At 35.7% G+C, this 72,089-nt stretch overlaps 2 protein-coding genes across 8 annotated transcripts in view; one reads left to right on the top strand and one right to left on the bottom strand.

Annotated features, from left to right (window-relative positions):
* The window catches only part of LOC136036499 (protein lap4-like), a 199,287-nt gene extending 168,322 nt beyond the window's left edge, over nucleotides 1–30,965 (bottom strand). For 6 of the 7 annotated variants that reach the window (XM_065718780.1, XM_065718777.1, XM_065718781.1 and 3 more), the window contains exons 1-3: nucleotides 30,863–30,965; nucleotides 23,093–23,288; nucleotides 6,190–6,307 (exon numbers count right to left, since the gene is read on the bottom strand). In XM_065718780.1, the coding sequence (XP_065574852.1) occupies nucleotides 6,190–6,307; nucleotides 23,093–23,254 (280 nt within the window). In that variant the 5' untranslated portion in view covers nucleotides 23,255–23,288; nucleotides 30,863–30,965. Of the gene's footprint in view, nucleotides 1–6,189; nucleotides 6,308–23,092; nucleotides 23,289–30,711; nucleotides 30,815–30,862 lie in introns of those variants that run through there. The other variant, XM_065718778.1, reaches the window with a different exon arrangement.
* Nucleotides 30,966–39,787: 8,822 nt separating this feature from the next.
* Nucleotides 39,788–61,392, top strand: LOC136036498 (uncharacterized). Its single transcript, XM_065718776.1, has 3 exons — nucleotides 39,788–39,921; nucleotides 52,940–53,291; nucleotides 60,866–61,392. Exons 1-3 carry the CDS (start codon nucleotides 39,850–39,852, stop codon nucleotides 61,282–61,284), a joined length of 843 nt encoding a protein of 280 aa, XP_065574848.1. The 5' UTR covers nucleotides 39,788–39,849; the 3' UTR covers nucleotides 61,285–61,392.
* Nucleotides 61,393–72,089: the final 10,697 nt, after the last annotated feature.

Below are 72,089 nucleotides of genomic sequence, written 5' to 3'. Positions count from 1 at the left end.
AAGTATGCCTTAGTGGATAACATGACCACCCACAGCCCCAGGGGAAGGTCTTCAAGTTATAAAATTTGCCCATTGCTTCGTATAGCATTTGTTATTGGGAAGTATGCATATATTTTTCCGGTGGGGGGCGAATTTTCCATTCGGGGGATTTTACACGAGTATAATTTTCCATGGGGAGGCAAGTTTCGGGTCAAAGGTGTAGTACTTAACTTTAATATACAGGGAATTCTTCTTACCATATGCTATTCCCACAGGATACACGGTATTGGATCCTGTCAACGCATATGCGATTTCAGTCAACTTCAAAATATTATTTTCTATGTTTTGGTCTCAGACCGGGAATCACACCGGCTCCTTAAACTTAAATAGTAAATTCTGTGCTAAAGGTATTGGGGTATTCCCTTCCTTTCCTTGTTGTTGTACAGTTGGGCCATGACAAGAGCGTTTTGTTACATTATAAACAATTTACCAGAGAGCAAGATGTAAAAACAAATGACGTTTTAACTAATAAATAAATAAAACAAGTTAACAAATAAAAAGCGTCTTAATATAATTAATAAATGCATATATTTCCCTTCACTTTTTTAGGATTGCCATACATGACAAAAAACAGGAGTCAGAGTCAAGCATAATGGCTAAACAAAAAGTAAGTTTAAAAGAATTGAATATGTTGAATATTTTCATTGATGTTTCAAAACGAAATTGAATATTTCAAAATAATTTGAAAATTGAATATTTCAAAATAATTTGAAATATTATGCAATCAAAAAACAAAACTGTCTGGAGAGGTACTTACATCGAATTTGAATTTTGTCTATAAGTAAGAGATCTAGCCGAAAAAGGGTCGATTTCCAAAAAAAAACGAGTTTCTTGTGAATCAATGTCTCAAATTTTTGGAAAGATCAAACAGTTCGTGGTAACGAACTGTAGTAAGGAGCGATCCGGCTCAATAGTAACCAAAACTCTAAAAAATTGAATTTTGATATCAATAGCTACATCAAAAGAATCGCATTTTAATGCTGATTTTAAATATATAAGTTTCATCAAGTTTAGTCTTACCCATCAAAAGTTACGAGCCTGGGAAAATTTGCCTTATTTAGGAAAATAGGGGGAAACACCCCCTAAAAGTCGTAGGATCTTAACGAAAATGACACCATCAGATTCAGCGTATCAGAGAACCCTACTGTAGAAGTTTCAAGCTCCTATCTACAAAAATGTGGAATTTTGCATTTTTTGCCAGAAGACAAATCACGGGTGCGTGTTTATTTGTTTGTTTTTTTTTGTTTTTTGTTTTTTTCCCAGGGGTCATCGTATCGACCAAGTGGTCCTAGAATGTCGCAAGAGGGCTCATTCTAACGGAAATGAAAAGTTCTAGTGCCCTTTTTAAGGGACCAAAAAAATTGGAGGGCATCTAGGCCCCCTCCCACGCTCATTTTTTTCCCAAAGTCAACGGATCAAAATTTTGAGATAGCCATTTTGTTCAGCATAGTCGAAAATCATAATAACTATGTATTTGGGGGTGACTTACTCCCCCACAGTTCCTAGGGGAGGGGCTGCAAGTCACAAACTTCAACCAGTTTTTACATATAATAATGGTTATTGGGAAGTGTACAGACGTTTTCAGGGGGATTTTTTTGGTTTTGGGGGTAGGCTTGAGGGAGGGGGCTATATGGGAGGATCTTTCCTTGGAGAAATATGCCATGGGGGAAAAAATTCAATGAAAAGGGCGCAGGACGAATCTGGTCACGTTAGAAAAAACGTCAAATTCAGAGCTTAATATACAATGCTGGGTGTTCGGAGCCTCTCTATTATGGAGTATAATTTGAAAATAACACAACTATACGAGCGATAAAACATATATACCACAACCATAACTCAACTAACGAAAGAACTGCTAAGAGATAACACAACTATAAAGCGAAAACAGGTGAAACCTAACGGGAAAATAAACGAACTAAGAGGTGGAAGGGGCCCAGAGAAAAAATATAATCATTTTTCAATTTTGAGCCTAACTTCCGCAAAGGATTAATAATGTCAGAAGCCCCGAAATACCGAATTATTTTCTTTTCAAACAGTTCGTGGTAAAGAACTGTAGTAAGGGGCAACCCGGCTCAATAGTAAACGGAACTCTAAAAAACGGAATTTTGATGCTAAAAGATACATCAAAAGAATCGAATTTTCACGCTGATTCTAAATATATAAGTTCCAATTAATTTAGTCTTTGTCATCAAAAGTTACGCGCCTGAGAAAATTTGCCCTATTTTGGAAAAAAGGGGGAAACATCCCCTAAAAGTCATAGAATCTTAACGAAAATCACACTATCGCATTCGGCATATCAGAGAACTCTATAGCAAAAATTTCAAGCTCCTATCTAAAAAAATGTGGAATTTCATATTTTTTGCCAGAAGACAAATCACGGGTGTGTTTATTTGTTTGTTTGTTGTTGTTTTTTTCTTTTCCCCAGGGGTCATCATATCGACCAGGTGGTCTTAGAGTGTCGCAAGAGGGCTCATTCTTACGGAAATGAAAAGTTCTAGTGCCCTTTTCAGTGATAAAAAAATTGGAGGGCAAATAGGCCCCCTCCCACGCTAATTTTTTTCCAAAAGTCAACAGATTAAAATTTTAAGATAGCCATTTTGTTCCGCATAGTCGAAAACCATAATAACTATGTCTTTGGGAATGACTTACTCCCCCACAATTCCTGGGGGAGGGGCTGCAAGTTACAAACTTTGACCAGTGTTTACATATAGTAATGGTTATTGGGAAGTGTACAGATGTTTTAGCCAAAAAAAAATTAATATACTAATTTCATTTCAATAATTTATGTGCGGAGAGCCAAAATCAAACATGCATTAATTCAAAAACGTTCAGAAATTAAATAAAAAAAACTAGTTTTTTTAACTGAAAGTAAGGAGCGACATTAAAACTTAAAACGAACAGAAATTACTCCGTATATGAAATGGGTTGTCCCCTCCGCAGTCCCTCGCTCTTTACGCTAAAGTTTGACTCTTTGCCACAATTCTACTTTTTAAAACAATTAAAAACTTTAGCGTAAAGAGCGAGGGACTGCGGAGGGGACAACCCATTTCATATACGGAGTAATTTCTGTTCGGTTTAAGTTTTAATGTCGCTCCTTACTTTCAATTAAAAAAACTAGTTTTTTTTATTTAATTTTTGGAAAGATCAAACAGTTCGTGGTAACGAACCGTAGTAAGGAGCGACCTAGCTCAATAATAACCATAGCTCTGAAAAACAGAATTTTGATACCAATAGATATATCAAAAGAATTGGGTTCTTAGGCTGACTTTAAATATATAAGTTTCGTTAAGTTTAATCCTACTCATCAAAAGCTATGAGCCTCAAAAAGGAGATCAAAAGAATCGCATGTGATTGCTGATTTTAAATATAAAAGCTTGATCAAGTTTAGTCTTACCCATCAAAAGTTACGAGCCTGAGAAAACTTAACTTAATTTAGAAAATAAGGGGAAACACCCCTTAAAAGTTGTAGAATTTTAACAAAAATCACACCATCAGATTCAGCGTATTATAGAACCCTATAGTAGAAGTTTCAAACTTCTATCTACAAAAATGTGGAATTTTGTATTTTTTGCCACAAAACAGATCACGGATGCGTGTTTATTTGTTTGTTTGTTGATTTTTTCCCAGGGGTGATCGTATCGGCCCAGCGGCCCTAGAATATCGCAAGAGGGCTCATTATAACGGAAACCAAAAGTTCTAGTGTTCTTTTTAAGTGACCAAAAAAACTGGAGGGCATCTAGGCCCCCTCCCACGCTCATTTCCCCAAAGTAATCGGATCAAAATTTTGAGATGGCCGTTTTGTTCAGCATAGTCGAAAAACCTTATAACTATACCCTTGGGGACGACTTACTCCCCCAGTCCCCGTGGGAGGGGCTGCAAGTTACAAACTTTGACCAGCGTTTACACATAGTGATGGTTATTGGGAAGTTTACAGGCGTTTTCAAAGGGTTTTTTTGGTTGGAGGGAGGGATTATGTGGGGAGAACTTTCCATGGAGAATTTGTTATGGGCGAAGAGAATTTCCATGAAGGCGGCGCAGGATTTTATAGCATTTAAAAAAAAATGAAAAATGAATATGAAAAAGTTTTTTTCAACTGAAAGTAAGGAGAAGCATAAAACTTAAAACAAACAGAAATTATTACGCATATGAAGGGATTCACCTCCTCCTAATACCTCACTCTGTACGCTAAAGTAATTTTAGTAATTTCAACTATTTTTTCTACGGCCTTCGTGATTCAGGGGTCATTCTTAAAGAACTGGGACAAAATTTAAACTTTAGTGTAAAGAGCGAGGGATTGGCAAGGGGGGCAAAACCTCTCATATGTGTAATAAAAACATACGAATATAGAAGTTCGTTACGTAAGTTAGTTCGTAAGTTACGTATATTTTTACTAATAAAAACGTTCGTAAAAAATTAAAAGAAGTTCTAGTTGCCTTTTTAAGTAACCAAAACTGGAGGGTAACTAGGCCTCCTCCTCCGCTCCTTTTTTCTCAAAATCTTCCGATCAAAACTATGAGAAAGCCATTTAGCCAAAAAAAAAAAAAATTAATATGCAAATTTCGTTTTAATTGTTCATGTGGGAAGAGCCAAAATCAAAACATGCATTAATTCGAAAACATTCAGAAATTAGATAAAAGAAACAAGTTTTTTTGTCTTTTTACTGTTTTTAAAAGTAGAGTCTTTTTTACTGTTTTAAAAAGTAGAGTTGAGAGAAAGAGTCAAACTTTAGCGTAAAGAGCGGGGCGTTGAGGAGGGAACAGCCCCTTTCCTATACGGAACAATCTCTGTTCGTTTTAATTTTTAATGTCGCTCCCTACTTTCAGTTGAAAAAACTTATTTTTTTTTACTTAATAGCCTTGTTTTTTTATGTAATAAATTGTTTTTCAAGTACTTTCGAGTACTAGCCTTACTGTATTCCCATGGCCCAAGAGCTGACAATGCGTCGAAAAAGCAAAATTGTGCGTTTCAATGCAAACCTGATCCTTAATCTTAGAAAAGCATGAAATGGAATGAAAAAACATGAACCTAAAAAAAAATGCGACATTATATATTTAGGGAGGTGGCAAAACCATGACAGTCCTTACTTTTGCTCCATGTGGAGATATAGATGAGACAGCAGGTTTTTTTTCCTGGTGATTTTTCCTGGTGATTATTTTTCCTGCAGCAGGTTATATGACGGGTGAGTGAAGAATTGAGTGAGTTGCGGAAGGAACTGTATGGATATTTAAGGTTTGATGAAAGATGGTAGGCAAAAAAAAATGAGGGATGAGTGCTTTGCGAGTGTATAAAGAATGGGATGATTTATTGGACTAGGAATAGAGCATAGAAAAAGACTTTTGTAACTGGTATAATTTCTTCACTTACGCAGTATGTAGTGTTCAGGTCAATTAATTTTGTATGCACGACTGTACGGCTTTTAGAACATTAAGTAAAAAAAAAAGTTTTTTCAACTGAAAGTAAGGAGCAACATTAAAACTTAAAACGAACATAAATTATTACATTTATGAGGAGGTTCGCCCCCTTATCAATACCAATAATTTATGTAAACAATGGGCAAAGTTCATAACTTACAGCCCTTCCCCTGGGGACTTTTGGGGATTAAGTCATCCTCAAAGACACAGTTATTAGATTATGCGACTAGGCTGAACAAAATGGCTATCTCAAAATTTTGATCAGGTGACTTTAGGCAAAAATGAGCGTGGAAGGGGGCCTATTTACCTTCCAATTTTATGGTCACTTAAAAAAAGCAACATAACTTTTCATTTCCTTTCGACTGAACCCTCTAGCGACATTCTAGGAACACTGGGTCGATACGATCATCCCTGGGGAAAAGAAACAAATAAAATAAAAACAAATAAACCGCGTCCGTGATCTTTCTTCTGGCAAAGAATACAAAATTCCACATTTTCCAGATAGAGGCTTGAAACTTCTACAATATGGCTTTCCAATACGCTGAATCTGACGGTGTAATTTTCATTAAGATTCAATTACTTTCAGGGGTTGTTTCACTCTTTTTGGAAAATTAGGCAAAGTTTAGAAGATATGGCAGGAACGGCCATTGGCAATTTGCTGAAATACAGAAAATAAGATCATGCTTCGGCTTAAATGTACAGTTACCAGAGAAAAAAAATAATTTGAACAAGAACATACCATTACGAGAAACATCTAATTCTTGTAACAGCTCTAAGTTTGCGATTTCTCCAGGTAACCGCTGTATTTCATTGTCGCTTAAACCAAGTCGCCTTAAATGTGTCAATCGAAATAGAGTCTAAAAAACAACAAAAATTTTAAAAACTGAGTAGGGAACATGGAAAACTAGCTGTCACAGCCAAAAATAGACCAACTCACACATTAGGTGCTAGTAACGGGGGACAGAGCTTCGCTCAATGAGAAGAAATACAGTTTTTAATGTCTTTTACAAAATAGCTTTTATTTCATTTTATTTCACTTGGCAAACCTTTTGCATATTTATGCCGACAAATTATTTTATACTATCAACAATCAAATTAAACTTTAATGGCCTCTTAAAATGTTTAGCACAGACTCTCATCTTCAGGAAAATTTATTCCAAGCATTTGCGACTTTATTTATATGAAAAAGTTTTTTTTTTCAAAAATTAAGCCCCTTAGCGATTTTTCCCAAAGTTGTAACCTATCTATATCTTTTTTTCACATCGGAAAATGGTAGTATTCCAATTCCAGGAAAGAATATAACTTCGAGAAAAAATTCGCAATATGTAAATAAATATACATATATACAATCAGAGACGTATCAAGATCTTTTTTGGGGAGAAGGGATTTACAGAAGGACTTTTTTTTCGGGAGGTTGGGTTTAAAAAATAAAAAATAAAAAAACGCATCAAAAAATTAGTTTATTTTCATTTTTGTTATGTTTTTACGATTTGGACAAACATTTCGGGGGAGGGGGATTCAAACTCCCTAACCCCAATGGATACGGCCTTATATACAATCATTGTACGTTTAATAATATAATATTACGAGAAAAGACTAAGACTCATATAAGACTAATTCGTTATGTGCTATTAGTGTAGCTAAGAGTTTATTCATATAGATTAAAAACAAAGCAGGTCCATTCCTACCCAAACAAGATAAATAGAAAGCCCTTAACATTCAACTAATAGAGGGACAATCTAGGAGATCCCAATTTCCATTAACATCTTTCGAACATAGATGCAGAATAACTCATCTGAAGCGAAAGACATATCCTAAAGAAAATTTCTTACGATGGGTCCTCATGACCCGGTGAGATCACCATAAACCGCTATAAACGAAATGAAATCAGATTATATTTTCACCGTCCTTGGTACTTGAAGAATTGGTTTCATCGAAATATAGCCAAGAATGTTACTTTGGCAACCTGGAAGACAGGTTGCACAACCCCTGCATTATTTCCACGTTTCACTGATAAAGATAAAACATCAATCTGTCAATCATCACCCCAATGTCCCCACGAAACCTTTTCCTGAATTTCGCAGCCCTTCTTATTCCAACAATAATACATGTTGTACTATCATCGTTACTATTATAATTTCTAATAAGTATAATGTGCGTATGCACACACACATATAATATATATATATATATATATATATATATATATATATATATATATATATATATATATATATATATATATATATATATATGTATATATATATATATATATATATATATATGTATATATATATATATATATATGTATATATATATATATATATATATATATATATATATATATATATATATATGTATATATATATATCATATATATATAAAATAAATTATTATTGCTAATGTAAATTCCTAGGTGTTCAAAATATAAGCTAACTGGACATAAGGATTGTGTATTAAATAATGACAACTTACTGTAATAATGAGATAAAAGCGTTTTTTTCCGAATTCATATAAGATGTTTTCAAAAAAAACAAAGAAAATGAAAAAGCCATAAGAGGGAAAGAATTGGAATCCCATAATGGTTGAAATTTCATTCGCACAGAAATTATTACCACAGGAAATACGATACCCAAAGCGAACTTAAACAAAATTAAAACGAATAATCACATAAGATATCAGATATAAGTGAACTACAAAATGAATAGAAATTAAAATGAATACTTAAGTCAATTTTAAAATGAACGGAGATTATCACAAACAACTAAAACTTCTTGATACAAAAGCGTCATTTGGGCTAAAAACGATTTTTATTCTGAATGTCAAGGTTTTCATTTCTCAAAATATCCGAAAAGAATACGACAAACAAACAACATCACCAACCTTACCAAAGCTTACAAAGAACAGTTTCGCTACCTGTTCTCCCTCTCAAAACCTCTAAACGGCTTGAGAGTCATTCGTGTTTTATAGAAAGTAATTTGTATTTCAAACAGTGTGGTTTTCATTTTTCACAGCACTAGAAAATCTACCTTTACCTCAGTCAATATGCCCTGCAAGTAAGGATATGCTATTTTCATTGTCTGAGTACACGCACAGCAGTTAGATGTACCTCTGCCCACTCTCAATCTGAATTCAACCAGACAATTCGGAACCCCTGGACGCTTCAAATCGATTTCCAAGCCGTTCTTGTTATATCACAGATAACCTCGGAAACCCTATATTTTTAGCCTGGGTACATATAGGGTCTTTTTATTTACATTACTACTTGACCGTGAAAAGACTCTAATCCCTCAAAAGCTTAAAATGTCAAACTTATTAGACATTTTCAAAACTAAATATGTTGAGCTCTTCCCTTTCCCCACTCTAAGTTAGAATTAAACGTCATCATCCCTGTAAAAAAACAAAAGTTTCAACTGGATCTCACCAACCAATCCCAAGATATTGCACACATGTTATAATGATCTGGATTCCAGTGTCTTTCGATTTATCCATGTTCCCTCTCCAAAGTCATAATTTGAGGTTCATCAGATCCTCTTGGAACACTACTTGGAAGTCTATACTGAATTCCCCAAGTCGTTCCTGGGATTTTGTAGACAATATGAATATTTCAGTGAACACCGTATTTCGATTTACTTGAATACATTTGTCGCATCCAGAATACACCCTTGGGAAATTTTTATCCTAACGAACTATCCCTAAGAACTCTTAGCTAGCTAAGACCAAACACAGACATCTTTCCTACTAAAACTCATTGCTGAACAATAATTAATTTACATGACTGAGAAACATTGCCCCTGAGAGATGGGTGGGGTAATGTCGACTATGGAGGCATACTTATATTTTTCGATGTTATTGAACGAAATAATTGTTTCAGAATTTTTATCCGACATAGTGGGGAGTGCAGGGGCCCGGGTAGCAGAAAACGGCACGAGAGGGGAACTATCTGGTTCCAATCGAATGAACCCTCTCTTAAGTTTCTAAGACCAGTCCTTCCATACAAAGGGGCAAGGATTAAGTCTTCTGGCCCTTTGTCTGGCAAGAACCTGTATATATATATATATATATATATATATATATATATATATATATATATATATATATATATATATATATATATATATATATATATATATATATATATATATATATATATATATATATATATATATATATATATATATATATATATATATATATATATATATATATATATATATATATATATATATATATATATATATATATATATATATATATATATATATCTATATATATAAAAATAAGTTGTCTGTGTGTGGATCTGTGGATGGATCAGGTGACGTCATGTTTGTCCGCATATGACGTCTGAATTATTTCACACTAATACAAAATAAGAAAAAAAACTAAAAAAGGTAAAAACTACAAAAAAAACTAAAAAGAAAAAAAAACTAAAAAAGCTAAAAAACTAAAAAAAAACTAAAAAAAGGTAAAAAACTAAAAAAAAACTGAAAAAACTAAAAAAAGGCAAAAACTACAAAAAAAACTAAAAACTAATAAAAAAACTAAAAAATCTAAAAAACTAAAAAAACTAAAAAAAACTAAAAAAAGGTAAAAAACTAAAAAAAAAAACTAAAAACTAAAAAAGAAAAAAACTAAAAAAAGGAAAAGACTGAAAAATAAAAGAGAAAAAGAAAACTAAAAAAATATGAATAAAAATACAAAAAAATAAAAAAGATAAAAACTACAAAAAAACTAAAAAGAAAAAACGAAAAAAAACTAAAAAAGCTAAAAAAATAAAAGAAGCAAAAATCTAAAGAAGGTAAAAACTACAAAAAAAAAAGAAAACAAAATAAAAAAATCTAAAAAAGCTTAAAAACTAAAAAAAAACTAAAAACAGATAAAAAACTAAAAAAAAAACTAAAAAAAGGAAAAAACCATAAAATAAACTAAAAACTAATAAAAAGAAAATAAAAAAAGCTAAAAAACTAAAAAAACTAAAAAAAACTAAAAAAGGTAAAAACTAAAAGAACTAAAAAAGAAAAAAAAACTAAAAAACTGAAAAATAAAGGAGAAAAAGAAAACTAAAAAAATATAAATAAAAATAAAAAAACTAAAAAGATAAAAACTTCAAAAAAAACTAAAAAGAAAAAAGAAAAAAACTAAAAAACCTAAAAAAAGGTAAAAACCAATAAAAAAAAAACTAAAAACAAAAAAAGGGAAAAAATTAAAAATTTATTTCATCATAAGTTTTCAACTGACGAAATTACAGACCGGGACATCGGGACACAAATGACGACCGGGACACCGGCACATAGGGAATATGAATGACGACACTCAAAGAGAAAGCGACCGGGACAAAAGGAATGTTCGATTAGCAATCAACAAAGCACCGGGACACAAATGACGACCGGGACACAGGGAGTATAAATGACGACCAGGATATAAGTAAAAAAAACTAAAAAAACTAAAAAAAAGGTAAAAATTACAAAAAAACTAAAAAGAAAAAAAAAGAAAAACTAATAAAAAAACTAAAAAATCTAAAAATCTAAATAAACTAAAAAAGAAAAAAAATAAAAAAGGAAAAAAATAAAGGAGAAAAACAAAACTAAAAAACGAATGTATATACAGACCGGGACACCGGGATACAAATGACGACCGGGACACAGGGAATATAAATGACGACCGGGACACAGGGACACAACTACAACGGGGACGCCGGGGGGCACAGGGGGATATAAATGACGACCGAGACACCGGGACACATGGAATATAAATGACGCCCGGGACACTCAAAGAGAAATCACAGACTGGGACACCGGGACACAAATGACGACCGGGACACAGGGACAAAACTACAAAGGGGATGCCGGGGGGCACAAGGGGGATATATAAATGACGATGGCGACACAGGGAATGGTAGATTAGCAATCACCATCAACAAAGCTCAAGGGCAATCATTAGAATCATGAGGTATAGATCTGAATACGGATTGTTTTCCCATGGACCATTATATGTTGCATTTTCAAGAGTCGGTAAACAATCTATTTATATGCACAGACAATGGGACAGCAAAGAATGTTGTATATTCGCAAGTTTTACGTAGTTAAAAACATATATATATATATATATCTATATTCACAGGTGGGACATAGGGACACAACTACAATGGCGCGTAACTAATATGGCGCGTAACGACTTACGCGCGCGGGGGGCTTGGGGGGGGGGCGCGAAGCGCCCCCACCAACTAGGTGTTGGGGTGGCGCGAAGCGCCACCCCAACAGCTAGTATATATATATATATATATATATATATATATATATATATATATATATATATATATATATATATATATATATATATATATATATATATATATATATATATATATATATATATATATATATGTGTATATATATATATATATATATATATCTATATATATATATATATATATATATATATATATATGTATATATATATATATATATATATATATATATATATATATATATATATATATATATATATATATATATATATATATATACTTTGTTTTCACTTCTATGTAGGGCTACCCTTAATTTAGGCCAGGGCAAAGTTTCAAGCCCACCAAGAATAATTTGTTGGCCTATTTTGGGTTTACTTTTTAAGGGGAGGGGTGAAATTTTTTCCGTCATTAGGTTCTTCTTGACCTAACTACTTTTTAGCTGTAAGTCTCCAAGAGGTAAGAGCCAGAACGAAAATTCTGGCCTATTTCCGGGTTTCGGATCCTGAATCCCTCGGGCAAAATATGTATGACCTTTTGACCCAGCAATTTCTGAACAATTCGACACCAGAAATGGCATTTATAAAACCTATTTGTAAGCAAATGAGAATATATAATATATAGCCCATATCCCGGAAGTCGTGGAGATGATGCACTTTGAGCGCATGATCAGTTACCTATCAGATATATAATCAGTTACGACATAATCAGGTATTCAGTTACCTGTAAATTACAGGGAACATATGAGGGGGTTTAGACGCTTCCCTTGTTCCTGGATATCTAGACCTACTGCAAAAAAAAAAACAATTATTTAGCTCTCGTATTGGAAACGTAACAATCTATACGGTCATACGGAACTCTTGCTTCTTACTGGACTCTGGTTGTTTCTGATTAAACCCAATGACCGTAAAGCTGGTATTCAGCACAAAATTTTGAACTTCTAGAGATGGCCACCGACTGATGGGATACAGCTCGATTTGATTCCGAAAAGTTTAGTAGACAATTTCGATCGTGACACAATCAAACAAGCTAAAATTATCCTCCCTAGCTAGTTGGACACTCAATGGCGAATGGTTTCGCACGCCAAAGATGAGGACAAAATTACTGATATGTGCAAGTCACTAGTCTATGTAGCAAAGAAAAAAGCTCAGATTCCAAAAATTGTGATTTTTAGTCCATATTAAGTGCCTGCCATCGACGAAGCCATTCACCCTACAGGGGTGTCTAAAGTGAAAGACCTTTCCAGAAAATTAGGTGGATTTATGCCAAATGTTAGTCGCTCTACAGTTCCATTGTCTAAATTCTCAGTAGTCCCAAACCGTACCCTCGAGACCCTTATACTCTGTTATTCACAAGATAAGATTTATTCATCATGAAATACACATACAATATTACAATTTACTATTCCCCCAAAGGCTCTTTGACCTGTAAAGAGAGGGGAAAACGAGTCACTTACTCGATAAGAAAAAAAAACACACAAAAATGAAATAATCACTTACTCACAGAGAGAAGAGTAAAAAGGAGAAGAAAAGAAAATATTAATAAATAAAGCTACAGAAAACAAAACTAAATAGACGGACCCTCCAAAAGACTTAAAATGCCAAAGCAAGCGCAAAACATTTATCGATAAATGGTACCCTTGTCCGGGTGGTGATATAACCGAGTTTCGTCACTTTAATACCGAATGTAAACTCGTTGTTCACTCCAGGAAAATCGCGAGCCACATAGTGAATTAAGTTAAGCAGGAGAAATTATTGCTCAGCAGGGAGCCTGCTTTTGTAGCTGCCGATCCTGATCTGCGTCCTAAACCCCCTGTTAGAAGGCACCCTTTTGTGTTGGTTGTAAGACGCTGGGTCATACCTACTAACGTGTGAAATACCCCAAAAACCGTAAATTCTCGAACCCATGACGTAGTCACAAGCTCTACTATTGTGGAATATAAAACTTTTAGTGTTGGGTACCCCCAGGTGTGTTTTTAGTGTGATTTATCTCCGGGAACATTTTATTACTAAACATGATGAGAATATATTTGAGTTTGATAACATGACTTCCTATTCTGTACCTGCTAGACAACTAAACAACCCAGGCTGACCTTCTGGCGGACTTATTACTTATGTGAATTCAGCTCTCCGCTCTATTCTTTTCGAAATTAATGATTACTACTTAGCCATGAGAGCGGACTTTGTTGTGTGTATTAAATAAAAAAAAAACAATTTTTTTGAAATGAAAGTATGGAGCGACATTAAAACTTAAAACGAACAGAAATTGCTCCGTATATGAAAGGGGTTTTTCCTCTTCAACGCCTCGCACTTTACGCTAAAGTTTGACTCTTTCTCTTAACTCTACTTCTTAAAACAGTGAAAAACTTTAGCGTAAAGAGCGGGGCGTTGAAGAGGAAAAGCCCCTTTCATATACGGATAATTTCTGTTCGTTTTAAGTTTTAATGTCGCTCCTACTTTCATTTAAAAAAAACTTGTTTTTTTATTTAATTTCTGGACGTTTTTTAATTAATGCATGTTTTGATCTTGGCTCTACCTATTGTAAACCCTGGGTGAGTTTACCTTTGTAAACTCACCCAGAGTCGACCCAGCTCTAAATGGGTACCTTGAGAAACCCAGGAAAGGTAAACAGCAAGGGTGTTAGAAAGCACTGGATGGCTGACCCACAGCCCCCCATTTTGCTTCCTAGCTGAAGGGCAATGAAAAGGAGACCCGCACCGCCGGTAAGGACTGTAAAGGCCAGTGCTGTATTCTTTTTTTATGTGATCTATATGTTCGTATTGAATGATCCTGAATAGTTTTACCCTTCTTTGACCTTCCCCCGCTTTCATTTTTAATCTTAAAAAAGAAGAAGTAAATTCTGGGCTCTAGGTATTATTTTCTTATCAAAATTTATTATTTTCAATATTTTTCTTCTGCCATTAGATAAAGGGCTGATGCCATTTCCCTGCCCGATGAAATATTAGAAATATATGACAAGAGTTTTGCTTGACTACATGAAGTAATGAGATCAAATCCTTTACGGACTTGATGCAAAGGAATAGCGAAATGCTGATATTATTCAGAATTGAATCTACCGACGTGATAGATTGAGCTTGATTTTAAATTCGGCAGTCATGGCAGTTTCAAGGTACTGAAGGAGCAAAGGGTGAGTCATTGATGACTCAAAATCTTCCCGAGGATATAACCATATGTAAGTCGAATTTCGACATTAACCAGATTTTGGACATTCACAGTAAAATTTGAGCAAACTTTCTTAAAGAATGGTAACAAAAATTCAAACCTTCGAGTAAAGAGCGAAGGTTGAGAAAGGCATAGCCCCTTATATACGGAACAATTTCCGTTTTTTTAAGTTTTAATGTTCCTCCATACCTTCAGTAGAAAAACTTTATTTTTTAAATTTAATCTCTGACCGTTTTTCAAATCATGCCGCTAAATCCCCTTCCCTGTGTAAAAACTCTCCTAGAAATCCTCCTTCCCCCAACAAACTTTTTTTCTCCACGAAAAATTCTTCCAGTTGACCCACCAAATTAAAGTCAGACATTTTATCTAAAACGTTCAATATATCATTCAATATATGCTTGACTAGTGAACTACGTGGGCAATGCTTAAAATCTTGGTTCAGACAAATTACAGTTGAAGCTACAATGTGAAGCTACCAGCTACAATGTAAGGTTAACCTAAACGCCAGAATTTGTCTATACAACAACCTTGATAACGCAAAAAAATCTCGACTCATTCATTATTTTAGTCTGTAGGTAAATACACACAAATCAAACAGTTTGTGGTAAAGAACTGTAGTAAGGAGCAATCCAGCTCAATAGTCGTATATTACGACTAAAAAAATCGCATATTATCGTATATTAAATACGACCACAGGCTCCTGTTCCAAACCAAATAAACAGCAACACCAAGACTGGAATCCCTGTCCTCACGGACGAAGAATTTCAAGTCTAACGAGCCAGCCACTCGGCCAAAGACCACATGTTTCTCAAAATCTTCACAAAAACAATAATTTTTCTAACAATTTTTCTAAGACACTCAAATCAGCATGATCTAATTCTAGGAAAAGAGACTATGGCAGACATTAAGTTGGAAGGATGTAACCCTGGTGACTCAAAGGAAACTGTAAATAAGTTTGTTAATTTTTCTCGTATATTGGCTTCGAGGTGCAAACTAGTGTTAGCAAAAAATATAGTGAAACGAACTGCAATACTACTAATGACATCTGTGGTGAAACATTAAATATAGAATTTCAGCCGTGCATGACTGAAGAAGTGCGTAAAGTTGTGCAGTCACTTAAGCCTAATTCTGCCGGTGTTGATCGTTTATCCCTTTAGGCTTTTAAGGTAATCTTAGGATATATTCTTCCCTATCTGGTTTTTATCATTAATCTTTCCTTAGAAAAGGGAAGTTTCCCGGTGCAGTTTAAGGCGGCGAAGGTCATTCTCCTCACAAAGGTGCTCGCAAGGCAGGTATAGAAAACTGGAGACCCATATCAATTCTACCTATTTGCACGATATATTTCGCAACAATCTACCCGTATATATCATATGGATGTGAAGTTCGGAGCAGTAATTTTTTTGTTAATTACAAGCTTGTGCAAATTCTAAAAAATATAGCGGGACGAGTAATTGGGAAGTACATAAAAAATGTGAAAAACGCCAGTCCACGCTTTAAGTCTCTATGGCTACTCAATGTTGGACAAATAAAGGACCATTAAGCGGCAATGTTTGTGTTTAATTGTGTGCATAATCTAGTCCCGGAAACTATTGATGAGTTTTACCGTTTCAGAATTTCTGTTCATGAGCATGATACAAGAGGATATGATAGCTTGGTCGTAGAGAAGGAAAATAGTGTGAGATCTGGTTTAACTTTGAAGCATCTTAACCCTTCTGTATGGAATTCGCTTCCTGTGACTGTTCGGGCGGCCGAGCACCTCCCACAGTTTGAAAATAGATTAAAAGACTATTTCCTAGGGAATTAGTTTTCTTTCGACTTTTTTTTTGGGGTGGTGGGAGGAGTGGGTTATAGAGCTGGAGGGAGGAGCGGGTTGAAGGGGTAGGGGCGGATAGAGTTGTATTTGGGTCGTGGTTGTTACCCTGGGGGTGTTTAGGAGAAGGTGATTGTCTTTTTTATTATTATTATTATTATTTTAATTAGTCTGAAGAGTTCCTAGGAATATTTATGTAGGTTTCTTTTAAATTAGGATGCCTTTTGGAATTATATGTAGTTAATCGCTACACGTTGGAGAAATTTCAATTGTTTTTTCCTAGGGTAGTGATTTATATCTGTAATAGTTTACATTTTCGCTAATTATGTTAATAAAAGTAAAAAAAAAGTCAAGTCAAATATAGTGTAAGGCTATACGAAATAATTGGAAAAAAACACGTTTATCGGAGGTAGGCTGGGCCATAAGTCCCCCTGTGAAAAAAAATTATGGAATGTTTCAACTTGCAATAAAATGTAGCTAAAAAACTTGAAACAAAATTGCATCTCGTAAGAGCTGAGGAACAATCATCAATTTATATTCTCATTTGCAAGTACATAATTTGGCACCATGTCTTATGTTTTTAACATGCTAATGAAGAAACGTTTATGTAGAAAAACGCTTATCTAGAAAAGAAAACTTTTTTCAATGGCACAGTATATTGGATTCAAAGTCTAAAATAAGTTGATATACTGGTTTCTTAAGTATATTAGATAGAAAAAACAAGCTTTTTCCACTAAAAGCAAGGAGCAATATTAAAACTCAGAACAAACCGAAATTATTCCGTATATGAAGGGGTTGCCCTGTCCTTAATACCTTGCTCGTCAAGCTAAAGTTTTTAGTACTTGGATTCAGTCTGAAAAATTCTCATTAGCATACTTTCATTTGAAAAAGACTAATTTCTAATCGTTTTTCCGATCATTCTGGAAAATCGCCTTCCGTGGAAATCTTTCCTTGGAAATCCAAACCCGCAAAAAATTTCCCCGACAATTCCTCCGGAACATCTCCACATACAAAATTGAGTTAACAAAGAGAAAGAAAGACAATAAAAAGAATGTCGTATAGGAATTCTGTCAAGCCTCCCCAGTGTTGTATCCCCTGGAAAGCTCGCCCCCCAGAAAATTTTCCCCATGGAAATTCATCCTAAACACAAATTCCCCCTTCCCCAAAAAAAACAGTAAATACTGTACGCAAACAACGGGTAAATTACATAGCTTAAAGGCCTTTCCCCGCGGGCTGTGGGGCGTTATGTTATCCCTAAAGGCATAACTATTGGGTCTTCCAACTATGTTGAACAAAATGGCTCAGGACCCAACCTGAAGACTTGGGGGGGGGGGGCATGCTAGTTGCTCTCCCATCTTTTTGGTCACTTTAAAAGGACACTAGATCTTTTAATTTCCATTTGAACCACCCTCTCTCGATCTTCTTGGACCATTAGTTTGATACGATCACCCCCGGGGAAAAAAATAACAAAAAATTAATAAACACGCATCTGTGACCTTTTTTTATAGCAAAAAAAAGAAATTCCACATTTTTGTAAATAGAAGCTTGAAACTTCAGCGCTAGGGTTCTCTTCTACGCTAAATCTGGTAGTGTATTTTTCATCAAGATTCCTTGACTTTTAGAGCGTGTTTTCCCTCTTTTCCGAAATCAGGCAAATTTTCTCTAGCTCATAGCTTACGATAGGTAACACTATACTTGATGAATCTTACATTCTTGCTACTTGCCACAATCCTTGCTACTTTATATAATGCTTTTGTAGTTCCTCATTTGCGTGCGCTTGCCCCATTTTGGTCTCTTTTCTCGCAGACAGATGTCAGCGACATAAAGAAGTGTTTTTACAAATATGCAAAATATCTGCTTAGATTGCCTCTATGGACCAGCAATGCAACTCTTTCGACACGTTACGGGGTAGCTAGTCCAGTGCGTTCAGTAGAAAAGCGAAATAAGCGTTATATAACACGCCTGGGCAGAAATAGCACTTTGTTAAGTGTTTTCCGATAGTTTTTCATGTTATAAATGCTGAGTTTGATTTCGTTTTTAGAAGTGTGTTTTTTTTGTTGGTTTTTTCTCGTATTACTCCGTCAGTTTTGCATTTTTTTTTTTGCAATATGACGAGAAATAAACATATACATACATGCATACATATATTTGGAATCGGCATAATAAGCCGATTCTTTTGATGAAGGCTATTTATTGGTATCAAAATTACGTTTTTTAGAGTTTCGGTTACTATCGAGCCGAATAGCTCCTTACTTTCAGTTTGTTACTACGAGATGTTTGACTCGGATCATCTTATTTCCCTAAATTTATTTATTTTCCTTAAAACGAAAAGATATTCAGATGCGCAAAATAGTCTTTTGAAGGGGGGGGGGGGGCAAATTAAGAAAAATTTGTAAGTGAAGTATAAAAAAAAATCGTGTTTATGGTATTTAAATTGTAAACCTTGAGGTACAATGGAGTAAAGTTTGACCCCTTCTCCTCCCTCAGTAGAAGCCTGGCCCAACCTATAATAATTTTGTGGTGACAAAAGAATTAACCTCCTTATTGCAAATAACTATCCAAAAGGGCCACATCACGGGCCTTTTAGCAAGCAAAAAGCCGGCTTCGCCGCAATTTGTCTCCTACTTTCACTCACTCGTGTATTCAACTCTCATTAATGTGGCCTCGAACCTTCGACCCAACATATAATAATTTTGTGGTGTCAAAAGAATTAACCTCCTTATTGCGAATAACTATACAAAGGGCCACATCACGTGTCTTTTAGCTGGCAAAAAGTGGGCTTCACCGCATTTTTGTCTCTTACTTGCACTCACTCGTGTATTCAAATCTCACTAATGTGGCCTGAAACCATCGACCCAACATATAATAAGTTTGTGGTGACAAAAGAATTAACCTCCTTATTGCGAATAGCTATCCAAAAGGGGCACATCACGGGCCTTTTAGCAAGCAAAAAGCCGGCTTTGCCACTTTTTGTCCCCTACTTTCAGTCACTAGGGTATTCAACTCTCACTAATGTGGCCTCGAAACATCGACCCGACATAAAATAATTTTATGGGGACAAAAGAATTAACCTCCTTATTGCGAATAACTATCCAAAAGGGCCACATCACGTGTCTTTCAGCTGGCAAAAAGTGGGCTTCACCGCATTTTTGTCTCTTACTTGCACTCACTCGTGTATTCAAATCTCACTAATGTGGCCTGAAACCATCGACCCAACATATAATAATTTTGTGGTGACAAAAGAATTAACCTCCTTATTGATAATAACTATCCAAAAGGGCCACATCACGGGCCTTTAGCAGGCAAAAAGCCGGCTTCGCCGCATCTTTGGCCCCTACTTTCAATCACTCGGGTATTTAACTCTCACTAATGTGGCCTAGAACCATCACTAATATGGCCTTACTTCTCCCCAGCCTTAGGTCCTTGCACGTTTATTTTATCATAATCGAAATCAAAAATAGAACATTTCAAAAAACCCAGTGCTATAGTGCACAGACCTGAAATGTGACTGTGGGACCAAAAGCATAAAATTTGTCCCTATTTTAGCTTCTTTCTCCCCCAAAACATGACTTGACAGTAAATGAAAACAAGCAGCTTGCAAAGAAACAGTTACGTATACAAGGGGGGCCTTGGGTCCTTGCCTCTCTTCAAAATATCGAGTTTTAATCTTTGGTAACTTCTTATGCTTTCTATATGCTTGGCACTTTTATGAATATGTGCCCCTCTCCCCCCCTATAAATGAATCCCTGAGGATGAGCCTGTTTCCAAGCACTTTTTTATTTAAAAAAGTACTATTCCGAAATCCGTGTTTTTAAACATAAAAGTAATTTTCGACCAGTTTCGTGCTCGTTTTCAATGGCATAACAGAGGATGGATCAGCATAATGATTAAATAAAAAAAGGTTTTTTTGAACTGCGAGTAAGGAGCGACATTAAAACTTAAAACGAACAGAAATTATTCCGTATATGAAAGGGGTTGTCCCCTCCTCGACACCCCGCTCTTTACGCTAAAGTTTGACTCTTTGTCACAACTCCACTATTTAAAACAATAAAACATTTTAGCGTAAAGAGCGAGGCGTTGAGGGGGGGACAACGCCTTTCACATACAGAATAATTTCTGTTCGTTTTAAGTTTTTTAACGGATCTACCACTTCCCTTGAAATAAATCCTAGTGTACGCACCTATGTATGATATACAATATCTTAGTATGGAGTCTCATGACAAGGATCTTACCCGCACAACGAAATGTGAAGCCAGCTTAAAAAGAAATTAAATAAAAAAACAAGTTTGTTTAACTAAAAGTAAGGAGTGACATTAAAACTTAAAATGAACAGAAATTACTCTGTATATGAAAGGAGCTATTCCCTCCTCAACGCCCGCTCTTTACGCTAAAGTTTGACTCTTTCTTTCATTTCTACTTTTTAAAATAGTAGACAACTTTAGCATAAAGAGCGGGGCGTTTAGGAGGGAACAGCCCCTTTCATATACGGAGCAATTTCTGTTCGTTTTAAGTTTTAATGTCGCTCCTTACTTTCAGTTAAACAAAACTTTTTGTTTTTATTTAATTTCTGAACGTTTTTGAATTAATGCGTCTTTTGATTTTGGTCCTCCGCAAACGAATAGGCTAATTAAAACGATAAATGATAAATTCCTCCCATATGACCCCTCCCCTCGATCCACCCCCACCCCAATGCGAAAAGGTCCCTCTGAAAACGTCTGTACACTTCCAAATAACCAGTACTATATGTAAATACTGGTCACAGTTTGTACCTCGCCACCCTCCCATGGGGACTGTGGGGGAGTAAGTCGTCCCTAAAGACATAGTTATTAGGTTTTTTGATTATGCTGAATAAAATGGCAATCTCGGAAGTTTGATCCGGTGATGTTAGGAGAAAAATGAGCGCGGGAGGGGGCCTAGGTGCCCTCTAATTTTTTGGTCACTTAAAAAGGGCACTAGAACTTTTAATTTCCGTTAAAATGAGTCCTCTTGCAACATTCTAGGACCACTGGGTCGATACGATTACCCCTGGGGAAAAAAACAAAAATAAACACACATCCATGATCTGTCTTGTGGCGAAAAATACATAATTCTACATTTTTGAAGATAGGAGCTTGAAACTTCTACTTTAGGGTTCTCTAATATGCTGAAGCTGATGGTGTGATTTTAGTTAGAATTCTATGACTTTTAAGGGGTGTTTTCCCCTATTTGCTAAAATAAGGTAAATTTTCTCAGGCTCATAACTTTTGATGGGTATAAATAAACTTGATGAGACTTATATATTTAAAATCAGCATTAAAATGTTATTCTTTTGAAGTAACTATTAGTATCAAAATTCCGTTTTTTAGAGTTTCGGTTACTATTGAGCCGGTTCGCTCCTTACTACAGTTTGTTACACGAACTGTTTGATAAAAATAAACAAAGTAACGTAATGCGGCAGCCATAGACAAACCAATTCAGTCTGTGATGCAGTCACAGGCTATAGAGAGCATGTGTTTTCACAGCTCATTGCACTTTTTCCTTCACTCCACCACAATTGTACCGGCCTTAGTAAAATTTTACTAACTTTAGTAAAAACGGACCACAGTTAGTAAATTTACTAAACTGAGGTCATATTTAGGGATTTTTTGACAATTCAGTAAATTTACCTGAAATATGAAAAAAAAAGTTTAAATATGAAAGTTTTGAATATAATAGTAGGTGCGTTTTGTGCACAAGAGTGCTTGGTCAGTTTTTCTGAACAGTGGCGAAGAACTGGACAAAAAAGGATGTGAAGCACTTATTGGTGTAGTAATTTTTCAGGGGGTAGGAAAAACTTACCCAAGACGTGATTTGTGTTTTTTTCTAACGGATGGACAGAAATCACAAACTCTCGAGTCCTCCAAAAAATTTTTGACTGGTTTTTCCCAATAGTTGATTACTCTCAAAGCCCAATACAAAAGTATGTAAACATATACCAGGCATATTGTTGCGATGTGCTTGTATGTAAAACATGTTGTTGCAACGTGTATTGTTGCGATGGCTTATTGTTGCTATGTGCCTGAAAAACGATTCAAACATGGGGAATCAAGTCAGCCAACATGACTGCCTTTACAGGCCCATTTGGGCTTTCCTGCAGTCGAAGGTAGTGTGTGATTTATAGTAATTTTATTTAATAAATTATTTGTGAACTTGGAACTTGTTTCATGAACTTAATCAAATTGTCCTCTGAAGAGTTTAATAAACAAAAACGAATTAAATTTACCTTGGGAAGTTCTCGAATATGGTTGGAATGTTATCGATGAATGTTATGAATGGAAAAATAGTGCGATTTAAGAAACTGTTCAAGATCATAGCCAACAATATGTTGCATGAACTTAATCAAACTGTCTTCTGAAGAGTTTAATAAACCATAACAAATTAAATTTACCTTGGGGAGTTCTCGAATATGGTTGGCATCTAACAACAGCTCTTCTAAGCTCCTAGAATAGCGTAGTAAGTCTTCTGGTACAGCTTGCAACGAGCAATGTCTTTTATCAATGCACTCAACTTGCCTATTACAGGCTTTAAATAATGGTATACACTTAAACATAGTTTCTGTCTCAGATACTCATGGCTGTATTTACCTAAAATATAGAAATTTAATATTAGATTCATAGTTGTGAATATTGCAACTATTTTTTAAGGAAATAGACATTTTCAACTTGGTATTTTCCACCCACAAAGAACAGTGTAAAAATAGAAGAAGACTATTATCTGACTGATAGATTACTAATCTTTTTGCCAGGAATCTTCACCGTTTAAAAATTTGATGAATTTTGCTTCAGTTGGTATGTAAAAATTAAGTATTTTTCTTTTTTCCTTGAGAATTTTATTTTGCATTTAACCTTTCATCTTCAGTTGTATTCCCCTTCTCCTCCCCTCACCATTACTACTCTGGTGCCCTCCCCCTGCAATATTTTTAGCGGGCATCCATGCTTTGAGTGGTTCAACTACAGTCTAGGATCTTTTTATGGTCTACGAAAATTGTTAAGTAAGTGAATGAAAATTTACAGAACGGATATTTTGCTCAAATTGGGGCATCTGAATTTTGTTTAGATAAATGTGCGTACATCCACAACTTCTAATGCTTGAGCAAATATTAACCGTGTATGAAGTCTAATCCTGGGATAAAACAATAGAATAATTGTGTTAAATAGAAAGATAAAGAAAGATTAAATAGAATAATTGTGTTAATAAACAATAGAAGAATTGGATTTCCCATTCAATATTTTTCCTAAACATAATCTTCTTATCATAAAAATAGCAGCCCTTCCCCTCTGTCCCTCTTAAGGAGACAAAATTAAGCTATAGATTGTATTCAAATTCGGGAAAAGGTTGATTAAAACAGAAGCGACCCCAAAACACCGTCCATAAAAAATTATTGAATAACCCAAAATTAAAAATTCAGTTATTATTTCCAGATTGTTTTCTTGTAAAGTTTAATGTCATTTTCAGACTTTTTTTAACAAACGGTTGGTCCTTACTCTTCTACTAGATATCTGTGTTTGAAGATTGATCAAACAGTTTGTGGTAATGAAATGTAAGTAACCCAACCCAACAGGAAGCAAAACTCTAAAAAAGAGCAAGTACAAAACAAAAAAGAGTTGTTTTCGTTTTTGACATTTTTTTTTTACTAGATGACGTGTCTTTTCTGAAATATCTCTTCTCTCTTCTACAAGAAGAGATGTATCACTGCTCATGCTGCTGCTTTTTAAGAACTAACTCTAACTAAAAGTTCACCGAGTTTCAATGTTGCTATTTGAAGATTTACTTTTTAAGTCATTGTTATCCTTTGTCCTTGTGGACAAGTTTTTACTTACTCCACTCCTCTTCAACTGAAAATGAATATTTGTCCAAATCTCGCAATAATAGCCAAATTCTCTCAAAACTGCTTATTTGTCAGCTGGAAGAATCTTTAAAGGGGCTGGTAGCTATCAAGGTGTACATACAGTTAAAGCAGGTAATACCAGAGCTGGAACCTGGAAGATCAGTAGCCTCAAACAGCCACACTACAATGTAGCAGCAATTTCCTGTTTATTTTGGGGATCATATTAGGCCAAACCTGATATCACAGCTTCATAATGCAAGTGACTGACAAGTAAAGTAAAGTAAGTAAGACGGCACTAGACCCTTAAGGTCCAAACCAGTGGTGGTGATCTCTGTTACATGGCCCTTCAGCCAGCAAGTGCAATGGGGCGTTGGGGGTCAACCATCCTCTCCTTTCACATACCCTTCATGCTTACCTTCCCCAGATCTCCAGGTACCCATTTAGAGCTGGGTCAACTCTGGCTGAGCTTACAGAGTCACGCCACTGACCCCTGTCCCAAACTAAATAACTGGTCACAACTGGGATTGAACCCGTGCCCCTTGGACAAAGAATTCCAACACCAGTGCGCCAACCACTCAGCCAGGACGGCTTGTGACTCCACAAGCCGTGTGAGATATGTGACTGCCAGGCTGCCAATCAATATTATTCTCCCAGAAAATCAAGTTGTAATTTTTATAGTTGTGGTATAGTGATCAATGAGTATCAAGCATGCAGTTGGGCATGCATTATTTTTTATAATACCAATAGCATGGACAACTCCATCCATAAAGTAATAATAGTAAGCTATATATATTATACTTTAAACTTAATATGTTAGTCCACTAGCAGTGTTAGAGCAGATACGATGCAGTACTTTTGATAAAATGGTATAAATAAAATTATGGAGTGTGATATTTATGGCTAGTTACATTGTTATGACTTATTATATAGTTAATTGTGGTTCAGAAAACTATAGACATATCTAATTACAAGCAATGCTAAGTTATATCCGTTAATTTTTCTGCAAATTTTACATATAAAATCACTTCTTGTGCAAAGAAGAGCTATCAAAACACAAGCTGTGCTGCTAAAATGTTGGCAGCTTTTGGAATACTGCTACTGGCAGCTTTGGAACTTTTTGCACACCTAGTCTTAGGTATTAATTTGGCTCTTAACTATTCCTTGAAAAACTTTTTTTTTTAATTTTCAAAGATAAATGTTTAGAAAGAGCATTGACTTGGGAATCACACAGTAAATTTCTTTTGTTCCAATTGATTTGTATTCTATACAGCAATCTTCTTCTTTTAGCTACCTAGAATATTGATATGCAACTTTATCATACGTTTAAAGCTCTATCTGTATATACTATTTGCTATTATTGTTTTTCATTTTAAGCTCTTAAAGTGACATTTTCAGCTTCATTTTTTTCATATGAAGGAGCTCATTTGGAGCTTTTTTTGGTTAGTATTACCTAGATAAAAACCCATCATTCAAAAAATTGAACAAAACAGTTGAAAGTAAACAAAACTAATTAGATTATATTTCCTGCTGCCACAATTGAAACACAGACCCCTAATGGAGCTAGATAAGGCCCTAGACCGTATATGACAATTTACCAATTTTATGGGTTTATATTATATCTTGTGCTGTATTTCTTTTTAGAAATTGGTCTATAATGCCAAATACAGCCAATTTGATAAAAGAATATAAATTCATTAAATTACTGTATCTAGCCTATGGCTATATCTAGGTCATCTAGGGGGAGGGTGGTAAAATTGTGACAGGAGTGATAATTGTATGCCTTAAAAAAGAACAAAGACTCAATTTTATGTATTTTGTTGAATTTACTATTTTTTTCATTGGAATTTGTCCCTTGAAAGCCAGTTGTAAATTGATACATTTCCATGAATTTTGTTGACCAAGAGCAGGCTTAAAATGCCAGGGTATCAGTTTAGCATTCCAATTCTCCATAAATAAACACTATAATATTCTGAAAACTACTTTTAAACAACCCCCTTATGCTAATGGACAAATATATAGCCCAAATTATATATAAGGTAAGACCACCAGTACTTGGACAGGGCCTACTCTCAGACACATTTTGATTAAAATCTGTCTTAAAAATATCTTTAAGTATCTTAAATATCTTGAAAATATATTAAGAAATATCTTTCTTAAAAATAGACAAAAGGCTCCTGATCTTGGATATGATGTATACAGGTTTAGATAGTTGAGATTGGCTGATACTTAGTACTATGCTAGCTGGGATTGGCTGACTATAATCTTAGAAAGCTTATGGTTTTTTAACTTTTAAATTTAGACAAAAATTCAGCCTAGCAGATTTAAAAATAACTACTCTGCTTTGCAGCATTTGTCTTAGATTAAATTTGTCCAAGACTGGGTCTGTCAATGATTTTGATACTTTTTTCTAACTTTTAAGATCTATGTCCAAGATTGAACAGCTTTTTCCAAGATGAGGTTCAAGCTTTAAATGAGTGTCTAAGATTAGGCTTTACTATTGGTTAAATATAAAAAAAAACACACATTTTTCAACTGAAAGAAAGGAGCTAAAATAAAACTTAGACTGAACAGAAATTATTATGTATATGAGGGGGTTCGCCCCCTTGTCAATGCCTTGCTCTTTACACTAAAGTTTGAATTTATTCCAATTAACAAATGACCTCTGAGTCACAAAGGTCATTTAATTAGAATAAATAGCTCTTCTGAAAGTACTAAGACAACTTTAGCATAAAAAGCAAGGTATTGATGAGGGGGCAAGCCCCCTCATATACAGAATAATTTATTTTCATTTTAAGTTTTAATGTTGCTCCTTACTTTCAGTTAAAAAAAAACTTGTTTTATAATCTATCAAGATTAAAACTACCATTACCATTACTACCATATATTTCAGATGATTAACTGAACTTCACCTCTTGAGTGTAGTAGGGATTATAGACAACTATTGAATTTTTTTTAACTTATTTGTCACCCATTCTTGACAATCATTCATTTCAGCTTCAAATATGTCAGGAATAGCATATTTAAATATCTTCAATTTCTTCTTAGTTGTAAAATAACCATAAGAAAGATGTCTTGCCACAGAGGTGACATCCTTTTTTGTTTTTCTTAGGTTCTTAGTGCTTTGAGCACACTCATCTACTATACATGACAGGATCTTATCTAATTTATTCCTGGCTGGGGTCAGCTCTAACTTCCTCTAACACAAGATGATCCAAAAAGCTGTTCAAATCTACCATTAACACCAAGGTCTTGACTAGATTTGTTAATCAGCAAGTGGTGAAGATTGGAACCAACTAAGCCAAGAGACAGTCTCTGCAGCCTTGCCTGAGGAATTCCAAAAGAGGCTCAACAAGGAATAGGAGGCCAAACAAATGGAGATTCCAGTGAAAAAACCCTTCCCAGCCCTCACTACCATAACATTCTTGGAAGACAATAGAGTCAGCCTGTTGGATGATGAAGCTTGTCATGCTAAGCCATCTTGCACACTCAATCTGTAGTTGCTGTTGTGCAGTGGTGCCAACTATAAATTGCTGGTAGTTCTTGAACCATACCTACCATGTGATCACTGTAACCTTAAATTGCATCTCTCCAGCACTCCCTAGTCCAAATGGTTTGTTGCTTGACCTTAACACAGCAACTGGATCTATTACCATCAACTATGGAACATCATACTTCTTGCAACTAATTCACTCTGAAGTGCAAATTAAGGTAATATTGGATTGAAGCTTTAAAGAGGTGTACAAAATTAGGCTCCACTGTGGTCTATCAGTATATTTGAAATTCTGAGTGTTGTATATGGTTAAAATATTGAATCTAATCTCATACTTATTAATAATGTTTTACAAATCAAAGGGTTAAATGATCTAACTTCTCATAATTTCTGCTAAATTTTTTACATAGTTTTCTTAGGGTTTGCTTGTGTTCTGGTGTATTCACTGTGATTAAAAACAGGCTTAATGGTGTCACTGGTCATCATCTTAATTGCAAGGATGACATCTCTACTTTTTTTTATGGTACATTAGGGTAGGCAGGTATAGCTTTTCTAGTTGCTGCTTGTAGGAGACTTGTTGTTTGGCTAAAGAAAGCTTGGTTGATCTAAGCTAGAGCTTCTCACCTATCTCTATGTTATACTTAAAGTGCAGGTTGGCAATTGGTATGCCAAAATCAAGATGGGGACAAACAAGGGCTGTGTAAAGGTTCTTGATAACTCTTGGTTGGCAACTTGTCACTGAACACTTGATCAAACCAAATACCTTGTTTACTTTAGCTGCTTTGTTCTGTCAGTGACCCTAAAATTTAAACTTATTGTCAACAGTTAGTCTAAGATCCCACTCTTCTTTGGCACTCTATTTTGCAAGGTTTCACCTTGCAAAATCAAGTTGGGGACAAACAAGGGCTGTGTAAAGGTTCTTGATAACTCTTGGTTGGCAACTTGTCACTAAACACTTGATCAAACCAAATACCTTGTTTACTTTAGCTGCTTTGTTCTGTCAGTGACCCTAAAATTTAAGCTTATTGTCAACAGTTAATCTAAGATCCCACTCTTCTTTGGCACTCTATTTTGCAAGGTTTCACCTTTATACCAAAGATTTTAAAGGTCTTCAAAAGTCATTGCCCTCTAGAGAGAGAAGGAGTGGATGTATATAAGTCAAAATACCCCCCCCCTGGAAAATACTTGAGTCTGTAGACTCATCCCCAAAAGTTTAATTTCCTAACCTAACCTCTTTCTATTACCTTACCTTACCTTAATTTGCACTTCAGAGTGAATTAGTTGCAAGAACTGTGATGCTCCATAGTTGATGATGGCAATAGATCTGGTTGCTGTGCTAAGGTCAAGTGACAAACCATAGGGACTAGAGAGTGCTGGAGAGATGCAATTTAAGCCCACTCAGTAATGGTGATCACATGGTAGGTATGGTTAGGTTTTTGATTGTAAAATAAGAATTTTACAGGAATGAGAATAAAAAGGTATTGAGTGGTATGTTTACCTAATTCATAGCTTAGTAATGGAAAGATCCACCTTTACCATGGGTATCTTAACCCTAGGCTACAAAATGAATTTTCTATAGGCTGAATCTTTTCTTGCTGATTCTATTGTAGTTAATTATTTCCTAGAAAATTAATAGGCTATGAAGAAAAAATTTAGTCTCTGAAAAAATTCTTGAGTAAGTCTAGGTTGGTTGTGAACCAGATCTTCCCCCTCCCCCCTCCCTGGCTAACAATTCAAGAGGTCACAGTCTGAAGCTTCACCTGCCTGGATGTCAGAGAAGGGAACAACATGGCTTCTTTTCCATTTGGGTTGCCCCTCCCCCTGGAGTAGCCTATCCAAGTCAACCATCCAAGCTGAGACTCTCAACTCCTTCAAAGCTGGAGTCAACAGGGACTGGGGGAGGGCTGAGTGGAGGCTGGACTGGGAAGCTAAGCCAACATAATTACATCACTCACTGCCAGCAAGAACCTACAGGAGGATCTACCACCTTATCTTGCTGGTTAATGTGATTTAAGGTAAGATTTAAGGTTTAAGGTGTATCTTCTATATATCTAATTTGAGCTATATATCTTTCAAGTAGGGGGGGGGGGTTATTGCTCCCACCTGATTCCTCCAGAATCCTAAACTAATATCAATGCCAGAACAAATTTGTAAAATTTTAGTCATTAGATTTAGCATAATGTAACAAATTCTAGCCTATGGAATATATGACTGGGCTATAGAATAGCCTATTGACATAGGCTGGTATTGGATTCTAAAATGAATAGTAGGATTTAATTCTAATCATACCAATAAAAACTTCAATGACTGAAAATCAAATTTGTAAGGGTAGCAATTAGTTGGCATAACCTATAGGCCTATTTAAAGTGTTTGAGAGACATTTATAAGTAGGCTATGATCATCTTCAAGCAAGGCAAAAAATCTAACTTAGTTCATATCTGGACAGAGACCCCAGTGTTATCATAAATTATTTCTTAGCATAGACCTATTGCTTCTTCTAAGATTGCATTTTAATGGAAAGGTGGCCTAGTATATCCAAAGACTAATCATTTATGCTGTTGTTACTATAGCCCAAACAAAAACCTTAACCTTACTGTCCTATTGACAGACTCATTAATTAAATAACATAAAATCTGTTCAAATGTTGTTTCATGTAGGCTAGGCATACAGGTAGTCATAAAATACTCACATCCCTGTACAATTCAGCTAAATTCATCCACAAACCAGAATAAAAATCAAACAACCCAAAATACTTGCTAAAAAGAAAATCTATCAACACTCGAAGTAATGCAAGTCATAAAACTTAGCTTATCACATGTATTTGTAGCCTATAAACTTACAAACAAATTCTAGGGGCAAGTTCGTTTTGATTACATTGATGAAAGAGATGGAGATCTTGACCAATAATTATAGACAGAGCGTGATTTGACCACAACTTTCAAGACAAAACGTCAGCAGACAGATTGATTGATCTTCCAAAAAGCCATCAAGCTCTTCTTAGAAATGGGTACTGAAACATAAATAAATTTGAAGACTTGGTTGAATTTGACAGAGAAAATTAAAAAATTTGAAGGGAAGTACATCTCATTGACTCTAAGCAATACAAAAAGAAGATCAAGGTCGTGCCTCATTATAACTACCACTACTAGTAACTCACCGCACCACCAAGCCACCCAAGGCCAACACAGCTACGCAGGTTCCTACTCCATCCCAATCTATTCAATGCCTGCCTCTTTCAACCCTCCCAGGAAGTTCCCATTTCCTTTAAATCTTTAGTTATGACATCCACCCACCCCAGACAAGGACGACTTTCTTTTCGTTTAGCCCCAGAGGGTTGGCCAAAAAGGACAATCACAGCTACGCAGGCTCCTCCTCCATCCCAATCTATTTAATGCCTCCCCCTTTCAACCCTCCCAGGAAGTTCCCATTTCCTTTAAATCTTTATTTATGACATCCACCCACCCTAGACAAGGACGACTTTCTTTTTGTTTAGCCCCAGACGGTTGGCCAAAAAGGACAATCTTCGGTAATCTGTCATCCTTCATCCGCAGAACCTACCCAAGCCATCTCAACCTTCCTTTCATTATGGCCCTTGAAAGTGGTATTGGACAACATTTTTCGTACAGCCTACTGTTTGAATTATGGTTAATCAGCCCGGTACCCAGAACAATCCGTATGCAATTTCTCTGGAAAACATCTAGTAAGTTTGCATCCACTTTTCCGAGCGCCCATACTTCAGAGCCATATGTGACCTCTGTCATCGCTGTAGCTTCTAATATTCCAATCTTGGTTTGCAGACTTACCTTCCTACTTTACCAAACTACAGTGAAGAAGAGCTAAGAGCTCATATGGCACTTGTGACGAGGCAAAAAGAGTTAAGAGCCAAGAGCTCATATGGTATGAGCTCTCACAAAATTCTAAGAATCAATAGATTGATTTATAAGGAAAATCAGAGGCTTAATGCTGGTCAGGATTTAAAATAAGAGCTCTGAGTCACGATGTCCTTCTAAATGTCAAAATTCATTAAGATCCGATCGCCCACTCGTAAGTTATATATACCTCATTTTTTCTAATTTTTCCTCTTCCTTTAGCCCCTCCCCAGATGTTCGAATCTAGGAAAATGACTTTATCAAGTCAATTTGTGCCGCTCCCTGACACGCCTACCAATTTTCATCGTTTTAGCACGTCCAGAAGCACCAAACTCGCCAAATCACTGAGCACCTCTCCCCAACTCCCCCACAAAGAGCGAATCCAGTACGGTTACGTCACTGACGTGTCAATGACATTTACTTATTCTATCTTCCAAGCTTCATACCGATTCCTCCACTCCAAGTGTTTTCCAAGATTTCCCCCTCCAACTCCCCCCAACGTCAAAAGATCTCGTCGGGATTTGAAATAAGAGCTCTGAGACGTGAATTCCTTCTAAATATCAAATTTCATTAAGATCCGATCACTTATCCATAAGATAAAAATACCCCAATTTTCACGCTTTCCAAGAATTCCGGTTTTCCCCTCCAACTCCCCCCAATGTCACAGGATCTGGTCGGAATATAAAATTAGATCTTTAAGGCACAAGATATTTCTAATTATCAAATTTCATTAAGATCTGGTCACCCTTTCATAAGTTACAAACACCTCATTTTTCCAAATTACCCCTCCCCAACTCCACCAAAGAGAGCAAATCCGGTCCAGTTTTGTCAGTCATGTATCTTAGACAGGTTTTTATATTTCCCATCCAGTTTCATCCTGATCTCTCCGCGAGAGATCAGGATGAGGTACTGACGAGAGAAAGAGAGAGGTACTGACGAGGGGGCAAACCAATTCATATATGTAATAAAAACATGAGAATAAAAAGTTGTTTACGTAAGCTAATTTATAAGTTATGTATATCTTTTACTCATACAAAGATTCGTAAAAATTGAAAGTTCTAGTTGCCTTTTTAATTAACCAAAAAATTGGAGGGCAACTAGGCTTCCTCCCCCGCTCTTTTTTTCTCAAAATCATTCGATCAAAATTATGAGAAAGCCGTTTAGCCAAAAAAAAAAAAAAAAAAAAAAAAAAAAAAAAAAAAAAAAAAAAAAAAAAAATACAAATTTTGTTTTAATTATTCCTCTGCGGAGAGCCAAAATTAAATCATGCATTGATTCAAAACGTTCAAAAATTAAATAAAAAAACAAGTTTTTTTCAACTGAAAGTAAGAAGCGACATTAAAACTTAAAACGAACAGAAATTACTTCGTATATAAAGGGGGCTGCTTCCTCATCAACGCCCTGCTCTTTACGCTAAAGTTTTTTACTGTTTTAAAAAGAAGAGTTGAGAGAAAGAGTCAAACTCTGAGAGAAAGAGAAAGGGATAACTAGTATCCCCGTCCATTGGTTTAACAGGGGCATATACTACTATAACTAATACCCTGAACTTTTTAGTCATAAAATGAGCAATTAGTATTATATTATATATACCTTCCCTGCCTAAACAAGACTTAGCAGCTTCCTGTTCATCATAAGCCCTACTCCCTGCCTATCCACCCCATCCTTCCTGCTTGAGTAAACAAATTCTATGTCACCTAATTTCATGCTTCTACATATATATATATATATATATATATATATATATATATATATATATATATACATATATATATATATATATATATATATATATATATATATATATATATATATATATATATATATATATATATATATATATATATATATATATATATATATATATATATATATATATATATATATATATATATATATATATATATATATATATATATCGACGTAATTACAATCCCCAAAGGAGTATTTATTCGACCCTTCAAATATTCTGAACCAAATGGTTATCACAAAATTTTGATCAGATGTATTGGGGATAACAGGTAGCAAAATATGGCGTGGAAGGGTCGCTTTTTATCCATCACTCAAACCTTATCGTTTTATAACATTAAATTTTACTGTCATTTCAAAATTAGAGCCTAATACAATTATGAAAGTTTTTAAAGTCAAATTAACAATAAAATATGAATACAAGATCTTTCACAGCGGAAATGGGTAATCAGAGTAATGTCACGCGGGTGCGATAAATTTGGATGAAGGACGGGGTCAAATATTATGATTGAATAGGTGAAAAACGCCTAGCCGTTGCGTCTAATCTGCTTGCTCAGAGTGACACTGATTCCAGATATGAAAGGGGTTGTCCCCTCCAACCCATCATTCTTTACCCATTCATAAAGTTTTTTATTGTTTGAAAAAGTAGAGTTGTGACAAAGAGTCAAACTTTAGCGTAAAGAGCGAGGCGTTGAGAGGAGGACAACCCCTTTCATATACGGAACAATTTCCGTCGTCTTAAGTTTTAATATCACTCCTTACTTGCACTTAAAAAACTTGCTTTTTTATTTAATTTCTGAACGTTTTTGAATTAATGCATGTTTGATTTTGGCTCACCGCACATGTATAATTAAAACGAAATTTGCACATTAATTTCTATTAGCTAAATAGCTTTCTCATAGTTTTGATCGGACGATTTTGATAAAACAAAGGGGCGGGGGAGGAGGCCTAGTTGCCCTCCAATATTTGGTTACTTAAAAATGCAACTAGAACTTATTTTTTACGAACATTTTTGTTAGTAATAAATATACGTAACTTACGAACTGGACCAACCGTAACTTACGATTCGAAACAAGTGGACATTATGTTAAATTGTAAGTTTTTTTTTATAAGAAAGGGCTAGAAAAACGCAAAAAGTTAAAACTCCATGTAATACTACAAAACAAAAATAAACACTGCCACTTTCATTCAAAATTTGTCCAAACTTGGTCCAATGCCTACTTGGGTACCGGAGAACCTATTTTACTTTTACGCCGAAAGTTCAATAACAGAAAGCCTTTTAGCCTTTTTTAGCTTTTTTTTAGAGTTTTAGCCTTGAGGCCTTTTATATATTTTGCAACCAAAGAATCATCTTGGTCCAAGCCTTCTTGGGCACCAAAACAACCAATTTACTTTTACCACGAAAGTTATAAGAAAAAGCCATTTAGCTTATTTTAAGCATTTTTTGAGCGTTTTAGCCTCAAGGCCTTCATTATAATTTGCGACCAAATAGTTTACTTGGTGCAGTGCCTACTTGGGCACCGGAGAACCTACTTCAGCCTTACCACGAAAGCTCTATAACAGAAAGCCTTTTAGCCTTTTTTTACCTACTTCAAATTTTACACTACTTTTTAAGAACCTTCTTCAGTTTTACCATGAAAGCTCTCTAACAGAAAGCCTTTTAGCCTTTTTTGTCCCTTTTTAAGTGTTTCAACCCTAAATCATTTTAAATAGTTTGTGACCAAAAAGTCTACTTGGTCCAGTGCCTACTTGGGCTCCAAAGAACCTTCTTTAGTTTTACCACGAACGTTCTGTAACAGAAAGCCTTTAGACTTTTTTTTTAGCCTGTTTTAAGCGTTTTAGCCTTCAGACCTTTTTTTATATTTTGCAACCAAAGATTCTACTGGGTCCGGTGCCTACTTTAGCACCGAAGAACCTACTTTTGTTTTACCACGAAGGTTCTATAAGAAAAAGCCCTTTAGCCTTTTTTTTTTAGCATTTTTCAAGCGATTTAGCCTTAAAGCCTTTTTTATATTTTGCAACCAAGAATCAACTTGGCCCGAAGCCTTCTTGGGTAGCGAAACACCTAATTTACTTTTCTCACGAAATTTATAAGAAAAAGCCATTTAGCCTTCTTTTTAGCATTTTTTAAGCGTTTTAGCCTCAAGGCCTTCTTTATAATTTGCGACCAAATAGTCTACTTGGTGAAGTGCCTACTTGGGCAGCGGAGAACCTACTTCAGTTTTACCACGAAAGCTCTATAACAGAAAGCCTTTTTTGTCCCTTTTTAAGTGTTTTGACCCTAAATCTTTTTTAATAGTTTGTGACCAAAAAGTCTACTTGGTCCGGTGCCTACTTGGGCTCCAAAGAACCTTCTTTAGTTTTACCACGAACGTTCTATAACAGAAAGCCTTTAGACTTTTTTTTAGCCTTTTTAAGCGTTTTAGCCTTCAGACCTTTTTTTTATATTTTACAACCGAAGATTCTACTGGGTCCGGTGCCTACTTTAGCACCGAAGAACCTACTTTTGTTTTACCACGAAGGTTCTATAAGAAAAAGCCTTTTAGCCTTTGTTTAGCGTTTTTAAGCGATTTAGTCTTAAAGCCTTTTTTATATTTTGCAAACAAGAATCAAGTTGGTCCGAAGCCTTCTTGGGCACCGAAACGCCCAATTTACTTTTACCACGGAAGTTATAAGAAAAAGCCATTTAGCTTTTTTTTATTTTTTTTTAGTATTTTTTAAGCATTTTAGCCTCAAGGCCTTCTTTGTAATTTGCGACCAAATAGTCTACTTGGTGAAGTGCCTACTTGGGCACCGGAGAACCTACTTCAGTTTTACCACGAAAGCTCTATAACAGAAGGCCTTTTAGCCTTTTTACCTACTTCAAATTTTACACTACTTTTTAAGAACTTACTTCAGTTTTACCATGAAGGCTCTCTAACAGAAAGCCTTTCAGCCTTTTTTGTCTCTTTTTAAGTGTTTTGACCCGAAATCCTTTTTAATAGTTTGTGACCAAAAAGTCTACTTGGTCCAGTGCCTACTTGGGCTCCAAAGAACCTTCTTTAGTTTTACCACGATCGTTCTATAACAGAAAGCCTTTTTCTAGCCTTTCTAAGAGTTGTGGCCCTAAATCCTTTTTAATTGTTTGTGACCAAAAAGTCTACTTGGTGTGGTGCCTACTTGGGCACCATATAAGCCCACCATATAAAGAAAGTCTTTTAGCCTTTTTTTTAGTCTTTTTAAGCGCTTTAGCCTCAAGGCCTTTTTTATAATCTGCGACCAAATATAATCTGCGACCAAATTGGTGAAGTGCCTACTTGGGCAACGGAGAACCTTCTTCAGTTTTACCACGAAAGCTCTATAACAGAAAGCCTTTTAGACTTTTTTACCTACTTCAAATTTTACACTACTTTTTAAGAACCTACTTCAGTTTTACCATGAAAGCTCTCTAACAGAAAGCCTTTTAGCCTTTTTTATCCCTTTTTAAGTGTTTTAATCCTAAATCCTTTTTAATAGTTTGTGACCAAAAAGTCTACTTGGTCCGGTGCCTACTTGGACTCCAAAGAACCTTCTTTAGTTTTACCACGAACGTTCTATGATAGAAAGCCTTTAGACTTTTTTTTATCCTTTTTTAAGCGTTTTAGCCCTCAGGCCTTTTTTTATTTTGCAACCAAAGAGTCTACTGGGTCCGGTGCCTACTTTGGCACCGAAGAACCTACTTTAGTTTTACTCCGAAGGTTCTATAAGAAGAAGTCTTTCAGCCTTTTTTTTAGCGATTTTTAAGCGATTCAGTCTTAAAGCCTTTTTTATAGTTTGTGACCAAAGAGTCTACTTGGTCTGATGCCTTCTTGGGCACCAAAGAACGTACTTTAGTTTTACCACGGAAGTCCTATAACAGAAAGCCTTTTAGTCTTTTTTTTAGCCTTTCTAAGAGTTGTGGCCCTAAATCCTTTTAAATTGTTTGTGACCAAAAAATCTTCTTGGTCCGGTGCCTACTCGGGCACCATATAAGCCCATCATTTAAATAAAGCCTTTTGTTTAGCCTTTTAAAGCATTTTAGCCTCAAGGCCGTTTTTATAATTTGTAACCAAATAGTCTACTTGGTGAAGTGCCTATTTGGGCACCGGAAAACCTATTTTATTTACCATGAAAGTTCTATAACAGAAAGCATTTGGCTTTTTTTTTAGCCTTTTTGAAGTGTTTTAGCCCTAAAACCTTTTTTTTATAGTTTGTGACCAAAAAATCTTCTTGGTCCGTTGACTACTTGGGTACCAAAGAACCTTCTTTAGTTTTACCACAAAATTTCTATAACAGAAAACATTTTAGTCTTCTTTTAGCCCTTTTAAAGCGTTTTAGCATTAAGGCTTTTTTTATGGCACTTGGTATCTACCAAGTGACAAGCGATCGCAAATTCTGTCGGTCTGTCTGTCCCGGTTTTGCTACTTTAGGCACTTCCAGGTAAGCTAGGATGATGAAATTTGGCAGGCGTATCAGGAACCAGACCAGATTAAATTAGACATTGTACTTCCCCGATTCGACCATCTGAGGGGAGTGGGGGGAGGATGGTTTCATTGGAAAAATGAGAAAAAATGAGGTATTTTTAACTTACAAACGTGTGATCAGATATTAATGAAATTTGATGTTTGGAAGAATATCGTGTCTGAGAGCTCTTCTTTTAAATTTTGACCGGATCTGGTGACATTGGGGAGGGGGAGTTGGGAGACGGGGAGCCTAAAATCCTTGAAAACGCTTAGTGTCGAGGGATCGGGATGAAACTTGATGGGAAAAATAAGCACAAGTACTAGATACGTGATTGACGTAGTCGGAAGGGATCCGCTCTCTAGGGGTAGTTGGGGGGGATTAATTCTAAAAAAATAGAAAAAATGAAGTATTTTTAACTTACAAATGGGTGATCGGATCTCAATGAAATTTGATATTTAGAAGGATATTGTGTCTCAAAGCTCGTGTTTTAAATCTTGACGGGATCTGGCGACATTGGGGGGAGTTTTAGGGGGAACCTAAAATCGTGGAAAACGCGTAGAGTGGAGGGATCGGGATGAAACTTGGCGGAAAAATAAGCAGAAGTCCTAGGTACGTGATTGTTATAATCGGAACAGATCCGCTCTATTTGGGGGAGTTGGGGGGGGGGGTTAATTCTGAAAAATTAGAAAAAATGACGTATTTTTAACTTACGAAGGAGTGATCGGATCTTTGTGAAACTTCATATTTAGAAGGACCTCGTAACTCAGATCTGTTATTTTAAATCCCGACCGGATCCAGCGTCTATGGGGAGGCAGATAGGGGGGACGGAAATCTAAGAAAATACTTAAAGCGGAGAGATCAGGATGAAACTGGGTGGGAAGAATAAAAAGAAGTCCAAGGAACTTGACTGACATAACCGGACGGACCCGCTCTCTTTGGTGGAGTTGGGGGGGGGATAATCTTGAAAAAATAGAAAAATGAGGTATTTGTAATCAGACAGTGTGATCAGATCTTAATGAAATTCGATATTTAGAAGGAGCTTGTGCTTTAGAGCTCTTGTTTTAAATCCCAACCAGATCAGGTGACATTAGGGGAGTTGGAGGGGGAAACCGGAATTCTTGTAAAACGTGAAAATTGGGGCATCTTTATCTTACGAATAGGTGATCGGATCTTAATGAAACATAATATATAGAAGGATCTTATGTCTCAGATGCTCCATTTTTGACTTGAATCCGGGACATAGGGGGTTGGTGGGGGGGGGAACAGAGATCTTGGAAAACGCATAGAGTGAGAGAGAGAGAGAGAGAGAGAGAGAGAGAGAGAGAGAGAGAGAGAGAGAGAGAGAGAGAGAGAGAGAGAGAGAGAGAGAGAGAGAGAGAGAGAGAGAGAGAGAGAGAGAGAGAGAGAATGTGATAGAAGGGAGAAAGAATAAAAAAGGGAGGGATTCGACAGTGAATATTTTGACTTGTCAATTAGAATTGAAACTTGGACCATAAATTCGTTTGTACTTTTTTAACCAGGCAGGAAACATCACTGTTAACACGCCAAACCGGTTTTGAGTTTATTTCCAAATGTAAAGCTTTCATGTCCATGCCATAAAGGAAATGCTATTATTTATTTTTATATAGACTTTAAAAGGTGTTTTTTGTGCAAGTAGACAAAAGCGAAATTTCCGATAAAATGTGAGACTTATATAAAAGCGAATCAACAACACCCAGAATAAACAGTCAATCAGTGAAGTCATATTCAATATGGTTCAGTTTACTAATAGCTTGATATTGGTATTCTTTTGTATTTTGGCTTGGTTTGATTCTGCCTCTTCCGTAAGTTGACTTTCCATTGCTATTCCTTGTTTACAGGTTTTTCTAAACTAAGAAGTGCTAAGACACAAATTCAGGATGTAGCAAGGGAAGATTTTTAGTGGGGGTGAGAACTACAGCTTTTAAGAGCATTCCATACCGGACGTAAAACATTTTCATGCATATATTAACCAAAATTTTGAAAAAAAAGAAAAAAACATTTTCATTTTATTTATTTATTTATATATTATTACATCAAACGGTAAGCAATAATGCTTGTTGCTATAGACCAAAAACAAGAAACAAGCTAACTAGTAACACTAGCGACACTTATAGCCTAAATTTTAGAAAAAGAAAAAAAACAACTAATACCCAAAGCTCATAGCTCATAAACTCAACAAAACTCATAACCAAAAGATCAACTTATAACTAATAACTAAACATAAAAAACTCCCAAATAGAAAGGTGTTCAATGATTTTTCTTTTATTTTCCTGCTCCAGAAAAAATTAGAATTAAAAGCTTGGGACAGTCCAATAATTTTTTTAGGAGATCCAAGTGTTTTTTTTTCATTCTCCGTTCAAAAATTCATACTTTTAATTGCAGAAATAAATCTCGTCAGTAAAACATTACGCAGAGATCATACTAGGCTCGCCTTTAATCAAACAATATTAGTATCACTCTCTATTACTACTACTACTACCAACTCACTGCAGCACCAAGCTAACTGAAACTATTACAGTTGTGCACGCTCCTTCTCCGTCCCAATCAACTCGAGGAACCCCATTCGGGGATGAACCACTTTTTGTTTAGCCCTATATGTTTGGTTGAAAATGAAGTTGTTTGGCAATCTGCCTTCCTTTATCCGTAAAATGGGTCTTACCCATCTTAACATTTCTCTCATTATCAAACAGTTCGTGGTAACGAACTGTAGTAAGTAGCGATTCGGCTCAATAGTAACCAAAACTCTAAAAAATTGAATTTTGATTTCAATAGCTACATCAAAAGAATCGCATTTTAATGCTGATTTTAAATATATAAGTTTCATCAAGTTTAGTCTTACCCATCAAAAGTTAGGAGCCTGAGAAAATTTGCCTTATTTAGGAAAATAAGGGGAAACACCCCCTAAAAGTCGTAGGATCTTAACGAAAATGATACCATCAGATTCAGAGAACCCTACTGTAGAAGTTTCAAGCTCCTATCTACAAAAATGTGGAATTTTGTATTTTTTGCCAGAAGACAAATCACGGGTGCGTGTTTATTTGTTTTTTTTTTCCAAGGGGTCATCGTACCGACCAAATGGTCCTAGAATGTTGCAAGAGGGCTCATTCTAACGGAAATGAAAAGTTCTAGTGCCCTTTTTAAGTGACCAAAAAATTGGGGGGCATCTAGGCCCCCCCCCTACGCTCATTTTTTCCCAAATTCAACGGATCAAAATTTTGAGATAGCCATTTTGTTCAGCATAGTCGAAAACCATAATAACTATGTCTTTGGGGATGACTTACTCCCCCACAGTCCCTGGGGGAGGGGCTGCAAGTTACAAACTTCGACCAGTGTTTACATATAATAATGGTTATTGGGAAGTGTACAGACGTTTTCAGGGGGATTTTTTTTGGTTTTGGGGGTAGGGTTGAGGGGAGGGGGCTATGTGGGAGGATCTTTCCTTGGAGAAATATGTCATGGGGGAAGAAAAATTCAATGAAAAGGGCGCAGGGCGCAGGACTAATCTGGTCACGTTAGAAAAAAACGTCAAATTCAGAGCTTAATACACAATGCTGGGTGTTCGGAGCCTCTCTATTATGGAGTATAATTTGAAAATAACACAACTATACGAGCGATAAAACATATATACCACAACCATAACTCAACTAACGAAAGAACTGCTAAGAGATAACACAACTATAAAGCGAAAACAGGTGAAAACTAACGGGAAAATAAACGAACTAAGAGGTGGAAGGGGCCCAGAGAAAAAATATAATCCTTTTCCAATTTTAAGCCTAACTTCCGCAAAGGAGTAATAATGTCAGAAGCCCTGAAATACCGAATTATTTTCTTTTTCCTATAAGACCGGGGTAAATGAAACAGAAACTTACAATAGCGGAAATATACACAATTCAGCCAGATCTTGTCTTTTTTTCAGAATAGGTGAAATACTAGATAGGAAAAGTATTGAATGGTCGCAAAAACTAGTGTATAGCAATGCAAGCGCTTTTCGATAATTAAATAAAAAAACAAGTTTTTTTAACTGCAAGTAAGGAGCGACAGTAAAACTTAAAACGAACAGAAATTACTCCGTATATGAAAGGGGCTTTTCCTCCTCAACACCCCGCTCTTTACGCTAAAGTTTGACTTTTTCTCTTAACTCTACATTTTAAAACAGTAATAAACAGTAATAGAAACGTTAGTTAAAAACTAAAAGTTATAGTTGCCTTTTTATGTAACCGAAAAATTGGAGGGCAACTAGGCCTCCTTCCCCACCCCTTATTTCTCAAAATCGTCTGATCAAAGCTAAGAGAAAGCAATTTAGCCAAAAAAGGAATTAATATGCAAATTTCATTTTAATAATCTGTTAATCTGATTCAATACAAAAAATTCAATAAGATTGGACAAGTCCTATGGTGGAGAGCCAAAATAAAACATGCATTAATTCAAAAACGTTCAGAAATTAAATGAAAAAAACTAGTTTTTTTTAACTGTAAGTAAGGAACGACATTAAAACTTAAAACGAACAGAAATTATTCAGTATATGAAATGGGTTGTCCGCTCTTAAACGTCTCGCTCTTTATGCTAAAGTTTGACTCTTTGCCACAATTCTACTTTTTAAAACAATTAAAAGCTTTTAGCGTTTGAGGCGTTGAAGAGCGGACAACCCATTTCATATACTGAATAATCAAACAGTTCGTGATAACGAACTGTAGTAAGGAGCGACCCGGCTCAATAGTAAACGGAACTCTAAATAACGGAATTTTGATGCTAAAATATACATCAAAAGAATCGGATTTTCATGCTGATTTTAAATATATAAGTTTCATCAAATTTGGTCTTTGTCATCAAAAGTTACGAGCCTGAGAAAATTTGTCTTATTTTAGAAAATAGGGGTAAACACCCCCTAAAAGTCACAGAATCTTAACAAAAATCGCACCATCTCATTCAGCGTATCAGAGAACCCTATAGCATAATTTTCAAGCTCCTATCTACAAAAATGTGGAATTTCGTATTTTTTGCCAGAAGACAAATCACGGGTGCGTGTTTATTTGTTTGTTTTTTTGTTTTTTTTTCCCAGGGGTCATCGTATCGACCAAGTGCTCCTAGAATGTTGCAAGAGGGCTCATTCTAACGGAAATGACAAGTTCTAGTGCCTTTTTTAAGTGACCAAAAAAATTGGAGGGCACCTAGGCCCCCTCCCACGCTCATTTTTTCTCCAAAGTCAACAGATCAAAATTTTGAGATAGCCATTTTGTTTTGCATAGTCAAAAACCATAATAACTATGTCTTTGGGAATGACTTATTCCCCCACAGTCCCTGGGGGAGGGGCTGCAAGTTACAAACTTCGACCAGTGTTTACATATAATAATGGTTATTGGGAAATGTACAGTCGTTTTCAGGGGATTTTTTGTTTTGTTTTGGGGGTGGGGTTGAGGGGAGGGGGCTATGTGGGAGGATATTTCCTTGGAGAAATATGTCATGGGGGAACAGAAATTCAATGAAATGGGCGCAGGATTTTCTAAAATTACTATAAAAAAATGAAAAAATAAACATGGAAAAATTCTTTCAATTGAAAGTAAGGAGTACCATTGAAACTTAAAACGAAGAGAGATTATTACGCATATGAGGGGTTCTAAAAATACTTTAGCATAAAGAGCGAGGTATTTAGGAGGAGATAAATACCTCGCTTTTTATGCTAAAGTATTTTTTGTAATTTCAACTATTTATTCTACGGTCTTTCTGATTCAGGGGTCATTCTTAAAGAATCGGCACAAAACTTAACGATTTAGTGTAAAGAGCGAGGTATTAACGAGGGTACAAACCCCCTCATATACATAATAAAAATTTAAGAATATAAATGTTTGTTACGTAAGTTAATTATTAAGTTACGTATATTTTTTACAAATAAAAACTTTCGTTTAAAATTAAAATTTATAGTTGCCTTTTTGTGTAACCGAAAAATTGCATGGTAACTAGGCCTCCTTCCCCATCCCATATTTCTCAAAATCGTCTGATCAGAACTAAGAGAAAGCCATTTAGCCAAAAAAGGAATTAAAATGTAAATTTCATTTTAATAATTTATGTGTGGAGAGCCAAAATCAAACATGCATTAATTCAAAAACGTTCAGAAATTACATAAAAAAACTAGTTTTTTTAACTGAAAGTAAGGAGCGACATTAAAACTTAAAACGAACAGAAATTACTCCGTATATGAAATGGGTTCTCCCCTCCGCAATCCTTCGCTCTTTACGCTAAAGTTTGACTCTTTACCACAATTTTGCTTTTTAAGACAATTAATAGCTATAGCATAAAGATTTTAGCTTTAGCATATGTATATATGGCATATTACATATATGGCATATTACATGGCATATGTATATATGGCATATTACATATAGCTTTAGCATATGTTTGCTTTAGCAATTTAGCTTTAGCATATGTACCAAAAGAATCCGAAGACCTCAAAAGAATTTATCTGAAAAACACCTAAAAAATCCTTGTCCGTCTTCTGAAATGCTGACGCGTCAGAGCCGTGCTTGACCATTATCATCAATGAAGCTTACAATAATCCATTCTAGATTCGCAGACTTATCATCCTATTCTTCCAAATTTATATCAACTATGAAACAACACCCTGGAATTTCCTACTTTTAATCACCCAGTCAAAGTCAAAGAATTATAATGAAAATCCCAGCATTAGATTTAGTAAATCAGAGAACCCTACTGTAGAAATTTCAAGCTCCTATACATAAAAAGACTGAATTTTGCTTTTCTTTTGCCCGAAGAATATCACAGATGCGAGTTTATTTGGTTTTCTTTTGTTTGTGTTATCACAGGGTGATCGTGTCAAACCAATGATCCTCTTAAACTGGGAAACGGCTGATCAGAAATCAAAAGTTCTAGTGCCTTTAAGTTGCCAAAAATATTGGAAGGTTGCTAGCTCCAGACCTCTTTTTTCCCAAATCCGTCCGATAAAAATTTCTGTATAGCCTTTTTGTTCAACATAGCGAAAGATTTAACAACTATGACTTTGAGGATAAATGAGGAGTTTTTCTTGTAGGGAGGAAATTTTTATTGAGAGTGAGCCAGGTTAACTGGCATTATTGATCAAGAGCTAAGAGCTCATATGGCACTTGTGACGAGGCCGAAAGAGCCAAGAGCCTTGAGCTCACATAGCATGAGCTCTAGCAAAATTATAAGAATCAATAGATTGATTTAAAAAGAAAATCAGAGGCATAGTGCTGGTCGGGATTTTAAATAAGAGCTCTGGGACACGAGGTCCTGCTAAATATCAAAATTCATTAAGATCTGATCACCCACTCGTAAGTCAAAAATACATCATTTTTTCCAATTTTTCCTCTCCCTTCAGCTCTCGGATGGTCAAATCGGGGAAAACCACTTTATCAAGTCAATTTGTGCAGGTTCCTCACACGCCTACCAATTGTCACCAAACTCGCCAAAGAACTGGGCCCCCCTAAGTCCCCCAGAAAGAGCAGATCCAGTCCGGTTAAGTCAATCACGTATCTACAACATTTGCTTATTCTACCCACCAAGTTTCATCCCGATCCCACCACTCTAAGCGTTTCCCAAGATTTGTGGTTTCCCCTGCCAGCTCCTCCCAGTGTCACCAGATAAGTGACACTGGGACTCTTAAAATAAGAGTTCTGAGACATGGTTTCCTTCTAAATATCAAATTTCATTAAGATCCGGTCACCCGTTTTTTAGTTAAATATACCTCAATTTTTCTAATTGTTTCGAATTAACGCCCCCCCAAATACCCCAAAGAGAGTGGATCTGTTCTAATTATCTCAATCACGGTTCTAGAGCTTGTGATTATTCTTACCATCAAGTTTCATCCCGATCTCTCCACTCTAACCGTTTTCCAAGATTTCTAGTTTCCAAGATTTCTGTTTCCCCCTTTCGACCCATCTATGTCTCGGATTCGATTCGAATTAGAAATGGAGCATCTGAGAGATAAAATATTTATATATATCAAGTTTCATTAAAATCCAATCACCCATTCGTAAGATAAAGATACCTTAATTTTCACGTTTTCAAAGATTTCCGGTTTCCCCCTTCAGCTCCCACCAATGTCACGGGATCAGGTCGAGATTTAGAATAAGAGCTCTAAAGTACAAGATCCTTGTAAATATCAAATTTCATTTAGATCTGAATTCCCGTTCGTCAGTTACAAATACCTCATTTTTCTAATTTTCCGAATTACCCCCCCCCAACTCTCCCAAAGAGAGTGGATCCGGTCCGGTTATGTCAGCCACGTATCTTGAACTTGTGCTTATTATTCCCACTAAGTTTCATCCTGATCTTTCCACTCTAAGCCTTTCCCAAGATTTCTGGTTCCCCCACCCCAGCTCTCCCAATGACACTGGATCCGGTTGGAATTTAAAATAAAAGATATGAGTTATGAGATCCTTCTAAATATGAAATTTCATAAGATCTGATTACTTCCTCGTAAGTTAAAAATACCTCATCTTTTCTAATTTTTTAGAATTAATCCCCCCCACCCCAACTCCTCCAAAGAGATCGGATCCGGTTCGGTTATGTCAATCACGTATCTAGGACTTGTGCTTATTTTTCCCACCAAGTTTCATCCCGATCCATCCACTCTAAGCGTTTTCGAAGATTTTGGGTTTCCCCCTCCAACTCCCCCCAATGTTACTAGATCTAGTCGGGATTTAGAATAAAAGCTCTGAGACGAAATATCCTTCTTAATATCAAATATCATCAAGATCTGATTACCCGTTTGTAAGTTAAAAATACCTCTTTTTTCTAATTTTTCCGAATTAACCATCCCCCCACTCCCCCCAGAGGGTCGGTTTGGGGAATCGAATCTTTCTAATTTAATTTGGTCTGATCCCTGATACGTCTGCCAAATTTCATTGTCCTAGCTTATCTGGAAGTGCCTAAACTAGAAAAACCGGGATAGACAGACAGACCGACAGACCGACAGAATTCGCGATCGCTATGTGTCACTTGGTTAATACCAAATGCCATAAAAAGATCATAAATTAAATAAAAGAAACAAGTCTTTTCAACGGAAAGTAAGAAGCAACATTAAAACTAAATAAGAACATAAATTATTCCGTATCCTAAGGGGTTATCCCTCTTCGCTATGCTTTGCTCTTTACGCTAAAGTTTGGCAAATTTGTTGAAATTTTATAAAACAGACTACTGAAACCGAAGGACCGTTTGATTAGAATAGGAAGCTTTTTTTAAAGTGCTTAAAACCTTAGCAAGAAGAACAGAGTATTGAAAAAGGAGGTAATCCTTTAATATACAGAATAATGTTTAGGTTTTTTTTTTAGTTTTAACATTGCTTCTTACCTTCACTTCAGTTGTAAAAAATTAAATTGTTCACTTCATCCCTCCTCTTTACTAATAATTAATTTTAAAAACTTTTCCTAAGAAATTGATTTTTCGAAGAAAAGTAAAGGTTTCCATTAAACCAAAAATGATCCGAAATGAAATCAAATAATCTTTCAAGCACAGAGCTACCCAATTACCAATAATAAATAAATGGAACCAAAAATGAACAAAAATTCCTATAATTAACCGTTCGAGTCAAACTCAAAACGACCTGAAGTCAACATGAGTATTGCTGAAAACCCCCATGCCTTCTCAAGACCAGAATATAATTAGCACTTTACTGACAACATAATATATTTATATATTATATTATATAAATATATATATATATATATATATATATATATATATATATATATATATATATATATTATATATATATATATATATATATATATATATATATATATATATATATATATATATATATATATATATATATATATATATATATATATATATATATATATATATATATATATATATATATATATATATATATATATATATATATATATATTATATTTAAATATAATATATATTTTATGTGTTTGCATTGATATTGAACCAGGGATTTCTATTTGACATCCGCACTGATATCACATTGAGTGTCTAATTCCACAAGTATTCTACAGTTTCTACTGTTTTCTGGCACCTAATCATTTGCATCAACCCTCTCTTTTGACTGATGATAGAAAATAACTTCAAGGCAAAATGCATCAAATTTTACAGAAAATTTAAGAGAGAGAAAATGATTGTAGTTCAAAAAGATTGCGACTCTTGTATTATTGAAGTTTAAATTCATTTTTATGGCAGCTCGTCTGAGAGAAAAACTTTTAGTAAAAGTCATTTATCAATATTACTAGTTTCCAATTTGTTATTTCCTCTTCTTGCAATATCCTTTCTCATTGCACCCACATGGGACAGAGCCGGGAGCCTGGGCTGCGATACTCGGCACACAACAAGCTAGCGTATTTTTTATGTTCTAATTGCGTATTAGAATAATTGACCGTTTTGGTCTTCAGTTTTAAGTCATGAGGTGTCAAATCAGGAATTTTAATTGAATTAAGAAATTCTGGTATGAATAAAATTCCTCCTTCCTAATGTACTAAAGAATCAATCATTGTTTCATGTTTGCTTCTCTTCTAACTGCAGTTTTTATTTACGATTCGATGTGATACCCCAGTCGCTTTTCTTCAAACAGCGGATTTCATTTTCTATTGTTTTCATTAGGGATTCATTGTGATACGTGTATCAGTAATACCTTTTCGTATATCATTACCTATTACATGTTTGTTGCATTTTTCTTTAGCTGTTAAAATTCGTTCACAATCGCCTGTGATTTTGTATTTAGTCAGAGACACGAAAAAAGATTTCTTCTTAAGCATTTCCCAAGTCGTTATATTTTTACTTTAATGGCGTTGCAGTATAATTCAGTCGAACACTTTGTGGTAACGAACTGTAGTAAGGAGCGACCCGGCTCAATAGTAAACGGATCTCTAAAAAATGGAATTTTGATACTAAAACATACATTAAAAGAAACGGATTTTTATGCTTATTTTAAATATATAATTAAACAGAAAAACAAGTTTTTTAAATTAAAGTAAGGAGCGAATTAAAACTTAAAACAAACAGAAATTACTCCGTATATGAAAAGGGCTTTTTCTCATCAACGCCCCACTCTTTTCGATAAAGTTTGACTCTTTCTCTTAACTCTACTTTTTAAAACAGTAAAAAACTTTAGCGTAAAGAGCAGGGCGTTGAGGAGGAAAAGCCCCTTTCATATACAGAGTAATTTCTGTTCGTTTTAAGTTTTAATGTCGCTCCTTACTTTCATTTAAAAAAACTTGTTTTTTCTGTTTAATTTCTGGACGTTTTTGAATAAATGCATGTTTTGATCTTGGCTCTCCGCACATAAATAATTAAAACGAAATTTGCATATTAATTTTTTGGGGCTAAATGGCTTTCTCATAGTTTTAATCGGAAGATTTTGAGAAAAAATTTGCGATGGAGGAGGCCTAGTTGCCCACCAATTTTTTGATTACTTAAAAGGGCATTAACTTTTAATTTTTTACGAACGTTTTCATAAGTAAAAATATACGTAACTTACGAATTTATTTAAGTAGCGAACTTCTGTATTCGTATGTTTTTATTACGTATATGAGGGGGCTCGCCCCTCGTCGATACCTTGCTCTTTACACTAAAGCTTAAATTTTGTCCCAATTCCTTAAGAATGACCCCTGAATCACAAAGGCCGTAGAATAAGTAGTTGTAATTGCTGAGAAGACTTTAGCGTAAAGAGCGAGGTATTACGAGGAGGTAAACCCCTCATATGCGTTATAATGTCTGTTCGTTTTCAGTTTTAATGCTGCTCCTCACTTTCAGTAGAAAAAACTTTTCATATTTATTTTTTCATTGTTTTTTTTTAAATAATGCTAGAAAATCCTGCGCCCCCTTCATTGAAAGTCTCTTCCCCCATGAGAAGTTCCTCCATTGAAAGATCCTCCCACGTAACCCCTCCCCTCAACTCTCCCCCCAACCATAAAGATCCCCCTGAAAACGTCTGTACACTTCCCAGTAACCATTACTATATGTAAACACAGGTCAAAGTTTGTAACTTGCAGCCCCTCCCACGGGGACTGCGTGGGAGTAAGTCGTCCCCAAAGACATAGTTATTAGGTTTTCGACTATGGTGAATATCATGGCTATCTCAGAATTTTGATCCTGTGACTTTGCGGAAAAAATGAGCGTGGGAGGGGGCCTTGGTGCCCTCCAATTTTTTTGGTCACTTAAAAAGGGCACTAGAACTTTTAATTTCAGTTAGAATGAGCCCTTTCACAACATTCTAGGACCACTGAGTCGATACAATCACCCCGGGGAAAAAAACGAACACGCATCCGTGATTTGTCTTCTGGCAAAAAATGCGAAATTCCACATTTTTGTAGATAGGGGCTTGAAACTTCTACTATAGGGCTCTTTCATACGTTGAATATGATGGTGTGATTTTGGTTAAGATTCTATGACTTTTAGGGGGTTTTCCCCCCTATTTTCTAAAATGAGGCAAATTTTCTCCGGCTCGTAACTTTTGATGGGTAAGACTAAACTTGATGATACTTATATATTTAAAATCAACATTATAATGCGATTCTTTTGATGTAACTATTGGTATCAAAATTCCATTTCTTAGAGTTTCGGTTACTATTGAGCCGGGTCGCTCCTTACTACAGTTCGTTACCACGAACTGTTTGATTCTCATCAAATTTAGTCTTTGTCATCAAAAGTTACGAGCCTGAAGAAATTTGCCATATTTGGAAAATAGGGGGAAACACCCCCCTAAAAGTCATAGAATCTTTACCTAAATCACACCATCGTATTCAACGTATCAGAAAACCCTACTGTTGAAGTTTCAAGCTCCTATCTACAAAAATGTGGAACTTCGTAGGTTTTGCCCTCGTATCGACCGGGTGGTCCTAGAATGTCACAACCGGGCTCATTCTAACGTAAATGAAAAGTTCTAGTGCTCTTTTATGTGACAAAAAATTGGAAGGCACCTAGGCCCCCTCCCACGCTAATTTTTTCTTAAAGTCAACTGATCAAAATCTTGAGATAGCCATTTTGTTCAGCACAGTCGAAAACCATAATAACTATGTCTTTGGGATGACTTACTCCCCCACAGTCCCCGGGGGAGGGGCTGCAAGTTGCAAAATTTGACCAGTGTTTACGCACAGTAATGGTCATTGGGAAGTGTACAGACGTTTTTCAGGGGGATTGTTTGGTTGGGGGGTTGAGGGGAGGGGACTATGTGGGAGGATCTTTCCTTGGAGGAATATGTCATGGGGGAAGAGAAATTAAATGAAGGGGGCGCAGGATTTTATAGCACAATTATAAATTTTTTACTGTTTAATAATTTAGAATTGAGAGAAAGAGTCAAACTTTAGCGTAAAGAGCGGGGCGTTGAGAAGGGAACAGCCCCTTTCATACACGGAGTAATTTTTGTTCGTTCTAATTTTTAATGTCGCTCCTTATTTTCAGTTAAAAAAACTAGTTTTTTTTAATTACAAACAGAAATGTCTCAGTGGCTACTTCCTCTGAAATGTGTAAATTACGGAGTGATATAATCATTGTTATATTTTTTAGTTTCTAGTCATAGGGTGGCAAATTAGCAATGTCAGACTCTTACATGATTTCAATTCCTCCTTCATGTTTATCTTTGGTGACACCAAAATGATACTTTCTTATCCCATTGCTATTCCCGAACTATAATTTACGCAGTAGTATAATTACTGTCTTATTCTTTAGTTTTAAGTCACATTTTCGTTTGTAATTCAGTGTGATTTTTGCTGTTTCTTGTTCTAAGCCATTGTCTTTCCCTGTTCAGAGTCATCTGTCATCTTTTGTGATTTTGCTCGTGTAATAGATACCAAAAATTAATTCATTCATCCTGTTCTTCCTTCACAAACTCACACACGCTGAACTAACACGTTCTTTTATTCCATTGTAATTTTGCTTTGTTTTCTAAACACAGGTTTTGTTGTGCAGCATTTTGTTTTCAAATTAGTGTAATTTTGGCCGTTTCTTGTTCTATGCCGTTTTCTTTAGCTGTTCAAAGTTATTGGTCACTTTCTTTCGTAATTTTTAATGCGATACAGATATAAAGAATACGACCAACCCTAGAAATAAAATAGGATAATTTTGTCCTTTGAATGTGTATAAATTTTACGTAACGAGCATGATTTTTTTTGCTATGAATTTAATTCCTCTTTCCTATTTATCCTTCATAGACGTAAAAATAGCTTCATTCCACTTCAGGGTCATAAAGAAATTCAGGTGTAAATTTATTTTCTCCTTCCTGTGTACCTTTTTTAGACACAAAAAAACACACTTTCTAATTTTAGATTAAGAATAAGCACTTCTAATTGAATTAAGTAGTTCTGTTGCGAACCCAATTCCTTCTTACTATTTATCCGTTACAGGCTAAAGTACACTTAACTAATTTGTTCCTTAATTCAACTGTATTTTTGCTTAATCACCTAACAGCAGATTTCGTTGTGCAACGCATACATTTGCAATTCAATGTTATTTTTGCTGTTTCTTCTTCCATGCCCTTTCCTATGGCTGTTCAGAGTTTTTTGTCCTAATATGTAATTTCGCATGCGTAATAATAAAAGCGATAAGACCTCCCCTGGAATGTACATGAAGTAATTTATGCTCTTGAAATATATGCAAATACGACGTCACTCGCCTCAACTTTTAGTTTTGCCAAAATTAAGGCTCTTAATGAATATTCGCAAACTCACTACCTATCTAGCTCTTTTTTCAGAACAGAAGATCCCAGGGTACCGATAAAAAAAAAAACAAAAAACCATCGATTAAAGATATAAAATACATCATTTGAATACAGTGTTCTTATTTATGTTCCCATCAGATAAAAAAAAGTCCAAGCTTTGATTGCAGGCTGGTAGTCCACCATCAGAAGATTTCAAGGACATAAAGCTTGCGGATGATATTGAATCGGGGACGTTCAAGATTTCAAGTGCAGAGGCCCAAGACAGCATTTCCCCCCCTGAAAGCTCAGCAGCTCAAGTTACTGCTCCAGAAAAAGAGCTTTTGAAAAATCCACTTTTTTCCTGCATATTTAACGATGAAAACACGCTTACCGTCGAAGGCGCAAGAGAAGTTGCAGCTAACGCAATGAACCAAATACGAAGAATGATGGCGAGCTTGAGGATGTACATTGCAGAAGCAACAGCAAATGAGCAACCACCAAATAAAAAGCAAAAAAGATCTGCGGAGGTACAAACCTCAGGTGAAGTTTACCAGAGTTTAATTTTTCTTGTTTACTATAGTCAGATTATAGATTTTTAACGAGGTAGGACCTTCGATAAGCATAAATTATTTTTTATAATTTCAGCAAGAGCACTTAAGGAGCTGATAATAGTAAGAAATTGTGTTTCTTGTAGTAAAACCAAGCGAAAAACCAAGTTTGACACTTTTCTATAGACAAAGGAATCATAATTATTTTTTAGTATAAATATGATTAGCTCTTTTTATTATTGTTTTTTTTATATAATCATTCTATTGATTGTTCGGCATAGGTGCAAACTTAATAGGAATGAAAAAAGAGACCTCAAAAAATCTCCAAGGAAGTACTCAAAAACTGAGCTTGAAACTTTTCTACAGACAAAAAACATCATAATTGTTTTTATTAATAGTAAAATTAGCTCTTTTTATTATTTTTGTATTAATTATTTTTATCAATTGTTTGGCATAGGTGCAAACTTAATAGGAATGAAAAAGGTGACCACAAAAAATCTCCATGGAAGTACTGCAAAAACAAAGCTCGAAACTTTTCTACAGACAAGCAACATTATATATGTTTTTATAAATAGTACCGTTGGCTCTTTTTATTATTTTCTTATTTTATTATGGCACTCGGCCGTCGGTCAAGTGGCCTACAGCGATCGCATTTTCGGTCCGTCGGTCGGTCCCAGTTTTGTTAATTTGGGCACTTCCAATTAAGCTAGAACGATGAAAGTTGGCAGGCGTATCTGAGTCAAGACCAGATTAAATTAGAAATAGTGACTTGTCTAGTTTGAGCATCTCGGGGGGAGAGTGGAGGGACAGTTCATTTGTAAAAATAAAAAAAATTAGGCATTTTTAACTTATGAACGAGTGATCGGATCTTAATGAAATTTACTATTTTAAAGGACCTTATGTGTAAGAGTTCTTGCTTTAAATCCCGACAAGATCTGGCGACATGGGGGGATATTGAGGGGGAAACTGAAAATATTTGAAAACGCTTAGAGTGGAGAGATCGGGATGAAACTTGGTGGGACAAATAAGCAAAAATCCTAGATACGTGATTGACGTAATCGGATCGGATCTGCTCTCTTCTAAATCCCTCCCGGATCCGGTGACATTGGGGGCAGTTGGATGGGGAAACCGAAAATCTTGGAAAACGCTTAGAGTGAAAAGATCGGGATGAAACTTGGTGGGGAGAACAAGAACAAGTCCTAGATATGTGATTGACATAGCCGGACCGGATCCGCTCTCTTTGGGGGAGCTGGGGGATTTCTAGTGGTTTGGTGAGTTCGGTGCTTCTGAATGTGCTAGGACGACGAAAATTGGAAGACGAGTCAGGGACATTCAGAAGTTGACTTGATAACAGTCGTTTCGCCGATTCGACTATCTGGGGGGGGGGGAAGCAGGAGGGAAGGGATATCGTGAAAATTGAGGTATGTTTAACACACACACACACACATACACACACAAACACACACACACACACACACATACACACGTACATACACGCACACATACACACAAACATACACACTCGCAGACAAACAAACCTGGGTACCTGCAGCCAACCTAAAAATGCACATTTTTTAATAACTGTATTCAAGTTAGGTTAATATAAATTTTTTTCCCAAGAAAAGAAAATAGTTTTGTTGTTAATTTGTCCATAGAAGAGAAAAAAGTTACACTTTAACTCTGAATTTTCCGTAGAAGAGAATAAAAGTTATACTTCAGTTCTGAGGTTCTCCACAGAAGAGAAAAAGTTCCACTTCAGTTCTGAATTTTCTCAAGATGAGAAAAAAGTTCGATTTTATTAATTTTGCCGTAGAAGAGAAAAAAGTTAATTTCGATTCTGATTTTCCCAAAAACAAGAAAACAAAGTTCAAGTTCTGTTCTGGATTTCCCCATTGATGACAAAAACGTTACACTTTGATTCTGAATTTTTGCAAAGAAGAGACAAAAGTAACACTTCAGTTCTGAGTTTCTCCAAAGAAGAGAAAAAAGTTTATTCACTGTTATGAATATTCTCAAAGAAGAGAAAAAAGTTCAAGTTCTGTTTTGAATCTTTTCGTAGAAGAAAAAAAGTTACACTTCAATTTGGAATTTTTTCCAAAAAAGAGAAAAAAGTTACACTTCGATTCTGAATTTTTTTGAAGAAGAGAAAAAGTTCCATCACAGTTCTGAATTCTGAAAGAAGAGAAAAAGTTCAATTTTTGTTCAGAATATTTCCAAAGAAGAGAAAAAGTTCCACTTTGATTCTGGATATTCTCAAAAGAAGATAAAAAAGTTTAAGTTTTCTACTGAACTTTTCCATTGAAGAGAAAAAAGTTTCATTTCGAATTGGAACTTTTTCCGAGGAAGAGAAAAAAGTTACACTTCAACTCTGAGTTTTCCCAATGAGAAAAAATTCCACTTCAATTTTGAACTTTCTCAATGAAGAGAAAAAGTTCAAGTTGTCTTCTGATTTTTTCAATAGATGAGGAAAAAGTTACACTTCGATTCCAAATCTTCCGAAAGAAGCGAAAAAAGTAATATTTCATTTCAGAATTTTCAGAATGAAGAGAGAAAAGGTTACACTTCAATTCTGTGTTTTTCCCAAAGAGAAAAAATTTCAGCTTCTATTGTGAATTTCACCGAAAGAAGAAGAAAAAATAAACGTTCAGTTCTGAGTTCCCCAAAGAAGAGAAAAAGTTTCACTTCGATTCTGAATATTATCCCTAGAAGAAAAAAAAATTACCCTTACCCTTCAGTTCTGAGTTCTGCAAAAGAAAAAAAGTTCTGAGTTTTCCCAAAGAAGAGAAAAAAGTTACACTTCAATTCTGAATATTTCCAAAGAGAAAAATGTTCAACTTCTGTCATGAAAGTTCAGTTCTGAGTTTCCCCAAAGAAGAGAAAAAAGTTTATGTTCTGAATTTTTTCTGTAGAAGAGAAAAAACTTCGCTTTGATTCTGAATTTTATCCCTAGAAGAAAAAAAAAGTTTTACTTCAGTTCAGTAAGAAATCACCTAACTTCTTTTTTCTCTTCTTTGGAAAATTCCGAATTGAAGTGTAACTTTCTCCTCTTCTTTGAAAAAATTCAAAACTTGAAGTCTTTCTCTTCTTTGGGGAAAGTCAAAACTGAAGCGTAACTTTTTCTCTCTTCTTTGGAAGAAATTCCCAATCGAAATGTAAAGTTTTTGTCATCTATGTAAAAATTCAGAACAGAACTTGAACGTTTTTCTTCTTTGAGAAAAATGAGAACTGAAATGAAACTTTCTCTCTTATTTCAGGAAATTCAGAACTAAAGAGAAATTTTTTCTCTTCTTTTAAAAATATTCAGAATCGAAGTGTAATTTTTTTCTCTTCAATGGATGAATTTAGAGCAGAACTTGAACTTTTTGTCTCTTCTTTGAGATAATTTAGAACTGAAATAGAACTTTTTCTCGGGTGGAAAAATTCAGAATGGAAGTGTAACTTTTTTCCCCTCTTTGAGAAAATTCAGAAATGACATGGAACTTTTTCTCTTCTTTGGGGAAACTCAGAACCAAAGTGTAGCTTTTGTCCTCTTTTTGAACAAATTCAGAATCAAAGTGTAACTTTTTTCTCTTCTATGGAAAAATTCGGAACCAAACTTGAACTTTATTCTCTTCTTTGAGAAAATTCAGAATCGAAGTGTAACTTTTTTCTTTTTATAGGAAAAATTCAAAAGAGAACTTGAACTTTATTCTGTTCTTTTAAAAAATACAGAATTGAAGTGGAACTTTTTTTCTTCTTGGAATAATTCAGAATAAAATTATAACTTTTGTTTCACTTCTTTGAGAAAATTCATAACTGAAGTGGAACATTTTCTCTCTAGGGAAACTCAGAGTTGACTTTTTCCCCCTCTTTGGAAAAAACTCAGGATCGAAGTATAACTTTTTTCTCTTCTATGGAAAAATTCAGAAGAGAACATGGAGTTTTTCCTCTTCGTGGAAAAGATTCAGATTGAACTGTGACTTTTTCTCTTGTAAAAAATTCAGAACAGATGACTTTTTTTCTTTTCTTTGGAAAAAATGAACCTAACTTGAATTCAGTTATTTGAAAAAAGTACATTTTTAGGTTGGCTGCAGGTACCCTGGTCCATGTGCTTGTTTTTTTGTGTGACCTTCTATTTGCCTGTCTCTGTGTCTGTCTCTGTGCATTGATTTGCGTTTTTGTTTGTGTGTTCTTCTCTCTCTCTCTCACTCTCTTTCTCTCTCTCTCTCTCTCTCTCTCTCTCTCTCTCTCTCTCTCTCTCTCTCTCTCTCTCTCTCTCTGTATGCCTGTCTGTCTAACGATAGAGTACGACTTGCCGTTTTTCTCTTCTTTGAGAAAATTCAGAGCGGAAGTGTCACTTTTTTCATCGTTTGAAAAATTCAGAATTGAAGCATAAATTTGTATCTTTTATGGAAAATTCAGAACAGAACTTTAACTATTTTTTTCCCATCTTTGGATAAATTCAGAACAGAAGTGTAACCTTTTCTCTTCAATTGGGGAAACTCAGAACTAAATGTTTTTTCCTTCTTTCGAAAAATTCACAACAGAAGTTGAGCTTTTTTTCTCTTTGGAAAAATTCAGAATTGAAGCGTAACTTTTTTATTCTTCTTTTAGAAAATTTAGAATCGAAATGTAACTTTCTTTCTCTTCTTTGAAAAAATCAGAATTGAAGTGTAACTTTTTTCCTGTTGTTTTAGAAAATTCAGAACTGAACTTGAACTTTTTCACTTCTTTGGGAAAACTCGGAACTGAAGTTTTACTTTTTGTCTATTGTTATTCTCATTTATTAGAAAACTCAGAGCAGAACTTGAACCCTTTTCCCTTCTTTGCGAAGGTTCAGAACTCAAGCGTAACTTTTCTCTTCTTTGAGAAAATTCAAAACTGAGATGGAACTTTTTCTCTTCTTTGGTGAAACTCAGAACTGAAGAGTAACTTTTTTTCTCTTGTTTGGAAAATATTCAGAATCGAATTGAAACTTTTTACTACTCAACACAAAAATTCGGAGCAGAACTTAAACCTTTTTCTCTTCTCCCAAAAAATAAATTGCGAAATCAACTATTTTTGATATTGTCATCAGTTGGCCAGCGTCCCGGAAACAATACATTGTCTGCCGTAGAATGTATTTCTAAGAACTTTAATGTGATTTTAAGACAAGCAAAAAATGGTTGGGGGCAAAAAGGTTGGGTGCCCTGGTGGGAGACTTGGAACCCTAGATGGGGCCCTGGAGAGTGGATATAGGATCTTGGATGGGGATTTCGGGACCCAAACTCATGCGCAAGCACCAGTAATGGAAATTTAATATGCTCAGGACCATTACTTAGCGAAAATGATAGTCGCCCGGTAGTAGTCATTACAATTTTTGGAGATTGACACTAGTCTCATTAGCCATCAAAAGAATATGCCTGTCCAGCAAGCATCTCAAATTGCCGTGGTATACATATTATAGGAATGATGCAAAAAAAGGTGCTCGGAAACAAATCACTGATTTTATTTACTAAATATCCAATTGAGAAATCGATTGCACAAATAATTTGTTACGATGTACTGACACTTAATACCATCTGGCCAACTTCCCAGAAACAATATATTGGTTGCCTAGAATGTATTTCTAAGAAAAAAATACAATAACTTGTTCGATATGTCGAGTAACGTGTCGTTATTTTACTATTGGAAATTATGTGTCTCACCTTCGATTCATACATTAGACATAAATTTTATAAAATCAATGGAAAATTACTTAGAAAGCTAAAAATGTTGTTGGCTCAGTTGTTATTTCAAAAGAAAAGACATGAGGTTTGTCACAGAATGTGTTGTTTCACTGACAAGATGAATGATTACGCAATACCAGATAACGCATCATTCTCAAAAATTCTCGTAAACATGCAAACAAACTCTCAGAAATCTTTATACGGGCCCGCTTTCGTTCGATGTGTTGTTTCACCGATAACTTAAACGGTTATGCAATACAATATAACGCATCATTCTTGAAATTCTCGAAAGAAAGGAAGTTGAAAAAAATTCAGTTAAAAAATGGGTAGGGGGCAAAAACTTCAGAGAGGGGGGATTGGGGCCCTAGAGGGGGAGTATGGGCACTGGAGTGGGTTTTGGGCCCTTAAAGGGGATATGGGGCCATGGATAGGGGAGTCAAGGTTCCGTTGGGGGAAATGGGGTCCTGGATGGGAATGTGGAGACCGTAACTCATGTACAAATCCGATAATAGAAAACTAGAATGCTCAGGGCCATCACAGTACAATAATGATACCTGGTCGGCTGTAGTCATTATCAATTATGAATAGTCCACGATCAATAATCGGCTCGATACAATTAGAGTACAAAAAGATCTCATCCAATTGCATGCTAGAATCCATATCAAAACTCCGTTCATTAGACTTGATGTCGCTTCAAACTCACTTATATTATTGAACAACATAGTTTACGAACAACACTCAGACAACAATATTTCCAAGAACTTTTCTTACCAACCGGAAGTTTAGATAACACTATGGGCTCCCTTGTACCAATTGAATGATTTTATCTAGAATATATTGTTTTCGAAAAATATTAGGTCTCATAGAGGTACTAGCAACTCCAATAGAACACTGGGATATGGACCCGCTTAAAGTGACGGGATATTGGTCTGCTTGTAATGGTGGGATTTGGGCCCACTTAAAGGTATTGACCCCATAATACTAGCAACCATGATGGGCCTAAAATCTGCAAAGGAAAGAATCAGGCACCATTGTCAAGCATACACAGAAATAAAAAAGTAACTTGAGCTGAGCAAGTAGTGCCAGACATTTGCAACGTAAATAATGAGCGCTAATCCCATCAAGATCACTAAACTGAAACTTAAATTTAAGCACACAATTAACAATTTTTTAGTGGATATAGGAATAACATGACGTTGCAAAACTTTAGGTGGTAAAAATTTTGAAACTAAGCAATGAAAATGATAATACCACAGTCTAAACAAGGCTACAGGCCAAACAAGATTTACTTTGAAAAATTTTGTCCTTTTTTTGAAAGCATTACAAAACAAAGAGACTTGTAATATATATCTCAAAATGCCAAACAATGTTTCCTATAAATAGCTTGCTGATAGTATGTTTATTTGGGAAATTTTTAAAGGACGCTAATTTTTATAAGTATTTTGTTCTTTCAATTCCGTTCCATTCAAATTGACAGTAATACATAGCAAACAGCAAAGAATGAATTAGAAATGAATTTATGTAGCCTTGGTGAGAGACTCATAGTTTCTGTAATTTAAATTACAGTTTCTAAATTACATAATTAAGTAATTTAAATTACATAGTTTCTGTCCACATTTTAAGTTTTAATTTTATTTCATTGCAATTTTCATCTGAATAAGTCAATTATTTAAGAATATTTAATATTAAATATTCTTAAATATTTTAATATTTTTAGGATATTAAAAAAAACTTACTTTAATTTTTTTAACTTTTTATCCCCACAGACCTTATTTAGTCATATCCTTACTGAAATAACAATACTGTGATATTCATTCAATAGGTTGAAAAAGAAATCAACTTATAACTTTCTCTTTTTAAATATTTTTTCTTTTCTTAGAATATCTTGCTCCTTATGCTATGCCCAATTCTTTCGAAGGTAAAGCTAGAAATGGCGAAGGAAGCAATCGAAGACGACCCGGTCCTCATCGGTTTAATCGGGATAATACCAGCCTAGGAGAAGAAAATTCTTCTGTTAGGAGAACGCGGAGACGACCAGGACCTCATCGATTCAATAGAAATGAAACTATTCCAGGAGGATCAAGTCAATTTGTTCGATCAAATTTTACGTCACCGATGACAAATAGAACGAATTCAACTGTCCCTGCAATGAAATTACCAGGGTCTCCCAGCACAGTAATAAGGAAAAAAACTAGCGAAGCCTCGCCAGCAAAACCCCTTACTGATTCAAATAAAAACCAGGAGATTGCTAAAGACGATACAGAGCGTTTTGGGTACAAAAAAACTAAAAGTTTTTAAATGTGTTGAAGCAAAGGGATTGCATTTTTTAATTGTAACACATTCACTTATTGATTCTTTATCCACAATTTATTTGAAATAAATTCAACGCATTGATTCACTTTAAAAGTCGTATTTCTGAATAAAATAGGAATTGTAAGATAAGGACCATTTTGTGCAGAAAAAAGGAAAACAGTTCTACTTCTGAATAGCGTTAGATGTAAAGGGCTTCTAAGATGATAGCGTTAACGATAACGTTCGTTAATGATCGATAATGTTCTTTGGTGAGTTATTCATTTGCTTATTCCAAGACATGATCCTAAGTTTGTTTAATTCAACGGTTAAAGCTGTATCTAGGGGGGAGGGGAGGGTATAAGGTTTGAACTCGCTCCTCCAAAAATGTTAGTCTGATTTGTAAAAACCTACCAAAAATTCACATAAACAATTTTTAGTGTGTTTTTAGAAGATTTTTTCTAATCGCCCCCTGAAAAGATACACCCTTTTTTAGACACTTTTCATTTTCGAAATAACGTCTTTTTAACAGATTTGAATATTTCAGCTTTAAATAATTTTGTTTATATGTATATATTTTCAGTTTAGTTAATTTGATTGTTTATATTTAATTTATATTTAAAAACATAAGTTTAGTTGTAATTTAAATAATAATATTATATTCATTTCCTCACATAATGAAAATTATTTTTTAATGCATCAAATATATTTCGCAATCAATTCTAAATTTATTACTAGCAAAATTCTATGAATCAATAGATTGATTTAAAAGGAAAATAAGAGGCTTAATGCGGGTCAGGATTTAAAATCAGAGCTCTGAGTCACGATGTCCTTACAAATATAAAAATTCATTAAGATCCAATCACCCACTTGTATGTTATAAATATCTAATTTTTTCTAGTATTTCCTCTCCCTTTAGCCCCCTAGATGGTCGAATCTTGGAAAACGACTTTATCAAGTCAATTTGTGCAGCTTCCTGACAAGCCCACCAATTTTCATCGTCCTAGCATGTCCAGAAGCACCAAACTCGCCAAACCAATGAACCCCTCCCCCCAACTCCCCCAAAGAGAACGAATCCAGTACGGCTCCGTCAATCACGTATCAAGGAAATTTGCTTATTCTATCCACCAAGCTTCATCCCGATTCCTCCACTCCAAATGTTTTCCAATATTTCCCCCTCTAACTCCCCCCAATGTCAAAAGATCTGGTCGGGATTTGAAATAAGAGCTCTGAGATATGAATTCCTTCTAAATATCAAATTTCATTAAGATCCGATCACCTATTCGTAAAATAAAAATACCCCAATTTTCACGTTTTCCAAGAATTCCGGTTTTCCCCTCCAACTCCCCCCAATGTCACAGGATCTGGTCGGAATTTAAAATTAGAGCTTTAAAGCCCAAGACCCTTCTAAATATCAAATTTCATTAAGATCTGGTCACCCTTTCGTAAGTTAAAAATACCTCAATTTTCAAAATTACCCCCCCCCCCCACTCCACCAAAGAGAGCAGATCCGGTCCGATTATGTCAGTCACGTGTCTTAGACAGGTTCTTATTCTTCCCATCCAGTTTCATCCTAATCTCACCGCTTTAAGTATTTTCTAAGATTTCCGGTTCCCCTCAACTGCCCCCCCCCAATTACGCTGGATCCGGTTGAGATTTAAAATGAAAGATCCGAGTCACGATGTCCTTCTAAATATCAAATTTTATTGAGATTCGATCACCCGTTCGTAAGTTAAAAATACCTCATTTTTTTATTTTTCAGAATTACCCCCCCAACTACTCCAAAGAGAGTGGATCCGTTCCAGTTATGTCAATCGTGTATCTAGGACTTGTGCTTGTTTTTCCCACCAAGTTTCATCCCGATCCCTCCACTCTAAGTGTTTTCCAAGTTTTAGGTATCCCTCTCTCAACCCCTCCCCCTCCACAATGTCGCCAGATCCGGTCGGGATTGAAAATAAGAGCTCTAAGGCACGATATCCTTCTAAATATCAAGTTTCATTGAGATCCGATCACCCGTTCGTAAGTTAAAAATACCTCATTTTTTCTAGTTTTTCAGAATTAACCCCCCCCCCTCAACTACCCCAAAGAGAGTGGATCCGTTCCGGTTGTGTCAATCATGTATCTAGGACTTGTGCTTATTTTTCCCACCAAGTTTCATACCGATCCCTCCACTCTAAGTGTTTTCCAAGATTTTAGGTTTCCCCCTCCCAACCCCCAATGTCACCAGATCCGGTCAGGATTTAAAATAAGAGCTGTGAGACACGATATCCTTCTAAATATTAAATTTCATTGAGATCTGATCACCCGTTCGTAAGTTAAAAATACCTCATTTTTTCTAATTTTTCAGAATTAACCCCCCCCCAACTATCCCAAAGAGAGCGGATCCGTTTCGATTATGTCAATCATGTATCGAGGACTTGTGCTTATTTTTCCCACCAAGTTTCATCCCGATCCCTCGACTCTAAGCGTTTTCCAAGTTTTAGGTTTCCCACTCCCAACTCCCCCCCAAATGTCGCCATATCTGTTCGAGATTTAAAATAACAGCTCTGAGACACGGTATCCTTCCAAACATCAAATTTCATTAAGATCTGATCAACCGTTCGTAAGTTAAAAATACTTCAATTTTCCTATTTTTTCTGAATTAACGGCCCCCCCCCAGATGGTCAAATTGGGAAAAAAACTATTTCTAATTTAATCTGGTCCGGTCCCTGATAGGCCTGCCAAATGTCACCATCCTAGCTTACCAGGAAGTGCCCAAAGTAGCAAAACCGGGACCGACAGACCGACAGAATTTGCGATTGCTATATGTCACTTGGTTAATACCAAGTGCCATAAAAATTATTCTGTAAATCAGTTGGCTGTCCTCTCAACAACTTCCGGCTTTTCCGGCAACAGTTTGGCTTTATGTCCCAATTTTTCAAGAATTACTTCTCAAATATAAGAGCATTAAAAATAGACTGAAAAGTTTTTTGGGAGGTGGCGTCCCCCCAAAAAAATACCCACTTAAAATCTCCCCCTCGGACCCCCTCCCACTGAAAAGCCCCACGAGGAAAATTTCCCTGTTGAAAGTACCCCTGGAAAATAGCCCTCTTCTTCAGCACACTCCCCCACGCAGAAATACTCCCCCCGGAAAACACCAAAGATTTCCCCCCTGGAAAATCCAATGACAGGATATCAAAAAACAGTTTTAGGACAGGGGTTGATTAATTTTGCAAAGGACTAGAATGAGTTTTTGATCGAATGAGTATCCTCCGAAGTTTTTACGACAATGAGGAGGAGGTGGTGATGAGGAAGAGGCAGCCCCCTCTAATAGAGAATTATTTCAGCGAGAATGAAAACGTGTCAAAATAAAAGTAAAGAACAAAGAATTGCGTGGTTAGATGACAAGCGACAGCAAGAATAAGAACAAATTAAAAATGAAAGCGAAGTAGAAAGAAATATTACGTTAGAAGAAAAACACTACTGTGGTACAAAACCTAATACAGGCCAACAAAGATGCAGTAAACTACGCAAATATTATATAAAAGCCATTGGGAATTTGGGGACATTGGGAGCCATTCAGGATTCATGGCATCTAGACTTGTCAAAAATGAAAGTGAAGAACAAAACATTGGCCTGTTAAGAGACAAGCAACAGCAAGAATAAGAACGAATCAAAAATGAAAGTGAAGTAAAAAGAAATATTACGCTAGAAGAAAAACGCCGTCGCAATCTTCTACGCCAACAAACTGTGGCTCAAAACCCGGTACACACTTATAGAGATGCAGTGAACTACGCAGTTGCTTATTAAAAGCCATTGGAACCTTTCAGGATTGTATATAATTACTGTGAAGTCCTCCATTTTGCCGAACAAAGAGTAGCCAACAAAGGTGTTATATTTGGTCGCAGCTGCTTGCTTGGTCAAATTGCATTGCCACCTCTACAATTTCCAAATCGATTGGCCTTTTGACCTTTTATAGGACGTCATTTGCTATCTAGAGTTTTTCACAACCAAATTTGAAACTTGCTTTGATGTTTTGCTTTAGCTTCATTCAACGTAAGTGATGATCGAACAATCAATAGTTGTAACATTATCAGGTTCAAAGGAGTGGGACAGATTTATCACCAAATCAACTTAGTTGCACATCCATCACAAAGGTGATGGAAGGTGAGGTGATTTTAAATCGCCTTCATATAGCCGAGTATACTATCTAGACCTGATAAAGCTGTTTAAGAACGCCCTGCACGTCCTTTCTCTTCGAAGAAAAACAGAGGATCTCTTTGAAGAAAGACACGGGCATCTATGCCTAGGGTTACCTGAAAATGAGAGAAGTCAAGAATGATGTAAATCAACCTGCTGATTCACTGGGAAAAAGACATTCATTTTATTGGTCGCAAGTCAGTTTCGTTTTGGAAGTGAAGTTTTATTGATCGCGAAAATGAAATTGCTCAACTGCCAATGTGACAGAACTCATAACTTGTTGTGTTTGTACATGAAATACTGCCGAGGTGAGAGAAACAGTTACATGAGGTGCAGTGACAACTACTGTTAGCAAAATCAAAATGGACGGAGGATGTTGTGGCTTTATATTTAATCTTAACATTGGGAGATAACAATTGAAATATATTAAATACTAGCTGTTGGGGTGGCGCTTCGCGCCACCCCAGCACCTAGTTGGTGGGGGCGCTTCGCCCCCCCCCCAAGCCCCCTCCGCGCGCGCAAGTCGTTACGTATATTTTTAACTACGTAAAACTTGCGAATGTACAACATTCTTCGCTGTCCCATTGTCTGTGCATATAAATAGATTGTCAGGTTTACCGACTCTTGAACATGCAACATATAATTGTCCATGGGAAAAACAATCTGTATTCAGATCTATACCTCATTATTCTAATGATGTGTGCCTGTGTCCCGGTCGTCATTTATATTCCCTGTGTCCCTGTCGTCATTTGTGTCCCGGTGTCCCAGTTTGTAATTTCTCTTTGAGTGTCCCGGTGGTCAGTTATATTCCCTGTGTCCCGGTCGTCATTTGTGTCCCGGTGTCCCGGTCTGTAATTTCTATTCGAACAATCCCTGTGTCCCGGTCGTCATTTATATATCCCGCCTGTGCCCCCGGCGTCCCCGTTGTAGTTGTTTCCCTCTGTCCCGGTCGTCATTTATATTCCCTGTGTCCCGGTCGTGATTTGTGTCCGGGCGTCCCAGTCTGTAATTTCTCTTTGAGGTTCTCGGTCGTCATTTATATTCCCTCTGTCTCGGTCGTCATTTGTATCCCGGTCTGTAATTTCTCTTTGAGTGTTTTTTCTTTTTAGTTTTTTTTTAGTTTTTACCTTTTTTCTTTTTTCAGTTTTCTTTTTCTTGACCTTATCCAAGTCAAAATCCCAAACCCAACCATCATCGCTATCATTTTCAGTTTTGATATGTTTTGACTCTCGCTGTCCAGGTGGATTTTCATCTAACTGCACGGTTTTGCGTTCTTTTGATTCCTCGGCACGCTTTCTTTTCTTACTTTATCAGCAGCAAGTTTTTTGGCATAGACTCTTTGAGCAGCTTCCTCGGCTGTTGCCATTGTAGGTTCTTCAGTCATTTTACAATTAAACATTTTTCCGTGAACGAATGTCTTAAATACCTTTGACGTCATCGTCATAGCAAAAATGACGACAACTAACTTCATGACGTTAGTCGACACAGAAACATGACGTCACCTGACAGACAGACACACAGACAGACAACTTATTTTTACATATATAGATATATATAGATTTCCTGTTTTTTTTTCAACCAAGTGTAAATCCGTTGTTGCCACCTCTAAAAGTGTATTGGTAGTATCAGTGAACAGTGTACATTTTTATCCAATGGCTAAACCTTTCAATTCTTATAGTACACTAGCTGTTGATGTGGCGCTTCCCCCCCCCCAACACCCCGGCGCGCGTAAGTCGTTACGCGCCATTGTAGTTGTGTCTCTATGTCCCACCTGTGAATACAGATATATATATATATATATATATATATATATATATATATATATATATATATATATATATATATATATATATATATATATATGTTTTTGACTACGTAAAACTTGCGAATATACAACATTCTTCGCTGTCCCATTGTCTGTGCATATAATAGATTGTGATAGATTGAAGTTTACCGACTCTTGAACATGCAACATATAATTGTCCATGGGAAAAAATCCGTATTCAGATCTATACGGTATTTTTCTAATGATTGCCCTTGAGCTTTGTTGATGGTGATTGCTAATCGAATATTCCCTGTGTCCCCATTGTCATTTATATATTCCCCCTGTGCCTTTCCGGCGCCCCTGTAGTAGTTCTGTCCCTGTGTCCCGGTCGTCATTTATATTCCCTGTGCCTCGGTCGTCATTTGTGTCCCGGTGTCTCGGTCTGTAGTTTCTCTTTGAGTGTCCCGGTCGTCACTTATATTCCCTGTGTCCCGGTCGTCATTTGTGTCCCGGTCTTTAATTTCTCTTTGAGTGCCCCGGTCATCAATTATATTCCTTGTGTCCCGGTGTCCCGGTCTGTAACGTCATTAAGTCTTCAATGGCTCTGGTGGTGCAGGCAGTCGAGGAAGTTTAACTTTTCCTGAGGCGCAACACATTCCCATTGTTTCACCATTAAGTTTCAAGGCCTTGGAATAGGGACAATTTTTAGATATAGTCCCGATTTGAACACATCTATTCAAGCTATAATCATCGACTGGGCTATACTTGAATGCTAGGCGATAATTTTGACGTTGCTCTTGTGATGCCTCGGCACGCTTTCTTTTGGCATTATCTCTTTGAGCCGCAAGCCTGTTTTCACGTTGTTCTTGTGATTCCTCGGCACGCTTTCTTTTGTTATTATCTCTATGAGCCGCAAGCCTGTTTTCACGTTGTTCTTGTGATTCCTCGGCACGCTTTCTTTTGGCACAATCCCTTTGAGCCGTGAGCCTGTTTTCCCGTTGTTCTTGTGATTCCTCGGCACGATTTTTTTGGTAATTTCTCTTTGAGACGCAAGCCTGTTTTTACGTTGTTCTTGTGATTCCTCGGCACGCTTTCTTTTCTTACTTTCTCTTTTAGCCGCAAGCCTTTTGGCATTAACTCTTTGAGCCGCTTCCTCGGCTGTTTCTTCTGCCATTGTAGGATTTATACTAAAATTTCTCTTTGAATTAACTCTTTGAGCAGCCTCCTCGGCTGTTTCTTCTGCCATTGTAGGATTTATACTAAAATTTCTCTTTGAATTAACTCTTTGAGCAGCCTCCTCGGCTGTTTCTTCTGCCATTGTAGGATTTATACTAAAATTTCTCTTTGAATCGCCTCCTTTTATACTTATAATGACTTCATATACAAAGCTTATATACTTATAATGACGTCATATGCAGACAAACACACAAACATACATCTTATTTTTATGCTAGCTGTTGGGCTGGCGCTTCGCCCCCCCCCCAAGACCCCTCTCGTGCGTAAGTCGTTACGTGCCATATTAGTTACGCGCCATTGTAGTTGTGTCCCTGTCTCCCACCTGTGAATATAGATAGATATATATATGTTTTTAACTACGTAAAACTTGCGAATATACAACATTCTTCACTGTCCCATTGTCTGTGCATATAATAGATTGTCAGGTTTACCGACTCTTGAACATGCAACATATAATTGTCCATGGGAAAAACAATCCGTATTCAGATCTATACCTCATTATTCTAATGATTGCCCTTGAGCTTTGTTGATGGTGATTGCTAATCGAACACTCGATTCATCATTCAAATCTGTTTCCAGATAATAATTAGTTGCCATCACAATAGGGTAAATTTTTCGTTGTTCATTCGATTGTCCAAAAGGAAAACGGTGATTTCCATGGGGGAATTTTTGGCCAGGGAAGAGAATTCTCCGTTTTGGGGTAGCTGGATTTCCCAGCACTATTTTGAAAACAATCAGAAATTAATTAAAAAAGGTCCACTGAACTTTTTAAAGTGCCAAACGTCTTAGACATTAAGCCAGTAACGCATTGTCTACATGATATGAAATATGAAGAGATTCTTGGTAGTTTTTACGAATACAAATTACAAAAATTAAAAACAATGGAATGTATCAGATTGGAAAGACATTAGGGAGTCGAGCTTGCATGGGTAAGTGACAGTTATGTGTTCGCTGACTAAGATACAACTTTGATTTTGATTCCTAGATTGCCACTGAAGACGTTCACAATGCATACTGATTTCTACGTGACCTCCATGTCCAATGTCTCTGACCCCCTCCATTTTGATCTGAATAAAATAAGCGATTTTCGGGCAAAACTCTCTCCCACCATCAAATTCTAGGGAAAGTATGAAGTTTCTCTTGTTGATTGTATTCTTAAAAATACATCTGATGTCCTGAGAAAACATTATACATATGAAATTAGACCAAACGATTGGCTAGTGTACGATGAGGGATAGAAATGGATAAAGTCACTTAACCCTTATTTATATCTGAATCTCGTTCAAAAACATAAAGAATATGGTGACACGGATGATTTGTGTTGTGTAGCCAATAGAAAAAGATCTGCTTGCAGGAATGTTGCATTCCACTTTAAGTATGCAATGGTACAGGCTAGGGTTTATGTCAGCTCTTTCACTGAGAATGAAATGATTCATCATAATGGTAATTTGAGAGATTCTCTTGATTTTAAATAGATTATAATCGGCGATGAAAGTGCTGGTACCATCAGCGACATGGAACATGTTATTTTTGCAGACTATTCACCTAGGTTCTCATCAGACAATCGTATGTCTCTTTACGAATCCTTTGTCGGTACATCCAGATGCGGTAATACCAATCTCCCCTTCCTACGTTTTCTTGAATGAAAAACCACTCATGAATACGTTCACCACTACAATATAAAGCACCTTCAATATATTCCAGGAAACATGTTGTATTTGTAACTCTGTCAGTTAACATTAAGAAGGGAATTGGGCGGTCCTTTAGCAATAACAAAAGGTTTGGTTGTGATTAAATGTCATTTTTGACCCATTCAATAACGAGATGGTTTTACATAAAAAATAATTTAGTTTTTCCTGATATTGATTGCTATGGTGCTACTCCTAAACCACGACAATTTAGTCATGGAATGGATTATTACAGGGGGTAGAAGGTCAATTTTCGGTTATAGTCTTGGCAATAGGTCTGCTAAGTTCTTTCGCTCTACATTACGCCTTGCTAAAAAAAAATATTGTAACGGCTGCCGCAGATTTTGCGTCCTCTACACTACACGATTGGGGCTCTGGAAGGATTTTAGAGAAAGGTTTCACAAAATCTCAAGTCTAGTGCGCGATCCCTTGGTCAGACAAAAAAAAACTCATCACTCACCAGTCTCGACCCAATTCAGAAGCGAAAAACGTCACTCTTGACAAAGAAGAAAAAGAAACAAAGAGTAAAAACTGCTAAATCGAAAAGCATTTCTTTTCCTAGAAATGGTATATTTACCACATAAGATTCTGATCCTTCAGTCACCTGATCTCTAAATCTTTTCAATGCAGAAAGTGCTGATGTGAGTGTAAAACAAGCTGATGTGAGTACTATGGACAATTTTATTTGCAACAACCGCTCTCTGAAAAAGTTCATTTTCAAGTTTATTCTAGTGAAGACTATTTCATAGATTTAACCTCCGTGTTTATAGACTTGCACCTCATTGTCAAAAAATCTAACAATGAAAAACTAAATTCTGTTGAGGGGTTATCTTTTGGGAATGGTATACTACACAATTTGTTTACACTGTTTAGTTTGTTTAGTTGCCACTGTACCTTATATAATTTTTTCCAATTAAAAATTATATAATTAAAAAATTTTATATAATTTTTTATATTATATTTTTATATAATATAATAGTTTTTTTCATCTCGGCAATACTTCAAGTAGGAAAACAACTGGTTCTGAGTTCTGTCACCTTAGCAATTGAGAAACTAAGAGCTAGTGGATACAATGTCAAACTGCTCGTTTCCCAATCCCTGGCTCTGTGAAATTCCTGCCAAGCTTCCTTTGGCTTTTGTAAAAAGTTGCAGTGCCAAAGAATCATGGACAAAATCTCCATACAAATTTGAAATATTCGGAGTTACGTCTTTTGTGTGTTAAGTAAATTGAATCAAACTCTAAAATTTACCCTTTGATAAATTCTACAAGACCCTGTATGAATTGAAAATTCAATCATTAGATCAGGAATCAAAACTATTTTAAAATGGTGTAACCGATTCAATGTTTGCAAGAGCTCGTGGTACCATTGTATTGGATTTTTCTGGTACTCAAGATTAGAGTATTGTCCGAACGGGCATAAAAAGTCTAGAATACACCTTTGCCGAGCCGTTAGAGGAAAGTATAGCATTAATCTCGCTAAATCAATTTGAAACTGATTGGGAAATTACCCCTGATGGATGTGCTCTATTAGACTTGGCATCATGAACACAAATCAAATAATCAATGTATTCAATTTGGATCCCTATGTGTCAAAAAATTCTATTGCATACCCTCGGATTTCCTCAACCATACTAAAAGGGTTAATAATACCACTATCATTTTTAATAGTAGCCCATCAACCGTAAAGACAGGACATTGTCTATGCATCTTTCAAACTGCGAAGAATATTGAATTTGTGATGCTCCTGGACTACCGTATGCATTTTAAAAGCCTCACGTCAAAAACTTTCTTGATCAAAGTGGAAAATCTATTATTCAAAACTGGTAGCGAGTACAAGATTTATCAACCAAAAGCTGTGGTTCTCATGCTCTATTATATTTTATTTTTCAATTTTGTGGATATATTTACAGTGAAGTTCTCACCATTTATGTAAACAATCCTCGAC

This window comes from Artemia franciscana, chromosome 15 (assembly GCF_032884065.1).
Source record: "Artemia franciscana chromosome 15, ASM3288406v1, whole genome shotgun sequence".
Taxonomy (NCBI): domain Eukaryota; kingdom Metazoa; phylum Arthropoda; class Branchiopoda; order Anostraca; family Artemiidae; genus Artemia; species Artemia franciscana.
The sequence above is the reverse complement of the archived record's forward strand: the minus strand, read 5'-3'. Positions and strand labels throughout refer to the sequence as shown.

What these genes read in the sequence shown, in the direction of transcription:
- LOC136036498 (XM_065718776.1), top strand. Translation starts at nt 39,850, where the DNA reads ATGGTTCAGTTTACTAATAGCTTGATATTGGTATTCTTTTGTATTTTG. An exon ending in GGTTTGATTCTGCCTCTTCC is followed by an intron (nt 39,922 to 52,939) that starts GTAAGTTGACTT and finishes CTTTGATTGCAG; the next exon opens with GCTGGTAGTCCACCATCAGA. An exon ending in TGCGGAGGTACAAACCTCAG is followed by an intron (nt 53,292 to 60,865) that starts GTGAAGTTTACC and finishes TTCTTTTCTTAG; the next exon opens with AATATCTTGCTCCTTATGCT.